General features: G+C 37.0%; 2 protein-coding genes across 7 annotated transcripts in view; one reads left to right on the top strand and one right to left on the bottom strand.

The window, feature by feature from the left end:
- Positions 1-19,698, top strand: part of bcar3 (BCAR3, NSP family adaptor protein) — a 76,926-nt gene extending 57,228 nt beyond the window's left edge. For 3 of the 4 annotated variants that reach the window (XM_023340201.1, XM_023340202.1, XM_023340203.1), the window contains 13 exons: positions 7,936-8,064; positions 10,340-10,465; positions 11,625-11,741; positions 12,419-12,648; positions 13,357-13,457; positions 13,763-13,897; positions 14,807-14,947; positions 15,038-15,588; positions 16,070-16,185; positions 16,273-16,444; positions 17,005-17,116; positions 17,714-17,917; positions 18,974-19,698. In XM_023340201.1, the coding sequence (XP_023195969.1) occupies positions 7,936-8,064; positions 10,340-10,465; positions 11,625-11,741; positions 12,419-12,648; positions 13,357-13,457; positions 13,763-13,897; positions 14,807-14,947; positions 15,038-15,588; positions 16,070-16,185; positions 16,273-16,444; positions 17,005-17,116; positions 17,714-17,917; positions 18,974-19,152 (2,313 nt within the window). In that variant the 3' untranslated portion in view covers positions 19,153-19,698. Of the gene's footprint in view, positions 1-607; positions 801-7,935; positions 8,065-10,339; positions 10,466-11,624; positions 11,742-12,418; positions 12,649-13,356; positions 13,458-13,762; positions 13,898-14,806; positions 14,948-15,037; positions 15,589-16,069; positions 16,186-16,272; positions 16,445-17,004; positions 17,117-17,713; positions 17,918-18,973 lie in introns of those variants that run through there. The other variant, XM_005805236.2, reaches the window with a different exon arrangement.
- Positions 19,699-24,590: 4,892 nt separating this feature from the next.
- Positions 24,591-71,793, bottom strand: fnbp1l (formin binding protein 1 like). 3 transcript variants are annotated; one of them, XM_023339310.1, is made up of 16 exons: positions 65,683-65,795; positions 46,868-46,983; positions 45,341-45,391; positions 43,426-43,573; positions 42,464-42,526; positions 41,405-41,509; positions 40,304-40,432; positions 38,624-38,770; positions 38,316-38,537; positions 31,675-31,784; positions 31,465-31,597; positions 31,195-31,289; positions 30,339-30,520; positions 29,259-29,296; positions 27,989-28,109; positions 24,591-25,234 (listed from the first exon to the last, which is right to left on the bottom strand). In XM_023339310.1, the coding sequence occupies exons 1-16, from the start codon at positions 65,713-65,715 to the stop codon at positions 25,227-25,229; spliced, it is 1,701 nt and encodes a 566-aa protein (XP_023195078.1). In that variant the 5' UTR covers positions 65,716-65,795; the 3' UTR covers positions 24,591-25,226. The 3 variants fall into 3 exon arrangements, with proteins under 3 accessions (XP_023195078.1, XP_023195077.1, XP_023195076.1); XM_023339309.1 differs by lacking the exons at positions 24,591-25,234; positions 65,683-65,795 and adding an exon at positions 71,658-71,793 and having other exon boundaries at positions 25,835-28,109; XM_023339308.1 differs by lacking the exon at positions 24,591-25,234 and having other exon boundaries at positions 25,835-28,109.
- Positions 71,794-72,089: the final 296 nt, after the last annotated feature.

Below are 72,089 nucleotides of genomic sequence, written 5' to 3'. Positions count from 1 at the left end.
ATAATCCTTTGAAGATGCACTGATCTCCTTAACTTTGGGTGATCGGCCGATATTTGCATGTGAAGCCGATCTTATCCACCGATCTTATTTATCTTAGAAACGATCTAAAAACATTTTCTGTCTTCTTCTTCTCTTCCATTAGAGAGATTTTATTGACAGACTGGTCCACCAGGCCAGTTCACAAATTTTGCCAACTCAGCGACTTTCTTACTACGACGTTTTAGGCAACAAAAAAAAATAGAACTGGCCAAAAACCTGCAGTCAGTGCATCCCTTTGCTTATGAATTTTACAACTTTACATTTTAAAAACAGTTGATACAACAAAGCTGTGATCTGGGATCATTTCAGCTGCTTAGTAAGTAAGAAAAGGACTTTTGTGCAGTGCAGCTTTTTTTGTCCTGCCATGTTTTTTCCAGAGGAGATGAGGGAGCTTTGCCACCGGGCCACTCCCAGGCGATCCACACTCGGCTGGATCAAACCTCACCACACGGTCGTTTCTCTGCTGCACACGAGGCCCGGAGGGGGCGGGGCTTAGAGGGGAAAAAGTGATGTAAAGGATGAGTGGAGCAGAGCGAGGGTTCACTCTGCAGGGGACTGTGGAGCAGAGAGATCCAGGGTCTCTGACATGGAGGTTTCTCTGCAATTTGCTCGTTCGAGTTGAGTTTTTAGTTTTCAGAAACCGGAAACGTTTCCGTCTGTTTGGTTGCATTTTGGAAACGGTTGTGATGACGGAGCGATGCAACTTGAAGGCTCTGACAGCGGCTCTGTGTTGCTTCTACCACAGGAACTCGGTCATCAAGGTGAGACGAGCTTTACCTTCTTCATCAGAAGAAAAAATCTTCTTTCTGAAGCTCCTTTGATCACTGGTTGCAGTTTATAGCAGACCACAGGAAACTGACCGGTCCACTTAAAGCAGGGGTCCAAAGTGCGGCTCGCGGGCCATTTGTGGCCGTTGGAGTGATTTTGTGTGGCCTCCAAATGCAAATCAAGAATTAAGCAAATTTTGTGCAGATGCAAACTTTATATTGGTAATCAGGGTACAATTATAATCAGTTAGATTTTCTTGCAGTAGAAAATGTTGAGTACAACAAAAAGTATTTTTATAACCAAACTTTTATAATAGAGAATTTTACTGAAAAATCAACTATGTTGTGCCTAAATCAGCCTAAATCAACTTTGATTTAGCATATTAGCTAAACATGTCAGCCATGTTTAATAGTTAAACACGGCTAATATCTTTCAATATTACATATTTAATTCATTAAACATGGCTAAGCATTAGCCATGTTTATTATTTAAAATGTCTAATGTTTAAATATTAAATATGGCTAAAGTTTAATGTTTAAACATTGGGCACATTTAATATGTAAACATTAAACATGGCTAATGTTTAGCCACATGGCTAATGTTTAAACATGGCTATTTACTAGCCATGTGTAATATTTAATTTATTAAACTTGGCTAAATATAGCAAATGTTTTTGAAAGAAAGTGACTCAAATATTTTCCTTGTAACTGAATAAATTTGTTCTTCAAGCCCAAAATGATTTGAAAACCAGATGAAATTTTCTTTAATGCAGAAAATGTTGAAGTTTTGAATCTATAAAGAATAAAATCCAATTTTTGCAAAAATTACTTGATTCTATTTTAATCTTTCTATTATTATCATTTATTTTATTTTATTCTTTTTTTTTTTGGTTAACTTTTGTCTCGATGGTGTTGGCCCACACTGCAAAAACACAAAATCTTACCAAGTATTTTTTTTGTCTGGTTTCTGCAACTTGTGGGTCATTAAGATGCATCTCCTTCACTGTTGTCAGTTTGGCAGAATAACTTATTTCATCGCGCTGCGATAACTGGTTCTGGTATGCTAACAACATGCTAGCTAAAGTTAAGATGACAAGATAAATGCCAGTAACCATGGTAACCAGTTTAAATGCGGCCCGGCTCTTTCTGCAGAGCGTGTCCATCCGCCGTGTTTACAAACAAATAGTCCGTCTGTCTGTCTTGTTGTAACTTAATGAAGATGAAACCAGAAGTCATTGGTCAGACTTTGTGTTTCTGCAGCGTCCGTCTCTCTGTCCTGCGGACAACAGGGAGGGGATCTGATCACGCTGAATGCTCCTTCTCTTTCTGAACACTGCGCTCTTATTTCCGGGACCAGACGACCCGCATGAAACCCGCCTGTGTGACTGTCTGGCTCAGAGTGTGAGATACATGTTGACCTCATCTGTAACCGCCGCTGGCGGACAGACGAGGCAGTGTGCTGGGATGAGCCAGAGCTGCTGGCCGGCGGCCGGCGCTGCGTGACGTCAGTGAGATGTATAAACGTCACTGAGTCAGTGGGTGAAGTCGGGCTGTGCAGCAGCTTCTGTTCGGTTCGGTTCTATCAGATACACCTGTGGTAAAAACAGAAATGAAGGAAACGGATTTTATTCTGCAACATGAGGTCAGATTACCAGAGGAAACTCACATTATGCTTTTAAATCTTTCTTTTCCACATTTAAAGGTGCTGTACGCAACTTTTATTTTAGGAAAAATGTTTTTTTTGCATATTTATTGTCATGTTGCGACAGTATGAGACAGAAAATCTGTGAAAAGATCTTTCTCCACTTCCTCCCTGAGCTCTGAAAAAGTGCACCAAAAACGACCGATCAGAGCCAGCAGGCGGGTCTTACTGCTGTCAATCATCCTCATGTACTCGCTGCTAAATGCGCTAATGGAGGGGAAATCTTACAGTGACATGAAAACTGTAACTGTCGTCGTTGGTGGCCATGCTAACTAGCATGGCCATGCTAGCTACACACATATTATTGACACAACTATTACAAGCTGTGCTAGCTGCAGCATGGCAGAGAGCAAGGGGAGGAGAGAGAGTGATTGACAGCGCTAAGACCCGCCCCCTGCCTCTGATTGGATGTTAGAACTGGGAGGAGACAGAGGAGCTTGATTCTTTTTTTTTTTTTTTTTACAAAAAAATAAGTCACAATATGATGAGAGCTTGAACAAAGTTGTGAAAAATATATTGTCTATAAAAGTTACATGCTGCAGCTTGAAGACCAAATATTTTGGGCCAAACTTGTCGAATCAAAAGTATTTAAAAAATATCTTTTTTTTGTTTGTTTTGTTTTTATGTAGCAAAGGAAAGTTATTTACCGTCGATCCAAAACATAATAATGTTTTTACATGTTTTTTTTTTAAAGCATCTAGTTTTCAAACTATTTTAGGTTCTTTTGAGCAAATTTATTCTCAGTTTTAAAAACAGGTTTTGGGTCATTTCCTTTCAAAAACGTTGCTATTTTTTCCAAGTTCAATACATTAAATAAAAACTGATTTAGGTGCTGAGAGACATAAAAATATCAGATTCGATGTATGTGATCCTGTCTAGCTGTTCTGCAGCAAATACTAGTTAAAAATGTAACAGGGAACAGAGAAAACTGAAAGGAAAAAATGACCCAAAGATGATCTACTCAGCCGTGGAGAGACTAAGTGAAGCTTTCCTAGCGACTGTAAATACACAACAAAAAGCATTTAAAGGCTAAAAAAAGTAATTTTTCATGACGTTTTTGAGAATCTGATGGTAAAAGTAGAAACTATTTGAATAAAACCAGAATTAGTGGTGAAACTCGGCACCAGAGCATCACCTCCTTTGGGTTGGTATTCTTGTAGCTCTTCCACCCCGTCCTTCATCTGTGCTGCCGTTTGTCCTCGCGACCCAAACAGCCAGAGGACTTGTTCCGCTCCCTTTATGCTCCTCCGTCTGTCTCCTTGGGAGGTCGTCAGTTTTCTGTGCCTCACAAATCAAAGCTTATTCCTTTCAAACCAAAGTAAAATATCACAACAGGGATTACATGAGATGGTGGTTTCACTTCATTTACTTAAATGTTTTTTGTTGTTTTTCTGTCTAAAACTTTACACCTTATCCATCCAAGTTGAGAGGAATGTTGCTATAAAATTGAAACTGTCACAAAATGAAAATAACCCTGAAGATTTCTAACCCTGAGGCACAAAAACCTTCCACCTGGCAGAAAGTTCATTTTCCCACATTTTGTATGTTTGAAACCACAAACTTCAGGGGTCACATGATGACATTTCTGAAAATCATCTTTTGACCCCCAACTTGACCTCTCATGACCCTTTGGGGTTCCCGCCCCCCACTTTGAGAACCTCTTCTCTAACAAACCTGTGAGGCTTTCAGAGTAAAGGACAACAATGTGGAAAAGCTCAAGAGGTTTGAAAAGTGAAACTGTTAGTTGGAGTTATTTTTATTTAAATCTTTTTTCTTTTTTTTAAAGAAACAGAATCATCGTCTTGATGTGAAGTTTATTTAATAAAAAGAATAAATAAATAAAGATGCATTTTCTGTGGAAATAAACTATGAAATATGTGTTTATAATACATAAGAGGTGAAAAACTTCACTCCAGTAAGAGCAGAGATGCATCAAAACAAAACTAGAGCTACTCCTAAAAATACATTTTTTTCAGAAAACTTTGCTCCAGTAAATGTAACTGAATAATTGTCACTAGTTTCTATCATCTTGGTGTTCAGAGATGATTCCTCTGCAGCTGAGGAGTAAAATACTTCCTGGTTTAATCACAGGAAGCTTCAGGTAAACAGGAAGTCCCTGATGGTCGATCCACAGTCATTTAGTCTCATCAGCTTTGATCAGGATTGTCCAATTACTTAAAGGGCCGGCGCCCCTCATGCTTTAGATGTTTCACTGCTTCAGCACAAACAAACTCCTTCAAGCTTCTCAGAAGTAAAAAAAAAAAGAAAAAAGTTTCACGTTCACAACAAGAAGATTCCGCTGAGTAATCAAAAATATCTTTTTCTTTGTATTTCTGTTTTTGCGTCACGTCTGGGAAATCATTAGAAACTTTTCAACAATTGACAGGAAGACGAATCCTTAACGTCTTCCTTAACGTCTTCCTTAAGACGTTAAGGAAGACGTTACAGCGTTTCAACTGTAAACGCTGAAAGATTTACAGTGAAAGAAGCAGAGATGAGACGTTTCAGATGACAGATTGAGGAGCCAAACGTTGGGCTGCAGTAAGAGAAGCACAACTTCAACTTATTTAATACTGAAAAATAATTACACCATCAGACGGACTAACATATAAAGTTATGTTAAAAGTCTTTTTTAATATCTTAAGGACCAAAATGAAAATAATTTTGCTCTGGTTTCTTAGTACACTTAAAATAAGAACAAAAAATGTGTTTACAAATAACTTTTCAGCAAAATACAGAGGCTTGTTTTAAGTAAATAATTCCTTAATTTTGATGAAAAAGTTCTAGTTCCACTGGTGCCGTTACCTAGCAACCCCAGCCAAACTCAGCACGTTGCCTGGCAACCCAGTTCTAGTTCCACTGGTAGATTATCTAATTTATAACAAGACATTCTTCCCATGTCATCGGTGAAATAATCTGCCAGTGGAACTGGAACTGTTGTTTTTGTTAAAACAAGCTCCTATATCTTTTATGAAAAGTTACTTATAAGTTATTTTTGTCTTATTTCAAGCGTAATAAAATATCGGCTCTAGAAACTAGACCAAAACTACTTGGTAAGATTTTGTGTTTTTGCAGTGTAAAGCTGATTCTGACATCATTTGTCCCTTTTAGTTGGACTTGGAGGGTAAATAAATCTGAGTTGTTGTTTATGCTTCAGTTCATCTGTTGCAGCCTGTCAAACACTTTCAGTGTTGCTAATGTTTGTTTTTCTATCTTTTTCCTTCAATTTCTCCTTCCTGAATCCCTTTGTCCTCCTCGTTCTTCCTGCACATGAACCATCAGTGATCTTCCATTCATGACTTCATAAGTAAGAGTAACGTCGACTCATGGCGTCTCTTCATTGAACAGCGATTAAACAGCGAGCGCAGCTGCAGGTGGAAAGACGTTTTTTATTATTGTTGTGGCTGCTGCAAAAACTGGAGGCTTCACATGTGGGGGAACAATCATTAAATCAGCCAGATTATTACAAAAATAATCCATGACACTTAAGGACTGAAGCACAGAGAGAAAATGGTGAGGAACCTCTTCCTGGTTGAGGATGTGAAGCTGCTGTTATCTTTCATCTGTTTCATCACATTTTTTTAGATTCTCCAGAAACTTCCTGACAGAGAAAGAGAAACTCCACCTATCTCAAGCTTTGGGAGTGTTTTGCGTCACTCCCACTCGCTTTTGTTTATGTGCGTCAGGTGGAGGTGTGTGTGGAGGCGGGCAGGCAGGCGGGGGACGTCATATGACGTCGCGCAAGGTGAGGCAGAGCGGCGGAGGGACAAAACCTCTGTGGAGGCAGACAGAGAGAGAGAGTGTGTGAAATGGCGTTTTATTTGTGAGCCAGCAGCGTGTGTGTCGACGTGTGTGTGATGAAGGAGGGAACGATGCAGAGACCCAGCAGCTCTTCTGTAAGTCTGTCTGTTGTTTGGTAGAAATACTCTCCTTCCGTTTCTACTTTTACTTAAAAGTAGAAAAACCGGAATGTGTTTTGGTAGATATGCGTCTCAAATCCACAGAGGAGATGGTAGAAGGGAGAGAGTCCAAGTGTCACGTCTTGGATAAACCCAGGGGTGTCCAAACTTTTTATCATGACTCATTTTATTTTATTGTTTTATTTTAATATGACAGAGGAGAGAAGGAGAGCTGAGGGGAAACGTACATGAAGGATCATTCCTTCACCAAAGTGCTTCACGTCATAAAATCATAAAACCGTAATCAGGTTTATTGGGAGCCGCAAACAAAACCCTAAAATAAAACTCCGTTATAAAAACCATAAAGCGTAATTATTAACAAACGTTGGAGTGGTTGATCAGACCAGCTCAGTTTGAGGTCTGGGTTTAAAGTGTGTCAGTGTTTCGGCTGGTTTGCAGTTTTCTGGATTTTTTTCTGGGGATGCAGAGCAGAACCAGAAGACCTGAGAGGTCTGGACGGTTGCTATGACGACAGCTGATCTTTAAAGTATTTTACTGCTAAGCCAGTAAAATACATAAGTGATTTATAACTAAGTTTTATTTTATTTTAAAGTTTATTCTCTGACGCAAAGCGACTGGATGCTGAAACATTCGTCATTTTTCCTGGAAATGTTCCTCAGCTGACAGAAGGCCGACTGAAGGCCGGTTCAGGTCAGAGGTCAGCCTGATCTCTAGTTTCTAACTGAAGCTATTCTAGATCTATGGCTTTTTAAAAGCCCATCTAGGAACAAGTGCTGCGAATCAGCTGTTGCTGCTGCACTATGATGCAAACGTGGGATTGTTTTGTTCAGTTTGTCTGTCGACGTGAGTCTGTCCCTACCAATAAACTTACAATAAAAATAATTAAATATTAGCTCTACTTTGTTCCTCTTAAGGTGAAAGATAAAAACTTTGGTTTTGTTTCTGTTCTGGCTCATCCACACATCGATCTGCTCTGAGCCAGTTTTTCATAAGCGTTTCTTCATCAATATTAAGGAATCATTGACTTAAAACAAGCTCCTATATCTCACTGAAAAGCTACTTGTAAGTTAATTTTGTCTTATTTCAAGAGCATTAAGATATTTGCTCTAGAAACGAGATCAAAATACTTGGCAAGGTTTTGTGTTTTTGCAGTTGCTAATGTTTTAGTAAGTGTGTTTTTGTAATGTTTTCTCTTTTTTGATGTTTATAATTGTAAAAGAAAAAAAAAGGATAATGCGGATCCAAATTAACAAAAAAAACAAACTTTAAATAAATTAAAAGTCTGTTTCTTTAATGGATTTCCAAATACAAATACAAAAATACAAATTTTGTATAAACCTGAACCAAAGAAATGAACATTATTCAGTTAAAAAGTTGTTTTTGCTTTGAAAGGATTAAATCAAAGGAGTGAAACTGAAGGACCAACATTTCTGAGTGAATAAAGCTGTGAATGGATCTCTGGCAGACACAGATTTCATCTGAACGGTTCCTCCTGTTCTCCTCCCAGTTCTCCAGGGACCAGTTCATCCTGGACTGTTCGTTGGAGAAGCTCCGCAGAGAGCTGGAGGAGGAGCTGAAGATGAGCAGCGAGGAGCCCAGGAGTCACGCCTGGTACCACGGCGCGATTCCCAGACAGGTACAACACAAAAACAGAGACACTCCCTTTAAAAGTCCAGTTGGAAACCAGTTGGACCAGGCCGGGTGTTATTAGCCTGCAGCGCTGCGACTGCTGGCAGATTACTGGGTGTGTTTGGACCCCAGCAGAGGGGTTGCTCCTCCAGGCTGCCTGCCGTACAGAAAGCTTTCTGTATGCGTTTGTTTGTTGTGCTGGATGGCTGTGTGAGGGAGGCTGTGTTCTCCAGGGCTGAGATGTAATCGCTTTTAATAAGCTGCTTCCTTTGGCTAAACTACCATTACACTCTAAACAAACAGCGGCCTAATTAAAGCCCTGAGTTCGGCATGAAGGTTTGTGTGTTTCTGTGGGAAAGAAAAAGAGTGAAAAGCTGCAACTGAAACAGAGAAACACAAGAAAACAGGACAAAACAAGCCTACACTGCAAAAACACAAAATCCTAACAAGTCAATTTGGTTCAGTTTCTAGTTCAAATATTTAGTAAACTTGAAATAAGAGAAGACAATTACTATGAGTTTATTTTAGCTAATTAATTCCTCAATAATGATATTTGTTTCAGATTATTTCACTGAAAACATGAGGAGAATGTCTTGTTAGAAGTCAAATAATCTGCTGGTGGAACTAGACCTGGGTTGCTAGGTAACGGACTGGACTTGGCTGGGGTTGCTAGGTAACGGGCTGGACTTGGCTGGGGTTGCTAGGTAACGGCACAAGGCCTGTCACTTGTGAAATAGGTTAAATAATCCGCCAGTAAAACTAGTACTTTTTAAACATCAATATTAAGGATTTGTTGACTAAAAAATCAGCCTCTATAACTTTCTGTAAAATCTCTTGTAAGTTAATTTTATCTAATTTCAACTGAACTAAGATATTTGCATGAGCAACTAAACAATAATACTTGGTAAAATGTTGTGTTTTTGCAGTGTAGGTGGCTGGATGGAAATAAAATTTCTACATGTATAAAATGTTCAAAAAAAAAAAAAAACTTTTCTCAATAACAACACTGAACAATTTATGTTAACTTTATTTAGAACAAAAGCTGAGAAAAGCCCGAGGACAGGGCCAGTCGGTACGCGCGAGATCAGAGCGGTGCTTCGCTAGAGGGGCGACGGTAGCCGCGCTCTCGCTCGTCTGAGCGCTCTCCTTTCGCTGCGGCGTGTCTCGCGGCTCTAGCAGAGAGGGAGCTAAGGAGAGCTCCTGCGGCTCTCCTCTCTCAGAGCCTCTCTCGCGTGCTCGCTCGGCTAGCTCTACGAGGCCTTCTGGCTCGCTCTCTCTCTCTTCTCTCTCTCTCTCTTCTCTCTCTTCTCTCCCTCTCTCTCTTCTCTCTCTCTCTCTCTCTCTCTCTCTCTCTCTATCTCTCTCTTCTCTCTCTTCTCTCTCTCTCTCTCTCTCTCTCCTCTCTCTCGTCTCTCTCTCTCTCTCTCTTCTCTCTCTCTCTCTCTCTCTCTCTCTCTTCTCCTCTCTCTTCTTCTCTCTCCCTATCTCTCTCTCTCTCTCTCTCTCTCTCTCTTCTCTCTCTCTCTCTTCTCTCTCTCTCTCTCTCTCTCTCTCTCTCTCTCTCTCTCTCTCTCTCTCTCTCTCTCTTTCTCTCTCTCTTTCTCTCTCTCTCTCTCTCTCTCCCTCTCTCTCTCTCTCTCTTTCTCTCTCTCTCTCTTTCTCTCTCTCTCTCTTTCTCTCTCTCTCTCTTTCGCTCTCTCTCTCTCTCTCTTTCTCTCCTAGTAGAAACATGTTATAGTTATTTAATTTAATGCTATCATAATGCTCAGGTCTACGCATTGACACTGTAAAAATTGCTTCTTTGGGAATCAGTAATACAAAATACGATGAGTGAAATCCAGATATAAGGAAAATATTTAATTTAAGAAACTTTGCAATTCAATGTTTACATCCTGTCACATTTGGGCAAAAAGGTCTGACCTGTGTCGCCTGCTTCCTGTGTGGATCAAGTGTCGGTTACAGTTTATGTAGCAGAAAAACATCGCAAAAGAAATTTGATTTAAAGTGAAACTGAAAAACGATAGTTAATCTGAGCCGAGGGAAACAACCAGAGCTAAATGTGTCTTTCCATCCAGACAAATTAAAGTTTAAAAACAGCGTTGAACTTGTTGACACGTCAGTGAAAAAGAAAACTAACATTTTAGAGCATGTTAGCCGTGCAGAGCAGCCGGCGCTGCGCTCATAAAACTGGTTCCAGCCACCCAGACCACCATCATCAGATTTAATGAAACGTTTGGCCTGCAAACAGACGCTGTGTTTGTGTAACCGCTCACGACCTGCAGGTCGCAGAGAGCCTGGTGCAGCGTGACGGAGACTTCCTGCTGCGGGATTCGCTCTCCAGCCCAGGGAGCTACGTTCTGACCTGCCAGTGGAGAAACGCCGCGCAGCACTTTAAGATCAGCAAGAAGGTACGGAGACTCAGTCCGACTTCAAGACTCGGATTTTATTATGAGATCTTTTCATGATCGCCAGCTTCCACAGCATGAACCATTTCATCATTTGGGTTTTATTTTCTGTTTGACTTTGCAGGATTAAACAAACATACAAAAAACACAAACTGTTTTAAGTCACTGGTGTCCAAACTTTTTGCACCATGGATCAGATTCCCACAGCAGGACAAACTCAGGAGCCATATTGTCTTTCCAAATAAAGACGCAACATTATTTCCTTTTTTATGTGCTCAGTGTGGGAAATGATTAGGCAACTTTCTTTCTCAACATTTTGAAAAACATTTTTGGACTTTTTAAAAAAAAAAATTCTTTTTTTACTTTTTTCCCAAAATTCTGACTTTTTTCCTTCAATCAATTCAGAGTTTATTGAGACCAAAAGTCAGAATTTTGAGTTTGATGTCAGAATTATTTATTTTTTCAGTAGCTCTAATCCTATTTTCTGTAACTCAGCAATAAATTAAATATGAAATATTTAATTAAATACAAAATATTTAATTTAAGCAAAGTGGCCGTTTGTTGTCTTAATAAATGATAGACTGTTTCCTAACTTTTCTGGTAATTTTTTTCAGTTTATTTGATCTAGAAAATCTTTTAATTTATTACCAGTGACAAAATCTGAACTTTCTTCAGATATTTATGACGCTAATTACCATGATATTAAAATCAAAATAAAACACTGATATCAAAAGAAAAATACTTTGTGTTCCAGATATATTAGTATTTAATTGCAGAACTAATTTAAATTCTCATGCTAAAAATTACAAAAGTGCCCACTGAAGGTCCAAGTTTGTACCATTGTTGAATTGAAGTTGGGGGCCACACAAAATTGTTCCAAGGGCCACAAATGTCCCCTGGGCCACAGTTTGGACACCCCTGTGTTTAAGTGATCTGATGAATTCATCAGAACGTTCAGCTTCAAGGTGTCAAACAGCATTCCACCATATTCCTAATAAAAGCAAACTCACGTTGTTTCTCCCCAGCTTTAAGTCATATATTATCATTAGTTTGACCATTTATACTCTGCAGAACCACGTTTCTTGTTTTTCACAGTCTCACGCCTTTAGATTTATCAGAAAAGCAGAAAAAAATGAAATTTTGTCTGTTTTGACTCATTCAGATGGTGATCCTGAATGAAGCGTACTCCAGAGTGGAGTATCTGTTAGATAAGGAAGGGTTTGACAGCGTTCCTGCACTCATCAGATACTATGTTGGCAACAGGAAACCCGTCTCACAGGTTGGTTTTACAAGCTACAAGTTGTTCTAGTGTTTCTTCATAATTCACATGTTCAGTCTTGACCAGTTGATATTTATGTAATAAATGTGGAAGTGTTTAATAATTACATAGATTTCAACAAAATTAATTCCAGTTTTCTTTTACATACAAAAGTCTGAAACCGGAACCTTTGTATTCATGTGTTTCTGATACGGCATTACAATCTGATGCACAAGTGACATCCGCTAATGACAAAAACTTTTTTCTTGGCTCACTGGGGATTCATTTTAGCTTCAAAATCAACAGGATTGGACCATTTTGAAGCAAAAGGCTGTTGTTGTGTTCAGAAGGAGTTAGCCTAGCAGCAGAGCTACTCAAGCCAGAAATAGCATCTCAATGCTAAACATGTAGCATCAATGCTAATGTTAGCAACCACATTTCTAAGGCTTGAGCAGTTGAATAATCTAAATAACAGGTTAAAAACAATAAATATCTTTCTTATTGAGCTCATAAATCTGTTTATTTAATAATTTTGCAGCAAAAGGGGTTTTTGAATTGAAGTTGTTGCTTATTTTGTCGAATAAAATGTGATTAATTGATAACAGGCCGTGTAATAAACTCAAGTTAAAATCGTAATTGATCCCCACCGCTGGTTTTGATGGAAAAAATAAAACCACAAATCTTTCTCCCCACTTAAGGTTGTTGGTGCCATCATCTTCCAGCCGATCAACCGAGCGTTCCCGCTGCGCTACTTGGAGGAAAAGTACGGACTGTCGAGCAACCACAAAGAGGCGGGGCTGATGGTGCAAGAGAGGCGGAGCCAGAACCGCCTTAGCCTCAACATCACCAACGGTCACGACGGCGCGCACAACGTCCACGACGGCCATCATGGCCAGGACAACGGCTTCGTCCGCGGCGCCCAGCTGAGGTCTGCGCACCACAAACTCACACAAACGTGCAAATCTAACACCAAACCTCCAGATTCCTCCGTGGATTTAATTAGGTGTTTTATTTTCACTAAGTTGCTTCGTTTTAAACCGTCAGCTGTGTTTAAATAGCAGAAATAATTCACTTTTTCTAGTGAGACTCACTTTTTCTCCAGTTTTGCTCAAACCCTGAATCTGACGGTGCAGTGAGACTGATTTCAGCGCTTATATCTGTGTAACGATGATTTGTGGTGTGTGCATCTAAATCTCACAAATGTTCAATCAATTCATATTCTGACATACTCTGAACTCAACTCCAGTTTTTCTGCTCCTTACATATGGAATGCCAGAAGGGCCAAAAATAGCACAACATTTGATGTGTCTTTCTCACGCAAAGTATATTTCTTCATACTTTGCGTGAGACAAATCGAGGAAAATACAAAACTAAATGTTAAGATTTAGGAAAAACAAAAGTTTAGTATAATTGAAGCCTAAGAATGTGTAGCTAAGCTTTCAAATATGCTTACTGTTTGCATTTCAGGCAGTATCTCTATATTTCTTGAGCTGCTATGTAAAATATTCAATAGTTTTATATTAGTTTTTACAGATAGACCCAGTCAACTCATTTTCCCCACTTTACCTCTCCAGAGGGTTTTCAACAGTCCTGAGACATGTTTACATGTAAAGTTTTCCTTTCCTCTTCCTGTCAGGTTGAAAGATCGATGCGGCAGTCAGCCAGCGAGTCTCAATCAAGTCCAGGAGAAGCGACGTCCCCTGAAGGCGCACCAATCGGAAAGCTTCCTGCCTCTGGGTAAGAAATGAAAAACGTTAGCTTGCTTCACATAAATGTGTATTTTGGTCCGATAATCACAAACTTATTAATAGTAAATACTAAAAACTAACAAGTTAATTGAGCTAAACATTAAAAATTTGTTCTGCTAGTGCTAAAGCGCTAAACTAATAGAAGATGCTCAACACAATGAGCCCTTCAGTGTGAAAGCAGGATTTTTTTCCACTAAGCTGATCTTCTGTATAAAACAAATTCATGTTAAATCCAATTAATGACGTGTTATTAAATTTATTTTTTATAACTTTGGCATCTTTTTTCCTCCGTAGGAACCAAACAGCTGCCCCAGCAGTCCGCGGACCCGCTGCTCACCAGCCCCGGACCAAAGTCTCCGGTGTTTCGGACCGGCAGTGAGCCGGTCCTCAGCCCGTCAGCCCAGCGTAGATCTGCAGAACCTTTAGCAGGTAATCAGATATTTTTATATGAGCTCTTAATATAAGAAAATATATTTTTACTGTTTTACTTTTATGTAGTAATAACAGTGTTTAAGCTTAGGCTTACACAGATCTAAAAATCAAAAGCAGAAAACCAAAAGAAAACTCACTATTTCTAAGAACAAGGGTTTGTTCACACCAGCCCTGTTTAATTCGCTTTAATCCAACTCTGGTCCGTTTGCCTAGAAAGTCCGGTTCAGTTTGAGTAGGTGTGAATGCTAATCAACCAAAAAATCTAACTCTGGTCCGCCGACAAACCACGCTTTCGGTTCAGTTGAAGTGAACTCTGGTGCGATTTGAATCCATATGCAAATGCCAAGCGGAACAGAGACAGCTCCAAAAGCAGGAAGTGGACTGCAGCACAGGGAATTCTGGGTAAAAACAACCAAAACAAACGCACGAGGCTAACGCTAGTGGGAGAAATGACTCGTGGTCTTTTACCAACGACATAAGAGAAATCCTACCACCGCCATTTTTGTTTACATTTGGTGAAGAAGGAAGTTGCACTCAGTGTCTCCTTCACAGGTTTTTGTGTCGTTTCCTTCAGTTGTTCTTGGTGCAGCGCCCCCACAGGCCAGGAGGGAAACAGGTTTTATAAAGGTTTTTTTGTTTGCACAGTGCTGTGTGAAAATGTGTCAAATTTTGCAATTTTGGTCCCAAATTGAACCGAATCTACCAAACTACCAGGTGTGAGAACTCCCTAAATCAATTCTGGACACATTTCTGGTTCAGATCTGACTGAAATAAATATTTTCATCTGACTTTAAGGCTGTAAAATCTCCTCTGAAGGTTAATATATTGCTGTCAATTTAAATTTACTCTGGAAATTAACTTGTGTGTTTTGTTGATAATAATATTAAAATCTGAATGTCGCTGCAGGTCAAGCAATCCGTGGTTCCGACAGCCAGCTGTGTCCCAAGCCGCCTCCCAAACCGAGCAAAGTGCCCCTGACCCGGCTGCCCCTCATGTCGCCCTCTAGCAGCTCTGGGGAAAACCCGGCTAATTCCAGGAGGAGTGGAGGTGACAGCTGGATGTTTTTCCACAGATGTAGCCCATTTATTCAGTATTCAAGTATAAAAATCACAGATGGATGTGTTTCTTCCTCTGCAGCTCCGCCTGTTCCTCCTGCGAAGCCCCAGAAATGTCGACATTTTCCTCTTACGGATTCCCGCGGTCCGTCCAGCTGTGTGGTTTCTCCTCCTGCAGTTGTCCAGTGTCCGGACTCGGAGCTGTCGTCAGGAAGGACGGAGCGGCTGAATCTGAACCCAGCCGACCTCCGGTCCTACAGCCCACCTGAACCGGACCGGGACCGCCAGACTTCGCAGAACCCGTCCACAGCGTGTGGCTACGTGGAGCTGCTGAAAACCGACGGCGAGGCTGCGGGCCGGAAAACGCTCGACAGAAGCTCCTACCACCACGCCATCGCCGCCTTGGAAAGCACGAGCGAGGAAGAGGAGGAGGAGGAGGAAAAGGCGAGGCGTGGGTTTCTGCGGCCGGTTCTGGAGACGGAGTCGGCCTTCAGGCCGGCGGAGTTCAAATCACGTCTGCTGCCGCCTGAAAACAAACCGCTGGAGATGGCGGTGCTGAAGAGAGCGAAGGAGCTGCTGCTCAGCCACGACCACCAGAGCATCGCCACACACCTGCTGATGGCCGACTGCCAGGTACACACACCTCACACACACCTGCTGATGGCCGACTGCCAGGTACACACACCTCACACACACCTGCTGATGGCCGACTGCCAGGTACACACACCTCACACACACCTGTCACCGTTTACCGTTTAAATTATTTTATCATTCAAATACCAAAATTTCCACTTAACTTTATATTTTGATTCATCTGATGATGTAATATTAATCCAAACTGTTCAGTTACTAATAACTTTTTACCAAATACTTTTACTCTTACGTAACGTTTGAACTGCTACTTTTTACTTTTGCTTTTACTTCAAATATGTTGAAGTAGTACTACCGTTACTTCTGGTTTTGGTTTCTCTCCTCTGTCAGAAAATGGAGACAAAGTTGTTGAGGTGTCAAATGAACCCAACAAACACGACGCAGATGTTTTTCCACTGAGAGATGAAATATAACTGAATTTCTTCTTAAGAGCTTCTTGTAAAAATGGCTGTTGTTGGTTCAGGTGGCGCGGATCCTGGGAGTGACTCCTCAGGTCAAAGGTCGGATGGGCGTTTGTTCAGGTCTGGAGCTGGTGACGCTGCCGCACGGCCGCCAGCTGAGGCTGGACCTGATGGAACGGTAACCATGGCTACCGCAGCGCCTTGTTTTTATTGGTGACGAGTTTTATGATGGCAGCATGATCAAAAACCCAAATCCGTCCCCCAGGCACCACACCATGGCGATAGGCGTCGCCGTGGATATTCTGGGATGCACCGGCACCGTGGAGGAGCGGGCGTCCACCTTGAATCGCATCATCCTGGTTGCCATGGAGCTGAAGAACGCGGTCGGCGATCTGTTCGCCTTCACGGCCCTTATGAAAGCTCTGGACATGCAGCAGGTAACAGAAACACGACGTTCACATGCAGACTGAACAAAATAACGTTACAAAAAGAAAAAATAAAATACTACTTTAAATGGTAAGGACTTTAAATTTTACGGCTCCTTTAAAGCTCACCAATATTTCATGATTTAAAATCATCATTCAATTCATTCCAGTTTCATGCCGATAACCAAAACTCGTCTTTATCTAGCTAATTTTTGACTTTTGAAACTCAGAAATTTCCATGTTTTTTCTCAGACTAAAGTCAAAATCAGAGTTTTTTTCTGGCAAATTTTTGACTTTTGAAACTCAGAAATTTCCAAATTTAATCTCAAAATTAAAATGTGATTAATTAGTTTTTTTATGGAATTGTTTTTACTTTTTGAAATGAGAAATTTCCTTGATTTTGTAGATTTCTGAGATTTATCTCAAAATGTTTTTTGGAGGAAACTTGCCAAACACCCTCAGCCAAAAAGATGTGCAAGATAATTGTGCTGTCTGTGTAAGACTCTAGGGGGCGCCAACATGTGAAACATTGTGCGTTTCCTCTGAGTTGCTGTTTGTGTTTTCTGGTCCAGATCAGCCGCCTGGAGGAAACCTGGACGACTCTACGAAGGAACTACACGCAGACCGCCATCAGCTACGAGAAAATCCTCAAACCTTTCTACAAGAGTCTGTATGAAGGAGAAGGTAACAGGAAAAACAGGAAAAGCTCTGCTGGCATTTCAGCGAGTCGAAGTGCTTTCTGCTCTGTGCAATGCAGACGATACAAGTTTTAAAGGAGCTACATACCACGAGTTTAACTTTTTGCTTGTTTTTATTCCTCTGTTTGGGTTTCTACTGCTTCTATAAACAGCTTTTCTGGAAACAAGTTAATGTATTTTGGTGCCTGAAAAAAGAAACGTTTCACAAGCCTCCTGATTGTTGAGTCAGTGTGCCATTACCTAGCAACACCAGCAGAGTTCTTCCCGTTACTTAGCAACTCAAGCTGATCTCCAGCACATTTGATCAGCTGGTTTTACTGCTGTACAATGGCTGCTGGAAAACACAAGAGTTTTGTTGTCTTAACATCTAGAAACTACTTGCTGCATTCTTGTTGGCTGTGCAGGAGGCCCCATTTCTGCTTTTCAAAGATGTACGATTGTATATTTGCAGCCATTTTCACCATGTTTTGTCAAGATGTAATGAACACATTTGTGTCACCATAGATCTATCCTAACCTGTTCAAAGTAGCATCATTTGAATATAAATATGGAACATTTTCAGGACCTAAACTTTCTCTTCCAGCCTCCTCTCTGTCTGTGGTCTGCATCCCTCTCCTCCTGCCTCTGCTCACCCTGATGGAGCGACCGTCAACCACGCCCGAAGGGGTGGAGCTCTGGGAAACCAGCGACCAGGGATGTGACATCATGCTGCGTCACCTGGAGGCGGCGCGCAACATCGCGAACAACGCTCAGAGCTACATGGCCAACGCAGAGAAGATCATAGAAGGTCAATAAAAATAGAATCAAGTTCCCACACACCTGTCAAACCTTTGTGCAGCACAAATTTATCATTTTAAACATATTAACAAAAAAGTTTCCACAGTTCATGAGATCTCTGGAAACATCTTTAAAATGACAGCACAAGCGAAACATTTTGCTGCACAAACGTTTGACACCAATTTGTGCCGCTGTCATTTCAAAGATATTCATTTAAAAAAAGCTTCCTGAGGTCATCAGAGGTCAACCAGCCTCCGAACCCACAATATTTACAAAATTCAACAAAATTGGTGTCAATCATCTGTCCTCTGTTTGTGCTGCAGAAAGTTAATTTGTGCTGTTTTTGTTTTGAAGATATTAAAGTTAAAAGGTCAAGAGGTCAACCAGGCTCCACACATTACCCAAATCTATCAGAATTGTTTTCAAATGTTTGTGCTGCTAAAGTGTTAATTTGTGCTGCTATCATTTTAAATATGTTAATAAAAAGGTTTCAAGAGGTCATCACTGCTCACATTTACAAAATATAGCTAATTTAATGTCAAACAACTCGCCTACGTTTGTGCAAAAGTTTTAGTTTTTGCTTCATTTGCTTTGAAGATATTGATGATGACCTTTGATGACCTTTAGAAAGTTGTTTTTTTATCAACCTCTTTAAAATGATAGCGGCACATATTAACATTTTTGCAGCACAAACAGCAAATATTTGACACCAATTTTGTTAGATTTGGGTAACGACTGGGGAGCTGGTCGACCTTATGACCTTTAAACTTTAATTATCTTCAGAGCAAAAGCAGCACAATAAAAGTGTTTGCAGCACAAACGTAGCCAAGTTGATTAACACCAAATTTGTTAGATTTGAAGAAGGTGGGAGGTTTTATGACATCTGGAAACATTTATTAATATCTTTAAAATTATAGCGTCACAAATGAAGAAAAAAAATTTGCGGCACAAACGTAACACAAACGTTTGATACCAATTTTGTTAGATTTGTAGTAATTTTGAGACGTTCTATTTTCCGTTTTCCTGCCCGATTTCCTTCGACTTGTTTTTGTTTTCGCCTCTTCAGGGTTTCAGTTTGACGAAGATCTGCTGGAAGTTTTTAAAACGGACTTCCAGCTGCGGCTGCTTTGGGGGAGCCGCGGAGCAGCCGTCAACCAATCAGATCGCTACAACAAGTTCAACCTCATCCTCACCGCGTTGTCCAGGAAACTGGAGCCTGCGACCAAAACACAGCTCACTAACTAAAGGACTAACTGACTTGGACCCAAAACGGAGCAAAGCTTCAAATGTTTTGAGCCACAAGCAGCACAAAACAAAACAAAAAGCACGTTGGTTTGTGTTTCATGTTTTTCTTTCTGTTTAAAGTGAGTTCAGTAATCAGGTCAGTTTTTAATCCAGTATTAAATATTTACCACAACATCTTAGAGACAGAGGAAATACTGCATTAATACCAAAACTATGAAGATTTGTTGTAGAGCGACACGTTGAAACAGAAACTGTGGAGCTGATCACAAATGTATGGAGGAGTGATCCTGCCAAAATTGGCAATGACTATAGAAGTAAATAAATGGCTCAGTAAAGTAATTTTGCCAAAAGTTGCATCCAAAAAATAAAATATGAAAATTTTCCCGGCTTATTTTATTATTGTGTGCTATTATTTTCATCAGTATTAATTTAACTTTATGACCAGTAATTATAATTTTCGGTCTTACTTGCAATCTTATTGTTTTATTAGTTTAATTTATTTCATTATTTATTTGTTCTTTCTTTAGATATTTTTTAATTTACTGTCACTTTTTCATTTTCTCCATATTTTTTATTTAGTCATTTTAAAATTTTCTGTAATTGTTTTTCATACATTTGATTTATTTTCTCCTGTAACATTTCGTCTTTGCATTTTTCTTTCTTTCCATTTATTCACAATTTATATTATTTTATTTGCTATTCATTGCCTAGTTAAATTACTAATGTTGAAAATTACAAATATTAATTTACGTCACACTGCCCAATCAAATAAATGGGAAAGTTCTTTTTTATGCAATACTTAATTACTTTATCAAGCCATTTATTTTTATATTTATTATTAATTTTGGCAGGATCAGTCCCCCATAGGAGAACTAAAGCTACAGGCAATACACTGAGAAACAGAATGTTTATTTTCTGCAGAAAAGTTTGGATCACAAGACCAGAATAACGTCCAACTCACCAACAAAATCAGCAGACATAAACCAAGAGGTGAAATTTCACAAAAGATGAACAGAAAACCAAATTATTGTTAAATACTTCAGTCTTATATGTCTTGTCTAATTCCATTATAAATTAAGTTGATATAATGCAAACTGTCTGAGGGTGGATGACATGCTGGCACGTCAAAATCAATTTTATTTACTTTTCTCAAAACTTTGCTTTAAAAAAATGTTAAAATGCAGACTACACTGGACATGACCGGTCCAATAATACATGACGGGTCTTTATCTGCATTTATATTGCCCATATAAAACACAACTTTTACAGAGCCAAGACGCGAGTAAAACCATTTCCTTTTGCAAAATTCCCCAAAAAGTATTATAAATTTTTCATCTCTTGGTTAAAATATGAGCCCTGATTTTGCAAATAACGTCTGAAATCCACTTGATGATCAACAGAATCAAAAAATGAATAAAAAATGAATTTCTCAGTTTTTCTTCTTTAAACTTAATGCACAACTATATTTTTAGTGGATAAAAATGAAGTAGCGACGCAGAGAAAATGGCTGTCAGCTGTGTTTTTATAAAATATGGAGCCAAAAAAGGTTAAATTATTTCTTTTTTAAAAGTCAAAACTGAACAAAAATCACATGTATCTATGAAGATTTTATTTAATTCACTAAAAATAAAATCACTAAAATGCATTGTGATATTAAAGTTGTACATATTTAAAACATATTAGACTGTAAATATTTTAAGACTGTAAAAAAAATTATTTTAATGTTTATATTATGAATGTTGTAAAATGTAATAAATACGGTTTATGATCTAACTCATCTGGTTTCCATGAAGTGTTGCATGACAAAATGTTTGCTCTTACACAAAATACTCTCGTGGTTTTATGTTTGTTTTATTAGAGCGACATTTTCAACAAGGAAAAGGAGAATTATGTTCAAAGTATTCAACAACATTTAAGGAAAATAAAAAATGTGCACAATATGGAGCATGAAGTACTGCCATGGTTACAACATCGGAGAACAGATTTACATTTTTCTGCCTGCTTCTGGGTTTAATTACTGGAAAAAAGGCTTAAATGTTCTGAACGGCATGTTGGAGCCAATGTAGATACAAAAATTTCACCCCAAAAATGTCTGAATTGTTATTTAAAAAAAAAAAAGGTTTGAAAGGTTGAACAGAAAAACGGAGGAATTTTTAGATTAGTGTCAGATTTTTTCTAGAAAAAATGTGGAGATTTTTTTATTTGAAGTCACAAATTTGCTCAAATGAACCAAATATTTTCTTTACAAAAAAAAAGTAAAATGCAGATTCAAAAGTTAGAAATCTTTGACTTTTGAAACTCAGAAATTTCCACATTATTTTCTCAAAATTGTCAACTTTTCACACTCAGAAATTCGGCTTCTTCCTAGAAAATTTCTGAGATAAATCTCAAACTTAGATTTTTTTTTCTCTCATATTTTCAATTTCTGATATTTCCATTTTTTTCTCGCAAATTTTTTACTTTTGAAACTCTAATTTTCCCCCAAAATTTCTGAGATTAATCTAAAAAATTCTTAATTTTTTGGTGTTAATTTTCTCCCGTTTTTCTTTTTTTCTATCTAAAATGGCTCTTCTGTGAGAAGACTCTCAAAGTTTTCACAGGATTTTGGAGAAAAAACCAGAACCAGACAGAGAATTTGTCGGGTTTATTGAAGGATCACGATCACAGTGGCTTCCAGTACAAGAACTTACTGCAGGTTTAAATGTTTGAAACAAAAGTTTCTCCAAAAACATTGAAAGAAAAAACATTTTCTTCTTTCAGGTTTTTATGCAGAACATTCCCTGCTTCTATTTTTTTCTTTGACAACAAAAACTTGGAAATCTTTGGACTTTGTTTTGCAAACAGTTGGAAGACATTTAGGTTAGGAATGATTTATAAGATATTAAAACACAGAAAAGCTTTAAAAAATAGGGTAGAAGGTTTCACTGCATTTTAATACACAAAATTATGCAAATGCTTTTTCAATGTTTAAAGAAATGAGTTTACAATTAACGATTCAACCCCAACTCAGATTTAGAGTTTTGGACGTTTAATCTGGTAAACGTGTTTCTTCTAGCAGGCAGTAGTAAAGTTTTAGTGTCCTAACTAAAGAATCTGTGGAGGGAGCAAAGATTAGGGTGATGGTACGGAGGACATCCGACTTTAAAGACGAGGCGATAATCAAAGTGGAAACTAGAAATGCACCGATTGCAGTTTTCTGGCCAGATGATTCAGATTTTGGCCAGTACCAATTTGCCTGAAAAGTTGGCAAGTATCCCAACAAAGTTTCAAAGTCGGCAACAGCGCCATCTTTGCTTGGGGCGATCGCTGATCTCCCAAAATTAATGAAATCATTACCGAAAAACCCCTGCAACGTTACATTTTTTTCCACTAGTTTTTGACAAGGGTGTAAATATTTAGCATAATGTACTTTTTTAATGCATAAAACATAAACTGAAAAGTTTTTTGTCTATATGATTTAAGACAAATGTCTTGATGAATCGAGATCCAAACCTGACATGAAAAACTTTGGGCTTAAAGCTGAAATGTCTTAAATTTTATTTTAAAAATATTCTATTGCATATTTATTAAAACTCTCACCATGTTGTGACAGTTTTATGAGACAGAAAAACTGGGGAAAAAAATTAGTTCCTGTTTTCTCCCAGTGCTAACTAGAAACAACCAATCAGAACCAGGAGGCGGGGCTTAGCGCTGTCAATCACAGCCCTTACACTGTGCTACCGTGCAGCTTCTTTCTGATAGGTTTCCTCCATGTTGTTTTTCTCCCATTAGCACATTGATCAGCAAGTTGATTGACAGCGCTAAGCCCCGCCTCCTGGCTCTGATTGGCTACTTTTGGTGCATTTCTTCAGACGGCAGTAGCAGCTCAAGGAGGTCGATGTTTTTACAGATTATCTGTCTCAAACTGTCAGAACATGAGTTTTAACAAATATGTAAAAAAAAAAAAAAATTATGAAAGTTACGTACTTTAAGTGTACAAAGTAAATAAGGAAGCACAAAGTCATTGCTTAAGTTGCAACAAGATGCATTAAATTAATCCGTCCGGCTGCAGAAACTGACATTTTTAATTTGCTTCATTCTGCAAGAAGTCAGAAGAATATTGTAAAATCATTTCCAGGCTGATTTACTTAAATTTTCTGCATGTTTAAGAAAAAGTTTCAAGGTTAAAGTTTACATAAAGGCAACAGAGAAGCTAATTTAAGCCCTGATTAGGTATATGGAGGCTGTGAAGTGACAAAAATAAGGAAGTTGGAGTTAGAACATCTACAGCGTCATAATGCACATTTCACAGCTTCGTCATAGAAACAGAAACAGAATCACGGCCGGCTGCTGGTTAGAGACTATTCCTCAAAAGTCTGAAGCGTTCATTAGTGTCTCAGACATACCGTCATGAATCAAAGATCTAAACAAATCATGCAAAAATAAAGTGTTTTGAATAAAAAGAGTACAAAACAAATATTTTTTTTGTTTGCCTAGTGGTCATTCAGAAAAACAAAAATCACATCATTCATTCATTCATCAGGTTCAAACACTGTTTCAGGGCAAAGTGCATCTCTTCAAACCGTGTCGCCTCTGAGGAACAAAACAATCACCATGGAAACACATTCAGCATGACACAGATGTTTATATGTACAAATAATTCAACAGATTAAAGGAACAAAAAAGAGCATGACGCATGTAACACGGACGGATTTTTGGCCTACTTGGCTTTCCGTACGTGATGCGTGTGTCGAAACATTCACAAACAAACTGATGTTGAGAGTCCAGGAGGGCGAAGGGTGAAGCCAGGTGGCTGATGGGAAATGTAGTGTGTAAAAAAACATCAACGATGAAAACAACATGAAGGTTTTCTAAGGCTGACGTCCAGCTGGAGCTGCTCTGGCGAAGGAAAGGCCGCCCCCTGCTGGTCGACTGGAGCAACGACATCCGAGGAGGGAAAGGCAAAGACAGAGAGGAAGAGGAGGAGGAAGGGTTGTATTTTCACCTGATTCCTGCTGTCTGTCTAATGATCTCTGAGAACATTTAAAAAATCATGCTTCATTAGGACACGACAACGTGGCGATCAACGGAAACATCAGAAACGGCGTCAAAAACATGCGACTTGGTGAGGATGAAGGCAGGCATGAGGAGCAGAGTGGCTCAGGCAGGCAGGCAGACATCACCAACAGAGCACAGATCATGACAGGAGACAGATGGAGCACAGCTGCACTGATGGTGTTAGCAAGCAGACCGAGACGGCTTAAACAAAGTCCGGGCACTGCTGGGATTCAACATGGCTCTCTGCTAAACAATCGGAGGTACGGAAGAAGATTAGGGCCACTAAAAAATAATAATTCTGAATTTAATGTCAGAATTCTGACATTAAATTTAAAATTCTGAGATTAATTTAAAATTTATCAGAAAGAAGTTAGAATTATGAGAATAAAATCGTAATTCTGAGCATAAATTCAGAATTCTGATTTTTTTTTTTTAAATTATGAATTCTAAAACAATTCTGTGTTAAATGGTATTAGTTAAATTCAGAATTCTAAGATTAAATTAAAAATTCTGGATAAAAGTCAAAATTCAGAAACTAAATTCAGAATCCTGAGGTTAAATTCAGAATTCTTTTTTTCAGTGATCCTAATCTTCTCCTGTACAGAGGAGACTTTTGTTAAAGTTATTTTTTTCCCTGTTAGAGGAAAGGTCGATCAGAAATGTGCAAACGTTGCTCTATGTTTTAAAGATGGTGCAGCTTGTTTTTTTTTATGTTTTTGCACTTTCTGCTCAATTCCAGTGGTAAAATTATAAAATAAAAGCTATTTTAATGATAGTTAGGAGACTCGGTCCGTTTGAACACCCGTCTCATAATTTCATGCTGATGCGTTAAAAGACAAACTGTGAGAGCGAATCAGGATGCAACTGAATGAAAACAAACATGGCGTCATTAATGAAATCTCCGACTTTCTGCTGATTATGGAAAGCACAGAAACATGCAGGGCCTCCTTCTCCCCGCCCCCCCAGCCTCCACCACCAATCATTATCAGCGTGAGCCCTCCACCAGCCAATCAAATCGCCCGGCCACTCTGCAGCCCTCAGGAACCTGCAGCCACGAAGAGGAGAGAAACTGTTATAAAAACAGAAACGCACTTAAAAACTTCAACACAGAGAGAATCTTGTGTTTAACATGAAAAATTAAAACTTTCAGAGAAACGTAAGTTTTCTGCGACACTAGCTGCGTTTCCATTGACCAGATAAATGCACAATTTGACATTTTGAAAATAAATTTGCTTAATGGAAAGACGCCAAATTCTAAAAAAACAGAAATCATTATTTGAACAAAAGGTTTTGCACTAAAATTAGCTGGTTTTACGGAAATTAATGTATTTCATAAAACTGTAGAGGAAAAACTTTTTTCACATATGAATCACATGATCAACAAAAGGATGTTACTACTGCCAGAAACCACAAAAACGACGACAACAGGAAGTGGCAGGAGGATGATTTTTAATGAATTATTGAGTGAACAAACGTGTTCATGTGGGATTTAATTGCGTTTCTTAGTTAATTTAAGCACTTCAATCGCGAAATTGTTTTTTGTTTTTTTTTTCAATATTTGCTGAATCTCGACAAAGTTTTGCACACATTTGTAATGGAAACGCAGCTACAGTTAGGTTGTCACACACTAAAGCAACACATCTTCTTTCAAATATTTTAATTTGTTTATGTCAAACAGACAATAAAAGCTTGGATTTGGAACGAACCAAAAAGAAACACAGCAGAATTAACTGAATTACTGAAATAATCCTGCAAACTTCATACAAACATCCTTCTTACTGAACATGAAACCAGATCCTAAAAGATGGCCATGGCTGCTTTCCTTCCTGCCACCGAATCCCCACCAAACCACCAGGTTAAATCCTCTTGTTTGTTCATTTTTTATGCACAAATTGAACTGTGCAGAAAACAAGGAAATATTCATTTCTGCTTCAACTTCTATCAAGAAACTTTAAGAATCTATAAAAAAAAACCTACATTAATAGTTTTAAAATAAAAATGGCATACATTTATTAAATTTGAGGGAAATTGTAATTTTTTAACACATAAGTTGCATATCTTACCCATTATGGTCCCCATTAAAAGTTCTGTCTCAGGTTTGTAAATAAAAACTTAACTAAAATTTTCTCACAAATTTTCTAGTTTTTGGAATTTGAAAAAAAAAATTCCACCCCCAGAAAATGATTTCAGAATCTGATATTTTTCAGTTGGTGGTCAGAAAATTCAACACTTTTCCTGTCAGCGAACACACCATCTATAAACAAATGGTGCTGATGACACCACTCTTCAGTGTGGAAGTTGCTACTGAAGGTAGAAAACTGAAAGTTGGCTTTAGAAACAGAGACCAAAGTGTAATTTTGTTGAAAATTAAATCAGAGGAAACAGTAAGGTACCATTTATAAGAAAATAAATGTTTGCCATTGTTTGCTAGAAAGTGAGAGAGAGCAGGACTTTGAGCAGACAACAGGAAGGCTGAACAACGTGAACTGTTTTCACTTTTTAAAAACATTTCTGCAGTGAAATATTCTGGAATCTCAAAGTTTGAGTAAAGATCTATATTTTCTAGAATATTGTTATGTTATGTCAGTCTGAGTAATTCTGCTTATTGCTAATAAGAAATCAACTAATTTGTATTGGATTCAAATTAACAGAACTTTGCAGTGAATAATTTGTGACATAACCTTCTAATATTAATAATTACTAACTTTTTACAGCAGGAAAGAGAAAAACTATTTTAATATCTTCTTATCTTATAATTGTTAATAAGAAACACGACTCAGTTAAATTAGCTTAAACCTTTACAAAAAAACATGTTTTAGAAATTGGCAACAAAATTCTGATTAGTGAATTTCTACAAATATACAACGGAGTATTTGTCAGAATAAAAGATGTTTTTTGTTTTGGGGAATAAAGACACAAAATTTACTGAAAAATGTCATAAAATTAAAAAACAAAAAGTTGTTTAATGAGATTTAAAAAGTATATAAGCTGCTCAATTGTTTCAAAATTCTGAAATTGAGAATAATATGATGCTGAAATGTTTCCTCATTTCTAAACCAGACAAAGTTTAACTTCACAAAATGCTCAACATCCTCATCTTAATTTTTTATAATTTTTCACAGAAGAAAATAATTTGGTTTTTTTCTCCTTGTATTATTACGACTTTATTCTCATAATATTATGAATTTATTCTTTTTTTCTGAACCTGGTCCTAAAACTCCTTTAGTTCAATTATTAATAAACAAAAGATAAAGTATCTAAACATGTTAAATGTTGTTAACTATAATTGTTGTTGAACTTAGCTGCACAAAACTCTGAAAATCTAATAAAATAAAATAAATTTTCCTGAAACTTTGCAGGTGTAAGCAGCTCAGTTTGTGGTGGGAATTGTTTGCAGGAAGAAAAGCATAAAATGTCATCTTAATATTTTTTTCTTCTTAAAAAACTGCATGAAATGAACTCTTGTGCATAAAAATGGCATTAATGAAGACAAACCTGCAGGATGGCACAGACAACAAAAAAGTGCAAAAATGCACAAAAAAACACAAAAAGAGCTTAAAATCAGGAAGTTTGATTGTTTCATCAAAAAAAAAAAAAGTTTCTAATATATTACATAAAGTTATCTAAGATAATCTGATTGATACTGAGCTCAGCAGGTTTGTCCTGGTTGTCCCCTCCCAGCACCGGTCCTGGGGACGGACGGCGTTTGGATGCTGCGGCGTCACGCTGACGCTAAAAGGCAAACATGGAGGCAACGACAGACAGGAAGTGGCGGCGCCTCAGATGTACGTCACGGCACCTTTGCTGTTTTTCTCGATGGTGATTTCTACGTAGGAAGTGGGAACGTAGCCTTCCTCGCCGCTCTGCTTCCTCGCCCGCGTCCAGCCGTCGCCTTTGTCCTCTTCGATGATGTACAGCACCTGCAACAAGTCCAACAACATACCCAACATGGCCGCTATGAGCAGAAAAGTGGCAGAAATAAACATGAAATCTTTCAACATTTCATTGCAGTAAAACGTAAACAAGGCGCCCAGTTTGAACCCAACTGGTTTTCAAACCTGCAACTGGAATAAAGAAATTATCCCAGAGTTTGGTAGTAACTAGTTACTTTTACTTGAGTAACTGTTTTTGACTAAATGTACATTTAGCAGTATTTTTACTACGCTGTACTTTCTACTTTTACTTGAGTAATTTTATCAAAAGTATTTCTGCTCTTACTTGAACAAAATTTCTGGATTTTCAACCCACTGAATGAAAAACAAACACGTTTTAACCAAAACTTCACCAAACTCAGACACACAACTGAGTTTCTGTTGAAGTTTCATAAGTTTTTTATTGAAAGAAACTGATTTAGAAACATTTTATTTTGCCTGATTGTTACTTTTATAAATTATTGTCATTTAATTTCCACTTAACTTTATATTTTGTAATTTTTAAATATAAAAAATTATTAGATTCATAATCTGATAAGTTACTCCGTACTTGAGTAACTGTACTTTCCTTTTTTACTCTTACTTGACGGATACTTTTTACTTTTACTAAAGTAAAAATATGTTAAAGTAGTGCTACTCTTCAGTTTAATTTTTGGGAACTTTATGAACCTGCGGATGTCATTCCCACATTTATCCGTTAAACAGGCAGATTAAGCCACATGCAAAAGCAGTTTCATTCAAACTTAAATAAATGCTGTTGTCAATGAATTGTTGCTATCAAATTAATTATAACAAATAGCAAATTGAAATATTTCAGGGACTTTTTTTCTCCATTTTTATTTCAGACTTTTTTATTTTATGTTCCTACGTTCAAATGAGCAAGAGGGGTTTTCTGTGTAAGTAACTAAAATAAATACATACTGTCATTATTAAATGCTTAATAAATAAATACACAAGGGGATGTGGCTTTCTCTGTAAATAATTTAAAAAAATCTTGAAATAAATTTTGTGTTTTTGCAGGGATAAAAGTCACTTTAATTCTCTGAAGGCAGGCTAAAACGCGGCATGCGTGTTGTTTTACAGAAGACCACATGATGGCGCCGTTGCTTCAAAAAGCAAAGACCTGATGAACATTACCTCATCCTCTGCCATGGTCAGTGTCCCCTCATTCTGACCTACAAAACAAAGAAACACATCATCAGAAATAATACAGCTTATATTTCTAAACATTCAAATATTCATCTTTAAAAACTCCGAAGTCTGAAAAGAAAATTATTTTTGACTGATTCTGTCCAAAACCAGGGGCGTCTAAATGCAAACTTTGTAATCAGGGTAAATTTGACCAATTTGTCTTTTTATAACCAAACTTTTATAAAATGCAACGTTGAAAAACCAACTTTGTGGTGCCTAAATCTGCTTTTATTTAATTTCTCAAACTTGGTGAGTAAGTGTTTCGAAAGAAAATTACTCAAATAAATTTGTTTATTGACGCTCAAAAAAAATTTGAAAACCAGGTGAAATTTCTTTCTGCACAGAAAATGTGTAAATCTATTTGAAAGTTTTGGATTTACAATGAACAACACTTTTCTACAAAAAACTTTTAAAAAAGAAAACAAAATCTTTAATTGCTTGTTTTTATTTCAATCTTTCTATTATTATTTTTATTTACATTTTTTGGCAATTACTTTTAAGTTGATTTGCGACTGACTTGATTTTAACGTAACAAAAATAGTAATTATTTTGTAAGCTTCAAATATTATAATCCTATTACTTGTCTTTTAAGCCTTATTTACCACTAGGCCCAGTGGTAAGGCAAGCTATATTTGGTAAATGAAAATAAAACATTCTTCTTACTCTTTACTCCCTCTTCCTCCAGTTTTATCTTTCACTCATTAATAAAGTTAAATTAAGTAAAACAGAGAAATTAAACATGATACAATTCACCATTTTAAAGTGGAACTTAGCTTAGCTTAGCCATAGCTTATTCTGGGCAAATTGAGCAAACAGAAAATGTCCAAAGTAATAAAATACACATATTATCCTTCTTAACCATAAACAGACTGTAACTTACCAGCCTTATAGACGAACACTCTCATAAAAACCACAAAACTACCTACAAACCACAACTTCCGCCGATCCGCTTCCTCATCTGAATAAAATATTACTCAGAAAACGGGAGCGCCCCCTGGTGGCGAAGCTAAGCACTGCATCAGTTACCGTGGAAGGAGTAGAGCGCCTTGCAGTGTCCGATGACGGGCAGCGGGTCGTCGTCGTCGAACTCGTCGTCGAACTCGTGCGGGTCGTGGTTGGGTTGGGCCGGCTGCGCGGGGCGGTGCTGCGGCGTGTGATGCGGCGTCTGATGCTCCTGGCTGGTGTCGTCATTGTAGCTGCCCTCAGGGCTGATGGGAAAAAATAAAATAAAATTAAAGCAGCAGGAGAGCTGATCTAGATCATGAATGTTCTTAAAGGGCCAGTAGCTCCAGAACGTAGTGAACAGTATTAATAAGTAGCTGTATGTGCATTTATAAATACTGAACATCTTTTATTTAATGATTTTTTTGTGATTTACTTTTGCAATTAAACTCAGATTTTGTGGAGATAAATTAGAAACATTTAAGTTTATATCATTTTTTAAACATGTGGTCTGTTCTAAGTTAATATTATGATTTTTGGTATGTATGATAATTTATTTTATGTTGTTTTATTGCCTTTACGTTGTTAATCTTAACACTTGTCCCAATTCAAATACACAATAAAAAAATATTTAGAAACATCTACTTTTAATTTAAATGGATTTATTCAAATATTTCTACTAAATATCTAAACCTGCCACTTAAGGAGTTTCAATGTAGAACATCAAAGTTTTTTGTGATCTTAAAATGCAAAATGTTTATAATTTTGTAGTTTTGATTAATTACTGGTCTAATTTATTTTTCAGCAAATTGCCAGTTTTTTGAGTTTGTAAATTCCAGTTAATGATTAATCAATTACTAAATTAGTTGACGATTATTTAACTAATTGATTAATCAGCTCTCGATAATAGAAGCAGGTGTGGAGCCGGCTGGCTGGTCACCTCTCCCTGCCGTGCGGCGTGTGATGGTGGTTGTCTGCGCTGTGTCGTCGGTCTCCTCTGGAGCTCTGCTTTCCCTCCACCTCCGAAAGCCACGTCTGCAAAGAGAACCACGAAAAGACCAAGAATGATTTAGGATGATCTGTTTGTACGCCGATGACAGCGTCATATTCCACCATCACAAACAAGCAACTGGTCACAATAAGCAATGAATCAGTTAATAACACAATAAATTAATACGAGCTCAGTAATGTCCAGAAAAAAACATCAAACCTCATTTTTGTGGATTTCTGATCGCAGCTTCTGGATGTTGCAGTTGGTCTCAGAGATTTTGGGCTGCAGGCTGTTGGGGTCGCCCATCTGTGGGTTTTTCTCATACACGTCCTTCATCTTGTTCAAGGCGTCCCTGACAGAAACGAACACTTTCAGCAGCCGGACCCGCAGCTCTTCCTGATGCCTCGGCCTCAGCCGGCGACCTCTCACCTCTGATCCGTTTCCTTTTGCAGCTCCCGGTTCAGTTCGTCGATCTTCTGCTGCAGCCGCTTCCTCCTCTGCTCAGGAGGCAAGTGGCTGAAATCCTCCAGAGATGGAATCTGCCGATCAGAAAACACAATTAGGACAAAATCACAGAAAACGCTACAGGCAGTGGTGTTAGTGTACACACACAGGAACACACCGATCCACTTTTTCACTTCTGATACCAATATCTGAGGTTTAGTATGAGCCAAACAGATACAGAAACAACTGAATTGACTTCAAATGTCAATTTTTTTAAAAACATAAACATAAATGTGTTGTATTTGGTAAATCTGTGCCAGAACAGCACACTAAAATACTAAAATACACCAATAGTTTCAGAAGTTTGGTTGAAACACATAAAAATGTCTTTAATTTGTGCAGTCAGGACAGTTAGGAGCAGAACAGCCAATGTAAAGAAGGGGTGTCCAAACTTTCTGCAACATGGGCCAAAATCGACTGCTGTTTAACTTTTCATGTACGGAGTGCTGATACTGTCGAGAAGCTCAAATGTTTCTGATCCATTTTTATTCTTTGGCGTTTGATTCAAACAGTTATGAAGTACATTTGAACTCTGTTTTAAATACAAATATGATTTCATTTAAATACATTTATGTTTTGTTCTTATTGTTATCTTGATTTATGTAGTTGAATTGTACAGCACTTTGAGGTCAAGAGAAAAATTATAAATAATGCAAATGGAAATTATTGCACTTGTTGTAATTTATTATGTGATTATTATGTGCAGGATGCACTTTGGACACCCTTGCTGTAAAGTTTCATAATACAGAACTCTTTTATAGGTGAATAAAGTATTATTTCTGCAAATTATTGTTTTAGTTTAACACATAAAACACTTTGTGCGTCTGTTTTACAGGGGAACTATTCTAGCTGAAAAGATGCAGCAGCTACTGAATCTCTAGCTCTACTGGCATTGTGTCGACACTAATGGAGTTCCTACTGCTGGGTCTCTATTGGCATTGTGTCGACACTAATGGAGTTCCTACTGCTGGGTCTCTACTGGCGTTGTGTCGACACTAATGGAGTTCCTACTACTTTACACACCAACACACTGACTTACCATCTTGACCGACCACTGAGCATTAACCGTTAAAGTCAGAAAAGAAACATTCTGATTAGTTTTCAGTAAAAATCACGAATAAAAAAATGTAACCAGTTTGTGTTCAGATTACAGCCAGGATGCTAAATATTCAGAAACTTAAAAAACAACAATATTTGCATTTAAAAACATTAAAAAAACAACCAAATGAATTAATAATTTAAAAAGCATTTATTATTAGAGATGTAATAATAATAATTGGGCTTAAACAATTAATAATGATTAATTGATTAATTTAAATAATTATCAACAAATGTAGTGATCGGTTAATCATTTACTAGAGAATACAGACTCAAACATGCCGTTTTCTACCCAGAACTTCTCAAGTGGCAGTTTTAGCTTCACCTGATTCAAATTATGTAAAAAAAATATATATATATACAATTAATAAAAACATCCATTATAAGCACTTTTTGATAATTATTAATCGATTAATCCAAAAAATAATGAATAAACCTGCTGTAATAAGCCGAGCAGAGACGGCTGAGCTTTTCTAGCTGCAGATTCATCCTTTCCTTTAGCGTTCACTACACGAATGTTGTTTGGGTATAGAAATGTTTATTTTCTTATTTTAATAAAGGGATTGAATTATTTGTTTATTTGCATATTTTAATGTACTTCTAAGATTGTGTACAAAAGGTTAACGAGGTTAATTAAAAACAATAAATATCTTTGTTGTTGACATCATGTTTAATGTTTGTTCAATAATTCAGCAGCAAAAAAAGATTTTGAACTGAAACCGTTTCTTATTTTCTTACTCTTAAAATGTGATTAATAATTACAGGTCCTGCAATTAATTTGATTATAAATCATAATCAAGTTCCACTTGTAGCAAACACATTATTATAATTATTTGTTGATCTGTAATAACATTTTATTTCAGAAGCAGAATGCATCATTATTTTTGCTTTCACTTTAAATAAAACCAGATAAACCATACTAACTATTTTATTTTCTATATTTTTCTGTAAATCCAGCAGGGGGTTTATACTCAAGGTTATATTACCTGAAGTATTGATATACTTTCTAAAATACTTACCTGCTAATTAGCTCAGATAAATATAATAAAAGCTTTTCAGATTGGAATAAAATTATTTTTTGCAGCCATGAAAATCAGCCAGTCCCAGATTTCTCTTGGCGCCGAGTCCGAGTGTCATTCACCAGTTTATGCTGAACCATCTGAGGCTCAAAGCTGTTTTCTCAGCTCTCAGACATGTTAGCGCACACAAACAGAACCGCAGGCTGAAGCCAAACCAACATCTTTAAAATAATGTTGGTCCGTTTGTTTATTTATCGCCTCTCCACATGCACCAGCAAACCAAAAACACAGCAAACATCAACCCAAAAACCAGCAACACACCGTCAACCACCAGGGATCCGCGGCTCTGATTGGAGCAAACCTCCGTCTTTCAGACAAGAATCACACAAAAACAGCAAAATGAATCAAAAAGAGGGTAAAGAGGAAAAAACAAGGTGTCTGCAAGCTGTTGGGTAATATTAACGTTTTTGTAATTTGGACCAAAATCGTTGAGGCAAAAGTTATCAAAGGTCAAAAAAAAATAAAAAATAAAATCAGGCAAATAAAGAAGCCAGATTTTTTTAAATTGATATTTATTGTAGTTTCAAAATTGTATTGCCATTGTAGATAAATAATAACAATAATCAAGTAAATTTCCACCAAAGAACTCAGAAACTGGGATTCATATCAGAAATTCTCTAGAAAAAATTTCAAAAATGTTCAATTTTTGGAATTTTCTGAGTTTCAAAAGTTAAAAATTCTCAAAAATTTCCAATTTTATTTCAGAAAAATTCTGAGATTACTCACAAAATTTTTTATTTTGGAAATTTGCTACTCTATTTTTTTTTCTTTATATCTACAATGGCCAAAATACTCCTTTGTAAATGTTGCACTTTTACTGTATTAAGATAAAAGCTTCTAGTTTTCAGTTTCTTTTCGGCTCCGTTGAACAAATTTATTTTCAGTAATAGGAACAGGATTTGTTTCATTTTCTTTCTAAATGTTTATCGTAGTTAGTAAAGTTTAATAAATTAAATAAAAGTTGATTTGAGTGCATCGTTTCAGTATATAATCATGATTTTACATTTTGTTAAAGCTCAGTTATAAAAAGACAAACACTTTCTGTTGTACTTTACATTTTCCACTGTCAGAAAATTACAAATTAAAAGTCTCCAAATTTGAATCATTTTTTAATTACATTTGAGGGCCGCACAAAATCAGTCCTAGGGCCACAACTGGCCCCCTGACCTCATTTTGGACACCTCCGTATTATACCATCATAATTCAGTTTAGGATGTCAAAACATTTGAGACGTTTTATAGAAAATCAGAACATTTTCTTGCAGACATCCTGAAAAGAAACGATAGAAAAAAATGAAAACAGAAATAAAAACAAACCGGTTTCAAACTCATGGACACGTCTTGTCTCACCCCTCTCCTCAAACCTCTTATGTTCTGAGGCATTCTGGGTACTGTAGTCTTAATCTCAGACAGATAGTGGCTTACAAGGTCGGAGCCAAAGCGCGACGTGGGGAAGAATTGGGAGACGGACCACTGATGATGATGATGATGATGATGATGGGAGGAAGAAGGTGGCGGAGGAGGGAGAAAAGATGGGGACTGGACAGGAAGTCAGAATAAAACAGCTGTTAGCTTTAGCGTCCATTGTTTAGATATACGGGAGTGAGTCGGCCATTTTCACAAAAACACTTCAGAAAGTTTCACTAGACTCTATTTTTGGTAAATCTGCTCCCCTACATCTGAATTACAACATACATTTGATCAATGTTTTGGTGATCAAATGTTAAAATGTCTGAAATGCCTCAACTTGAACTGTGTTTCTTCAGTAGCTGCGTTATAATTAACCATAAAATTGCGTAAATTTGAATTCTGAAAATAAATTTGATTAATAAAAACACGCCAATTTTGAAGAAATCTATCCTTTTTCAATGAAAAGTTTTTGCGGCAGAGTATTTTACAAATCTGCGATGAAAACATTCACAAGTCGTGATGAACAACAGGATGTTACTACTGGCGAAAACGCCAAAGAAGATGACAGGACATGATAGGAGGATGATGCAACTGCATGTCAAACTTACTCGCATGTGATTTTAATTGCATTTCTTATTTAATGGAAACACCACAATTACAAAATTGTTTTTTTTTATTAGTAGAATATCTACAAAGTTTTGTCCATATTTGTAATGGAAACCCGGCTACTGATGTTAAAGGTGTGACATTTTGATTTAGGAAAATAAATAATTCTCACTCGGGGTGAAAAGATCAGAATTTTGCCATTCAGTCCACCATGGATGTGGGTTGCATATGGCCAAAAAAATTTAATTCAAATTTGGGTCAAATTTTCTAGTAAGGAGAGATTATAAACCAGTAGACGAAAAAGGCTCCCAAAGAACAACATTGCAGTCCCTCCAGTTTTTCTGTACTTCTGAGATCACAGAAATTCACGCAAAGGCAACAGATCCCTGCATTTTTCACACCAAAATAATTGTAAATTTATAGCACATTTTTTCCAAAAATGGTCAAAAACATTGGGTTTAAGTGATGCCAACTCCCACCTACAGGTGGCAGTGTTTCCTCTTCTGCCTTTGTCTTAGCTGATGTCAAGTGATCAATGCAGCGATTAACCAAGAAGTTCTTTAAAGACAAATAGAAAAGTTTGTGTCTCCAATATGCCTGCTTGTTATTTTCTTTTTTCCTCTTTTCTTCTATACGTTTATTTTGGAAATAGTTCAACATTTAACATATTTCGAAAGCCGCTCCAATGTTTTGATTGCACAAAAAATAAAATAATTAACAAAAAAAATTAGCAAAATCCTGAAGGAATAATGAAAGCTCTTGATACCTAATTAGAAATTTAAAAAAACTCCAAGCAACTTAAAAAAAAGTTGGAAAATAACAATAATTAAAAAAAAAAAATTCCCGTTGATTTCAAAGTAATTATTTGCTGTGCAAACAGTGTTTCTGATAACGTACAAAACAACAGGGATTAAACGTATCTAATTGTATTTCAGTGTGAGATTATGCTACTGTACTAAAAACAATGTATTTATTTTAAAACTTTTAACCATTTTCTTTTTAGCAGAGTTGCTGATAAGAAACTACATATTTCAAATTAAAAATATTTTCAAGCCAGATAAAGTTTAGGTCCGGACTGGTTTCCTGTTTCCGCCTTTCTTCTTCTGTGTTTTCCGAGGCTGACTCATTCAGACGGAGCTAAAAACCAGCGTCAATCTCAATCCCAGAGAATCTTAATCTGGCTGATCCGAGTGTTGAGCAAACGGCTCCATGTACACAAACACACGCCCCATCTATCAAACAGACTGCTGATACCATGAAGCAGCTGATTGGTTAAACATGAACCAACTGCAGGAGGTTAATCAGTGACCAACGGCGGCGTGCCTTAGCAGAGGGTCAGGGTCCAAAAACGGCAGCAGGTTGGAAAGTATGACACTGGAAAAATAATTTTAAAATAACTCCAAAACTGAACAGGAAGTTGGTTAAAGTGGAAGTAAAACAACTTTAATGCAACATTTTCTCAAGGAAAACCACTGAAACAAAACTTAAATAAACAGACCACAGAAATATTGGACAGTGTGACAAACATAGAAACATAAAAGAAGGGAAACAAGTTTTGTTATTTAATAGATCAGACTTAGTTTTCTGACATATTTAACCTCTTAATGCCTGAATTTACATAGAACTGAACAAACAGAACACATGTTTTAGCTGTCAATTATATGTGAAATTACTTGGTGATTATTAATTTGAACTTTGTACCTACATTACTATGAATTTAGGTCTGATGCTAATTAGAGCTACTAGGAACTTAAGGAATGAAAGAGACTTTTTAATCACAGTATGTATATTTTAAGTCAAGGAAGACTTTGAAACATTTAAAATATATGCTATGCTCGTCTTTGCAGTTTTAAATAACGCAAAAACACAACACAATTTATTTTTAGCACGGTCCCATGAGATCCTAGCGCCTTTTCTGTTACAAATTGAATTTCAACATTTTTGAGGAATCTTTGTTTTCATCCGGCATCGTTTCAAATACAGCTAAATACTTAAAGATTTCTGTTACTGTACTGTCCTGTTCCAGAATAAAAAACATATTAGGGTTTCTACTTATGCAAATAATTAAATGTATTAATCTTTTTTGATACGCAGCCATACTGAATAAATTAGAATATAGCTTGTCAGAGTAAAAGTAACTTTTGAAAATAACCTTTAAGCAGGTGTTAAACATACTTTTTTTTAATCCAACATTTCTTCTGTTTTCAAACCAGTTTTTTATTGGTTTGATGTAAAATTCTACTTTTAAATATCGTACTTTCATTAACTGCTACGAGAAAATCATCATGATTAATAGAAGTAAAGTGTTTGTTTTGAGTCAAAGACACTTTGAAACAGATGTGAGTATGGAATAATAAAAGTATGTCAGGCATACCTTCGGTTTCTTCCCAAACAGCCAGAGTTTATTCTTGCCTCTGCTTATCGTGTGTTTTGCTTCGGAGCGCGGCACCGGAGCCAGCTCTCTCTCGCCTTTCGGTGCGTTGCTGATGGTCCCGTCCGAACCCGTCCTGCTCAGGTTCTGACTGAAGTCCTCAAACGGAAAGTCTCCTGGTGGTTCGAAGCCGGATTTAAACGACTCCACCACGATAGTCGAGTCCTGGGAGGATTGAAAATGGAAACTGAGGGAATAGTTTCAACAGGATTGGGTTTGTTTCTTGAAGGTTGATGTTTTCAGTTTCGTACCCGCTGCTCGTCGACGGCCTTGGCAGCAGAAACCATCCCATCCAGACATTTGGTGATGATGGGAATGACTCTCCGCTCGGCCTCCGCAAAGCTTCGATACGTTTCACCGAGTTTTACCGTTCGCCGTTCGTCCATGCCTTGGAGATTCTGCATACAGAGGAAAAGATGAATAAAAGACACTGAGACAAACACACAACATCTGAAAGAAAGCAGATTTCTCATCACAAGCATTCAGCATTTCATTTAAGGGGCAGTATAACATTTTCCAGGCACATAGTGCCATTTCATAGCACAATGTCAGGTGTTATAAAAATGCTGTTTATATAAAATATGACTTAAAAAATTTTTACGTTCTGATTTAACTCCTTGAAATTGTGTCTCTGTCTCTTTAAAAACTCCTGCTTTTTCTGAAGCTCCGCCTTCAGGAAGTCATCCCAACATCGCTCCTCTATTAACCCTCTAGCAACGTTTTTACCAGCGTTTCACTGAGAAGTAGCTCATATAATGAGCTCAGCAGGTGTTTACTAATTGCTGCTGGCTAGTCTGAAGGAGCTGATTGGGGGAGGAGCTGCACCTCGAAGGAGGAGCTGCGCCTCGAAGGAGGAGCAGCGCCTCAAAGGAGGGGCTAGGCTCAAAGGAGGGGCTAGGCTCAAAGGAGGGGCTGCGCCTCAAAGGAGGGGCTAGGCTCAAAGGAGGGGCTGCGCCTCAAAGGAGGGGCTAGGCTCAAAGGAGGGGCTGCGCCTCGAAGGAGGAGCTAGGCTCAACCAGTCCTTTTGCACAGCTACTTTAAATGATTAAAGTATTTATCAAACATGCAAGAAAAACTCAAAGCAAGTAAGTTTTGCTGCTTGTTGCTTTTTTGAAAAGAAGTTGGTAAAGGGGTCTGAAAACTCGCTAAGCAAACCTCGCTAAATCCCACACTTGGCCCCGCCCCTCAGACTCTTGGCCCCGCCCAATTTTGTGGATATAAAAGCAGAGTTCTGCTGTTATATCCAGTTTTGCTCCATCTTGAATGTTCATGGTGAGATTTTATGTTCATGTTGAAAAATTTGATTTGCTTCCAATGAAGCCAAACTTTGTAAATCAAGTTTAAACTTTTAATAAATCCACAAACTCATTTCAAAACATAAGTGAAGTACAGTAAGTGATATAAATAAATAAAACAAACCCAATTCTATTCACCCACATAAATCTAATACACCTTTGGAATCTAATGTATCTGTAATTTAAAAAACAAACACTCTTCATGTATGCTGAGGCTGAATATAAGCAACAAAGTGTAAGGTTTTGTTTTTTTCTCTGTGTTAAGTTAAGTTTGTGTTGTCCTGTCTACCCCTTGATTGTTCCCAGCTGTGTCTCGTTCCCTGATTATCCTCTGTGTATTTAATGCCGCCTGTGTTCCTTGTCATATCTGACTAGTCATGTCAAGCTGCCTAGTCAGACGTCTTGTCTGCTGTCAGTTATTTCCAGTTGCTACCGGTTATGAGCATTAGCCTTCCGCTCATCTGTGCTGCCTGGATTATTGTGTGTTTTAGATCATTAAATCATCACTTCTTCATCCCAACCTGGGTCCTCAGAGTCTTCCTCACCACCTCTTAACCGCAAACCATGACACAAGGAGGCTTTTAAAAGTAATAAACACTAGAAAGTTAGTAAGAACAACTGAATTGTTTTATTTACCTTAAAGATTTGTGGTATGGAGTTATTAAAGTGTTTCCACTGCTCTCCGTTGAAGTTCTGGAGCTGAGCAGCATATTCGTTTTTACTCTCGTCCGCCATGTGAGTCCGCGTGTAGAGCTGGGCTTTAGCCTGAACAGTTAGTCATATAATTGTGGAAAATCACACAAGTAATCCACTAAAGGCAACCTAAAGCCTAAACATTCAGAAAGTGACATTCTAAATAATGTAAAATAAATAATAAAGCACTGAATTAGACTGAATAGACCTGGTTTTACAGATTGGGAACATAGTAATCTGATCTAGACTTTTTTCAATTCAGAGATTAAAATCGGACCGGTCCATCTCTAGGTTTGACATCTAACAGGCAATTTAAACTGAAAAACTTTCCAATCCAGTTGAATTGAAACAATGTTGCAAGGAAAAGTGAGCTAAAATTTCCAAACTGTGATGTTAAACAATGTTTCCGAAGATGGAACGACGCATAAGACTTTAAGATAATGATTTAAGAATAAATAATTTCCTTTTTCATCTTCATTCTTCTGCCAAACCACAGAACAAAGTCTGCATGCACACTGCAAAAACACAAAATATTAACAAGTATTTTTGGTCTAGTTTCTAGTGCAAATATCCTACTAGACTTTAAAAAAACAAAACAAACTCATAAGTAACTTTTCAGCAAGATATGGAAGCTTGTTCTAGTCAATAATTCTTTAATACTGACGAAAAAGTACTAGTCCCACTGGCATTTTACTTCACTTATTTCTTAAGTGACAGGCACTGGCTGTTACCTAGCAACCCCAGCCCGTTACCTAGCAACCAAGTTCTAGCAGATTATTTCACTTATAACATGGGAAATTGTCTTGTTGTAAGTGAAATCATCTGCCAAATGAACAAATAATTTTTCTGCTATTTTAAGGAGTTCTTTACTTAAAAAGCTACTATATCTTGCTGAAAACTTATTTGTGGGTTAGTTTTATCTTATTTCAAGAGTATCAAGAAACTAAAGCAAAATTTTCACTACAAGTCAGTGAAAATTTAGGAAAGATTTGCCCGATAATCTAGATAAATGGTGCGAAGGCTCCGCAGGTGGAAGCAGCTTACCTTCTCCACCTCTGACTTGGTGGCGTTGATGTCGTTATCTAGCCGGTCGTAGGTCATCTGAGCTTTCTCTGCTTCTCTGCACTCCCTCTCAAACTTCTTTTTACTCTAAAAGGAAAAAAAAGAGCATCCAGTTTATTTCAAACACCAAAAATATTAATTGCAACAGATTTGCATCTGTCTCACTAAATGAGAGGAGAAAAATACGTGAATGAATCACACAGAGACAGTTTACTTCCTGATGCGCCATCTGCATCGCATTAGCAGTAAAGCAAACAGCAAATAGCTGAGACATTAGTCTGGTCACTAGGAAGTCACAGTTAAAGTCACACAGTCTACACACTGAAATGCTCCAAAACATCAAATAAAGTTTACACTGCAAAACACTAAATCTTACTTTTAGCCTATTTTTAAGACTAAACTAGTAGGGGCTTGTTTTAAGTGAATAGTTCCTCAATATTGCTAAAAAATACTAGTTCCGTTGGCAGATCATTTGACTTAAAGCAAGATGTTATTAGTGAAATAATCAGGCGATGGGACTGATACTTTTAATTTGAAATTAAGGACTTATCAACTTAAAACAATCTCCTGCATCATATGTGTAAGTTAGTAATTTTGTGTCTAAAGTCTACTGAAAAACTAGGCTAAAAATACTTGGTAAGATTTTGTGTTTTTTCAGTGCAGTAACACAGTTTTGCTTTAATAGCTTCAGATCTGCACTGATGTCTCTGTCTCTTTCCTAGAAACTGTCGATGCAAAGAACGGAACAAAAATGACGCTACAATTTATGAATATGATAAAAAAAATAATTAAAGCTACAGTTTGTATTGTTTAGCACGAAGCTAGCTTCTTAAAAACAGATTTAAATGGAAGAAATGTGTTTGTTTCCTGTCCAAAATGGGTAAAAAAGATCAGAGGGGACTCAGTTTATCCTTCGGCTAACTCTGTTAGCATTTCTTTCATTCCTTCCTGGTGTCAGTTAGTGTGTGAGTAGCAGTTGCTCGTCCCCGACAGAAAGTGTTTACCATAAACACGTTCTCTCTCCTCAACCCCCAAACTTACGTTGTCCATCTGTTTCCAGCAATGATCCAAAAACTGCTGAGCCTTCCTTCCTTCCTGTAGGTGCTGCTCATTTCCACACAGAAACAAGAAACACGTAAATAAGCAGACCACAAAAATATAGGACAACGTGACAAAGCCACACAAAAGGGCTTTTGACATTTGATCAGGTTTTGAATTTTCTAACATATTTAACATCTTCATGCCACAAAAATTTATGTTTTTCTGTCAATCAAATGTGAAACTACTTCGAGATTAGAAATGTGAATTTTGCATCTACATTAGTGTAAATTTAGGTATGATGCTAATTAGAGCTACTAGGAACTTAAGGAATAAAACAGACTTTTGACTTAAAATATGCCTATTTTAAGTCAAAGACTTTTGAAACAATTAAAATATTAATATAAAAAACATTAGAAAGCCAAAATATATGTTTTATTGCAAAATGTGGTAGTGTGGTAATATAATTATTATTATATCACTTGAAAATGGTCTCAAAACAACAATATTAGAATTTTTAGCGATAACTTCTGCGGCAATTTGTCATCCAGGAAAATTTGTTGTTGTGACGGACCTACTAATAAAATTGATTATATGGTTTAATAAATCAATACTGATGTTCTTTTAATTCAGTTCAGTTTCATTTAGAAATATTTAAAAGTTTTATACTTTGCTTTATCATGAAACCTCAAGTCTAATACATATAAAGCATCTAACCAATGAAAACTAGACTTTAATATGAAATAAAATTAGACAAATTATGGTTGAAAAACATCTAGAAGCCACTATTCTCCCAAAACACATCAACATTTTAAGTTTTCCAGCAGCTGATGGTAGAAACAAGACGACAGATGGATAACATGACATGCAACAGATTATTCCTCAGAAAACACAAGCGACACAGAGGAGAGGAGCGAAACATCTGCTTTCAGGACGGAGACGGACGGAGGCGTGACGGCACTCACGTGTTTCCGCTCGGCTTTCAGCTCCTGGCTGTATCTCATCAGCTCGTTGTAAACCTTGTGGGACATTTCCTCCGCCACCACCTCCCTCTGGCCGGCGTAGTCGTTCAGCTCGCCCATAATGGAGTAGAACGACAGACACGATGTGAACCTGTCGTTAAATAAAACATTAATTTACGGAGTTTAAAAATCACTCTGAATTTAGCTGTATGCTGTATACTGCAACAAAACAGATCCCAGCTGAGACAGAACCGCAAAAATACAGAATTTTGTCCAATTTCTAATGAAAATATCTTAGCATGCTTTGAGACAAAATAATTTAAAAGTAACTTCTCAGCAAGATAAATAAGCTAGTTTTAGGTAAATAATTATTTAATATATATTTTTAAAGATAGCAAATACTAGCTACTACTGTTTGTATCTTTATTCAAGAATTATTGATTTAAAATAAACTTATTTATCTTGCTGAGAAGCTACCTTAAGGTTATTTTGTCTTAATTCAAGTGTACTAAGATATTTGTTTTGGAAACTACACAAAAATAACTGAAAAGCAACTTTTCAGCAAGATAAATAAGCTTATTTTACTACAACAATTCGTGAATAAAAATTTTAAAAATGCTAGTTCCTCTGGCAGATTGTTGTTATCTTGCTGAAAAGCAACATAATTTTTGTCTTCATGGAAGTGTACTAAAATATTTGCACTAGAAACTAGACAAAAATACATAAAAGTTTTCTGAGTTTATTTCAGTAACAACTTTTTCTCTGGAAAAATTATAAAGCAACAAAACTGGTGGATTCCAGAAAGTTCATCTTAGAAAGCGCTGCAAAAACACAAACTATTACTAAATAATTTTGTCTAGTTTTAGTGTAAACAGCTTGGTACACTCAAAATAACTTAATGTCACTTCACAGCAAGATCAACACGCTTGTTTTCACAACAACAATTCTTGAATATATATTATTAAAAGTACTAATTCCACAGGCAGATTATTTCCACTTATGAGACATTTTTACTGTTTTAAGTGAGACAAGTCTGCCAGTGGAACCAGTACTGTGTATCTTTATTCAGGAATTGTTGACTGAAAACAATCCAATTTATCCTGCTGAGAAGTTACTTTTAAGTTACTTTTTATCTTAATTCTTGTATAATAAGATATTTACACTAGAAATTAAACAAAAACACTTAAAAGTAACTTCTGAGAAAGATAAATAAGCTTGTTTTCAGTCAATAAATCTCAAAGATGGATAATAAAAAAAACGTACCAGTTCCAATGGCAGATTTTTCACTTATATGTAGATAATCAGCCATAAAAATCTCAATTGATGAATCTCTGGTTTATCTTATTTTGAAAATATTTTCAAAATATTAAAAATGAATTTTTCTTTTCAATAATCCTCATTTCCTGCTCATTCAAACCTTCATGAACAATTAACTTTCATTCATAATGTATTAAAATAAGTATAAATAAGAGTAAAACCTTTCTCTACATTGAACCATAGATCATTTCCATGATCTAATTTCAAAAAAAGTGGCTAAGCAGCTGTTTGTTGGAAAAAAACAAAAACTTCCAAACAAATGAAACAAGAATTTAAGTTTTTTCCTCATAAAAATGTAATTTCTGAGTCTTTCCCAACTTTAAGGAAGCTGTAATAATATAAATGTAGAAGCTTCATGTGGTTAAAGGGGACAGAAAGATCTCCTCTGACCTCCACAAACCCTTCTACATTCCTGCTGTTTATGTGACGAATTGCATTGTTTGGTAATTTTGCAGACGGGATGTGAGCAGCCACATCAAACACGCTTTTTTAAATGACCAGTCAAATTATTCATCAAGATTCCAGCAGGGTTTTCCGTTGCTCCAGTCCACAGGCATCCGAAAGCATCGAGTAAAGGATTAAAACTAAACGACGTCCTCACCTTGGCTCTTCATCTTTTGAACGTTTTGGACAGTATTTCTTCACCAGATTCCTACAAGGCAAAGAGGGAAACATAAAAGCTTAAGGCACTGTCTGAAATTTTAATCCTGCAGGTACAGAAATGCTGAAAGTCAGACTGACACACACATAAACGAGAGGAGAGACAGCCACACTCAGCAAGAAAGGATCCAAGCATTAGAGAGGAATCAAAGATTTAAACATCAAAGTCTTCGCCGGTCGTTTCCCTGAGGCTCCTGCAGTTTGAATTAATTAACTGGAGCACGGCTAAAGGTGGGCTGTGCTACATGTTTACGCAGAGCTGCAGATGCATGAGTGTGAGAGCTGTTATCAGTAAAAAGAAAAAAGCAACAGAAACAGACTGAGATACACATTCTGTAGTTCCCTACTTGATTCTTAAAGAGGTTTCTACCAGTTTGGTAACAAAGAAACATAAACAGGCATTTTCATTCTTTATTTCAATATCCTCAACATCAATATGTCGACACATTGAAGTGTGACGTCTCACATGCAAGATCCCACCGCCAGCTTCCTGCTGTGGGGCAAAAAAAGCTGCCCGCTAACAATGACTAGCATTGGTTTTAGCCGTTAAGTTGTTACCCTAATGTTTAAATATTAAAATGAAAAGGGATCCAGTGCTTTGCTACTAATTGTCAACATAATGACAGCTAGATAACAAGGTCAGGAAACAACTTTAATCAAAAAGTAGCACGAGAGAGGGAAATAGGTCAGCTATGCTAGCTTGACTATGACAACCTTAACATGTAGATGTGCTGTGGAATTCTGTGTGTTTCGGTTCAGTTAAAAAAAAAAATAGATCGATACAAAAAAGGCAACCTGAACACCAACTCTGATAGATAATCAATAGAGCAGGTGTTTAAATTAGCTAAGCAACCAGCGCTGTGTTAGATTAGCTAATAGCAGCGGTAGCTAATCTACTACAGCGATCACTTATCGCAAAATAAACATCAAGTCTGAAAACCTAAACCTGTAACGGACTGAATGTTTTGTTCTTTGTGTGGGAAATGTCTGAGTGTTTTCTGGTGTTGAATTCTGATACGTTAGCGGTTGCTATGGCAACGAGTCTGTGTGTAGCACAGCTAACGCAGAGAGCGAGAAAAAAAGAATACGAGTGGTTTTGAGTTATGCTTCAACGGTTTTTCTGCGTTATTTTTCACTTTTGCACACTGCACTAAATTAATAATACCTACATCTCCAGAACGCAGCTACTGTCTCAGTATTTTTTTAATTAAATCAGTGAAATGTGATACCCTTGGACTTTTTAAGCATTGGTAGAGAGAAAAATGGCTAAAATTTCAGGCATGATTGCAAGACATACAGGTAAAAATATATTTTTGAATCTGACAACAGTAATACAAGGATTTATATAACGTTCTATGTCAATATGGTTATATTTGTGTCTGTCAGTGTTTGTGTGTGGGGTGTGTGTGTGTGTGTGTGTGTGTGTGTGTGTGCGTGCGTGCGTGCATGCGTGCGTGCGTGCACGTACCGTAGCTGCTTGGCATAGTTCTGCTCTATGTCCAGCCTCTCCTTAACGAACTTTGCATAGCGCTCAAGGAAGTCAATCCCCCACTGAGTGTGTTTGTCCAGATTCTCAAACTGGTCCTGAAATAAAGAACAAACAAGACAGAAAATTAAAAGAAAGAACAAAAGAAAAGAAAAACACACACACACACACACTTTACATGTGTTTTAGAAAACAGCCACATGTGTTGGTTTAAGAAATCACATTTTAGAAACCATTTGTTATGCATATATTTTTGTGCCTAATTAACACAATTAAACATTAATTTTTGCTAGTGTGCAGACAAATGGTTTCTTATGGAGGTTCAAGATACATTTATTCTGTTAAAAACATTTATACAAAATACAAGAATCTCATATTCTAGTCTGTTGTTTGAACCTGTACTTACAGCTCCATGCGTACAATAACACCAGGCTGAAAAACTACAAAAATCTTACAATATTATACAATATTTACTGTGTAAAATGGGTATCTAAAAAATAAAATCAGGAGAAGAACAAACTGTTCATTCAGGCAGACAGAGAGTGAGACTCCAAGCTGATAACAGGAAGGTTTAATAGATGAAACCAAAGTTGTTTTTTTCCTGAGCTATTTTGCTAACCTAGTGATTTTAATTGATATTTTTACAACAACTGATGGTCTCATAGCTACCTGATTGTGTTATAATCAAGTAATCAAGAATAATGAGCTCAGCAGCTCCACCAGGTGTTTGCTAATTGCTGCTGGCTAGTCTGAAGGAGCTCAGTGTGGGAGGAGCTTTGCCTTAAAGGCGGAGCTAGAGCCAAACAGGCCTTTAGTGCAGCTGAATGGTTGCCATGGAGATTAAAGGATTTCTCAAAGATGAAAAAAAAAATCAAAGCAACACTACAGGTTTGCTTTTGATGAGGGAAAACATTATAAGATGATGTAAAGCTATAAAAAAGTAAATTTTATATAATTCTGCCCCTTTAAATTAATGGAACACATAGAATATAACAGAAAACAAGATGGCTGAACATGACAGAGACCTGCCTTTCCTCCATCAACATACACTAAACCACAATTTAGTTAAGTCATTCATCAGTTCTCTCACAAGAAATTTGTTTGACGATAAATTGTCCCAGAAGGTATCACAATAAACGATAATATTGCTGTTTTGAGGCCATTTTCAAGTTCTTGGATTATAATAATAATCCAAGATCAATAAACTTTATATTCAAATGAACATTTAACACTGGAACTGGAAGATATTTTAAATGAAACAACAAATAAAATGAATTATGAAGTCTGTAAACAAAAGTATCCTTCAAAAACGTCAGTTGAGATCAAAACACCAGACTGAAAACTTTTATCATCCAGGTTTTGGTAGAAAGAGAGAAATAATAAACCATGCAAATGGAAATTATTGAGCTGGTTTTAATTGATCACATTATTAATTGATTCATTGCTTATTGTGAATCTCAACGTTAATTCAACCAGTGACTAACAGGAGGGTCATATTTCAGTTGAACTACAGCACAAAATGAAACTGAATCAAAAGCAGAGGATATAATCATGTCTGCTGCCTGCAGCAGCCACCGGCTGAACAAAACGCTGACTAATTATTGAACCCGGACAAACAAAGCGACCCCAGCAAGTCTGAACTGTGAAATAAAAACCCTCCACCGGCCTCCTTAAAATCCTGCACATTTTTTGTTCAAAAAGGGAAAAAAAGCAGAAAAAGGAGGTTTGACTAAGACGTTAAGCAGCAGTTAGCTCATACTGAGAGTCTCGCTCTGAATCACAGCTGTGAGCTTTGAGGTTTACTCTGGGTTTGTTTTAGCCGTCTTGCTCATGTCTGGAGCATCTCTCCGGCTCGTCGGCCTCCTGTTAGCTGCAAGGCGGCGATTGCATCAGCCTGTGTGACGGGGCTATGAATAAGTGATAGACTATGAGCTCATGCTGTAGTTTTTGGCTGCGTCTCCAGGCTCCTGTTCTCTCCGTCCGCAGGGACAAAAATGGAGATGAAAACTGGAATCTGTTAGCAACAAGCGGATGAAGATGGTGCTGAAGATTTTATTTAGTTCTGTTTCAATCACACTGACTACTTTCACTTTTAGTTAGTTAGTTAATTCATTTGCTCACAACAGAAGTTCATCATGATGATTTAATTTCCCTTTAGGACTTTTAAATTGAATTGACTCGATTAAACTGAATAATAGATGATAGAAGTGACTTTATTTCAGACGGTCAGAGAGAATATGTTGGCCACTTTTAGCCCCACTACAGAATGTAAAACATGTATAATAAATCCAAACTAGCCCAATCATTTCCATTTGCATGATTAATCATTTTTCTCTTCTTCTGCCAAAAGCTGGATGATAACCTCTTCAGTTTGGTGTTTTGTTTAGACTTTTAATTCATTTTATTTGTTGTTTTGTTTGTTTATTTTGGATATTTAAAATGTCGTCCAGTTCCATTGTTAAATGTTCATTAGAGTAAATTTTTTAATATATATTTGACAGTGCATTTTTGCATTATTACCATTATAATGCTTGAAAACAATCTGACAACAATATTATCGTTTATCGCGATAACTTCTGGGACAATTTATCATCAGCAACATTTGTAATTGCGACAAGCTTAGCAATAGTTTAAGTTTTTATTGTTGGCACAGACTGAAGCAGCACTTTGATAACTTGTCAATCAATTTTGTAGGAATTTTGATTTATTCTCTAATAGATCAACATCAAATTAGCACAGTTTATCCTGTGTCCTGCCAGTCAGCTGGCTGAAACACGGTCTACAAGACTGTTCTGTAAAAATAAAGAAGAAAAAATGTAAAGAAATATCTATATTGCATGTATTGTTAATATCACTAGAAGAGAAACTGCACTAACATGTGGCTCTGTTTTCATCAGGGTCTTTCTTAGGAAAATCCTGATTCTGAAAAATCATAACGTCCATAAAAAATAAACCCATCAATGAGATTTTTTATTTTTTGTGATGCTGAGGTGCTGTTTTATTTACAGGTGCATTAATTGCACTTTTCTTTAAAAAAAACTCAACTTGTAGACTCTGAATTTGGCTGATAAATTTTTTTTTTTTTGTTTTAAAAGTTGCTAAATATAGAAACAAAGTCTCTAATTTGGGGTGACTACAGTTCACGCTATTTATTGACGCCAACACTTACATGTGAAGCAGATCTTATCTAAATCAGCAAAGGTCTAAAAATCAACCACTGTTCATTTCTGCTCTGCTGTCAGAGACGTTTGACTGTTTGCCCCGCTCGCCGCACGTTTCTTTCTCATGACTTTCTTACTATATTTAGCAACAAAATTTCAGATTTCAGACAAAATAAATCAGAATTGGCCAAAATCGGAATTAGAAGATCAGTTTTTAAAGGTCAGCGATCGGTCAGAAAGCTGCAATCGAAGCATACCAACCAAAAAGTACCTGTAATGCTTTCAAATCCACTTTCCTTCTCAAAATCAGACTGGAAATTTTGTGCTTTTTAAAAAAAATATTTTGTGATATATCCATGTTTTTCTCTCTTTGAAAACCTAAAAATGGATTAAGAAAGATGGTTCTGAATAAATACATTTCCAACTGTGGATATTTATCAAAAATGACTATGTGGAAATGCACTCCATGTTGTCACTGCAGTAAAGCTGATTAATGAGCAAAATATAAATGACTAAAGGGGAGACTATGCTGTAGAAACGTCACTAAAATATAATAAGTTCAGCTATTTGTTAAGTTATAAATCACTTAAAAAGACTAAAATGAAAGTAAAATTGGTAAAAAAGAAAACGAGTGGAACTTCTAATGCGTAATTTAACACTTGGAGTATTTTAAAAGACATAAAAGGAAGAAGTGGAGTTTAAGGACCTTGAGCAACATTTTATCAGCCTTGACACAAACTTGAACTGTCAGACATTTTTCACCCCTGAGATTTGACACCTGAAAGGCTGAAAGCTCCACTTTTTCACCCCATCTCTGCTGTGATTCACTCACATCGCAATCTGGGAACAAATGAGTCACTTAGAGTCCAGAAGAAGAAACTGAAAAAATCCTCATAAGCAAATTCCATCAGTTTTCCATACAGCGTTAATCTGTGAGCGTTGCACAGGAAAAACACAATTAATTAGCAGAGCTAATTCTGCTAATACTAGCAGCTGATTACTCAGAGAGGCAGAGGAGAGCAGAATCTGATTCACACTGCAGGAAATGTCAGCCTGGCATCGGGCTGCAGACCCCCGGGCTCCGTCTGCACCCTGTGTGTGTTTACCGTGTGTCTGATCCGACTCAACAACAAACACACACACAGGCCTCCCTAAAGACGCTGCTCTCTATTTGAAGAATGTGAAGGTGGGGAGCCGAGACGGCCTTTGTTTTGCTGTTGTGTGCTGGATGCTAAACATTTAAGCATTTATCATCACCGTTTTCTCCAGAGGTCTAAGATATTCAGGGATTATTTGTTTGTAAACTCGCAACTCGGCTGCAGAAAGAGCCGGCCGCCCTTTAAGCTGTCACCGGTTGCCACGGTTACCCACATTTATTGTGACTTTTTGACATTAGACTATGACCAAATTAGCATTAGTGGACGAGAGACGTTTTAATTATCCAAATGGGTTTCATGCAGGTGAGTGGAAAAAGGATTTTAATCTCAAAATTCAGATTTTCTTTTTTTTACTCAAATTTCTGACCAATTTCAAAATTCTGGGTTTTTTTCTAAAAAGTTTTGACTTTTTCTCTGAAAATCTGACTGTGTCCTTGGAATTCCGATTTTTGTCTCAAAGTTCAAATTTTTCCTCTAAATTCTCATTTTTTTCTCAAAATTCAGATTTTTTTTCTCAGATTTCTGACTTTAATCTCAAAATTTTAACTTTTGTCTCGAAATTCTGATTTTAACCTTCTCATAAAGTAAAAAAACATTTTTTCCAGAGGCCCTAACCCTCTTCTGAACCTGAACTCTGCCAAATGTTGTCTTTTATTTAACGAGCTGTTTGCACTGTTTTATCTCCAACCTGTGAGCACACGCACATTCCAGTGGATATTTGATTTGCCTGTTTCCTTTTTTTTAACCCTGCGGCAGCAAACGTCCAAAAATCTGGCCGACAAGCCAACCTCAGGGATTAACATTAGTCCTAATTCCAAAGTTTTGGTGTGATGGAGCTCTCTTCGTCTCTTCTGGAGACATTTGTTTTGGTTATCTGTGCTGCACTGGAGCCCCGTGAGTTCCTGTGAAATGTTCCTCCCATTGTGAAACGAAGGCAGACATTTGCTTTCAATCAGTTCAAACTGTTCCTCTGAGCGAAAGAAACGGGAGTTTCTTCCTCTTATGTAACTGCCGAGGTTTTGTTATGCAGTCTGTTATTGTTTACTTTTCCACTCAGTTCTAAACAGTTTAATGGTTTTCCAAAAGCTGCGCAGTTCTTCAGAAAAACTGCCACCATTTGTTGATTAAAGTTTGCGTCCACAGACAGTTTTAGCTGAAACTACTGGATCCTCAATTAAAAATCTGCTGCATATTTGTTCATAGATTTATTTCTACTCCTTTTATGGCTCTGAGAGTCAAACATTTTCAATCCCCGACAGCAGGGGAAACATAAACCCAGAAACATACAGCTCTGGGTAAAACCTGACAAAAGCCTGAAGAGACAAAAGGAGAGAAAAAAACATTGCTAAAATATAAATGTCAAAGCCTATCACAATAAGAAATAAATCAGTTGTATCATAAATTAAAACAAGCTCAATAATTTTCATTTTCCTGATTGTTTTTTTATTTATACCAAACACAGGACGATAAAAGTTTTCAGTCAGGTGCTTTTGGTCTCAACTACACCTTTTGAAGACTGTAGTATCCATGGTATCCATTTTATTTGTTGTTTTGTTCACTTATTTTGGATATTTGAAATGTCTTCCAGTTGCAGTGTTAAATGTTTGTTAGTTTATTAATCTTAAGAATGTGTTCTTGCATTATATTACTTGAAAATGGTCTCAAAACACCGATATTATCGCTTACCGCCATAACTTCTGGGACAATTTATCATCCAGCAAAATTTGTTACCATGACAGGGCTTTGGATGTCAAAGGCAAACTCAAACCTCAGTGGAGTTGGACAATAAATCAATAACTATGTAGTAAATATTCAATATTTAATAGAATATTGACTGAACTCCGATCCAGAACCGCACAGCATTATGGGAAATGAAGGCAGAGGAAAGGCTTCAGCTTTCTCACAGCTACCTAGGCCAGGTTGGTGGAATCAACTGACTCACTCCTTCTTTGGTTACCTAGCAACTCATTATTTGGTTCCCTAGCAACAACCTGTTAGGTAACTTGCGCAGCAGCAGTTTAAGTTTTTGCATCATAACTGCTTAAAAACAATTAAACAACGGCGTGGAGTGAAAGTTGTGGATAAGACAGGAAAGGTCTGTGTTAAAACAAAAATTAATAATTATCCACATCGACTGATATGAAACGCTACTATCGTGATACGTGTTTCAGACATTATCATCCAGGCCTAAAACACGGTGAGACATTTTTAAACTTCCAATATCAAACAAATTTCTTGGTTTCATCTTTTCTCTTTAAATCTAGAGTCATATTTAATAAATTTGATTATGGGCAAGTTGATTTGGGCGAGGGCTGCACTGCTACCTTCCAGTCAGAAAGTCAAGGGTTCAAATCCCCAAAAACAAGAGGCTGTGTGATGTACCACTGTAGCCAATAGGAAAATTCACCCGCAGTAGCCACCATTCAACCCAAAGGGGGCAGCACTGAGGCAGTTTTAGGGAAAATATGGGAGAATTAAATGTATACAAAAATGTCACAATTGACACAGAAACATGAAAAACCAATTTAGAAAGCTTATTAGTGAAAAAAATTGTTTTAGGGTTTTGTTACAGTTTAGTAAAGAAAATAATATTTACTGAAATGAGCCAATTTTTCATATAATTGTGTACTTATCATTTATTATTCCTTTTTGCAATAAAGCTGGAATGTGATACTGGCCGACTCCTGTGTTTATCTTGTAAAACACTTTGTGCTGTATAAACAGGAAAAACTTTTACTCATTGATACCCATCAGAGCTGGATGTTTTAAATAACTATCTTGGATTTCAGAAATATTTTTAGCAGCAGAATAATCTTTAATAAGTGTAGATAAGAGCAATCAGAAGTCACCAGCCAGAGATGGGTCAGTTAAATATTAAACCACAGACACTGAACAACACCTACAGTTTATTCTGTAATAATAAAGAACATTATTTCCTCTCTAATAATAAATTATTGTCATTTCTTTGACTCAGCAGCTCTGTTCTGCAGCTCCGGCTTCCTAATATCACATAAACTTCACCAGGAAGTAAATAAAAATGTCACTTCCTCTCTTCTTTATCACTACAGTAAAGGCATAAATTAGCAACAGCCGCCCTTTGACCTCGTCTGAAGTAACACAGAGCTTTTGCTGACACATGCGTCTTTTACGATGCGTTTCACACATAATTTACAGAATAACACAACATTTAACCAGACTCTTTTAAATCCTCTTAACCAGCATGTTGAGGCCTGAAAAGTTACAAAAAACAAAATCAACCAAAACAAAAGTACGGTGATGTAACTGAAATTTACTGGAATCCATTCCAAGATGTCAGGGTTGGACTGGAGGCCATCCAGGATTTATTTATATCCCACTAGTGGAAAAAACACACCTGAGCTGAGCTGCTAATCAAGTTTCATAGCAACCAGATCTTTTCTATTGTATTGCTCTGCTGATGCCTCCCATGCAGCCTGACAGACAAGTTAGACGAGATGGGGAGAGAGAAAAAAAATGGCCGCCTGAACCTTCAGAGAGTCAGAGAACGTGATGCAGAGGAGATTAGTTATCTTTTTAGGTGATAAATGAAATGTTTTAACAGGAGGAATCAGAACAGCTGCAGGTTTTCTGAGTGGAGAACAAATTAACTGGAATCATCTCATTTTATGGTGTTTACATTACAAAAACACAAGTGTTTTTGGTCTAGCTTTTAAAGCAAATATGTTAGTTCACTTTAAATAAGACAAAACTAACTTACAAGTAACTTTTAAGCAAGAAATGAGAGCTTCATTTAAGTAAATAATTCCTTAATATTCATGAAAACATAGTAGTTAAAGACATTTTCCCATGAGTGAAATAATCTGCCAGTGGAATTGGAACGTTTTCATCAATATTAAGGAATTATTTACGTAAAACAAGCTCCTATTTCTTCATTAAAAATTATTTATTAGTTTTGTCTCAATTCAGGTGTACTAAAATATTTTCACTAGAAACTAAACAAAAATCCTCGGTATGATTTAGTATTTTTGCAGTGCGAGGACAAAGATCCTAAACAGGAAAAGTATTTTCTATAATGTTGCACATAAAAGAAAAAAGATGCAGCTTTTGTTTTGACTGATTAATGACGGCATAATGGCTGCTGCAGGGTGTGGCGTTGCTCAGGCTTTAGCTAAATGCAGCTTTAATTACTGTGTCTGCTCTCATTGTTTTGTCTGTTGCTCACGCTTCTTCTTTTGCAGGTTAAGCATTTCACATAAATACTTAAAATTTCTACCCCATCTTAATGTTTTCCTAATGTTTTATGCGCTCAGCACCAAATAGATCTACTAAATAAAACGATTAAATAAAACAGTTAAAATGTTGCAGGTGGCAGAAAGAACAGTGCAGGGAAAAACCCCCAGATGTTCCAGATACTCCTGAGACTCCAGGCAATTATCGGCTTAGAGTTTTAAAGTTACTGACTTTTCAGCTAAAAGCAAGAAAATAATATTAATTTATTTATATAGCTATTCATAACTGTGGGGTTTTTTATAAATATTTGTAGATGTATGTTTATAAATAACTGGAGCTATATATTTTTATAAGTAATTGGAGATGTATATATATTTTTAGATCTAAATATTTTTATAAATAACTTCAGATATTTCATATTTGTAGATATATATATTTTTTTAAATAATTTGAGACAGAAATTATTATTATTATAGATAATTCTGCATGAATTACACATCTCTAATATTCTGAAACTCACTGATAACCAGAAAGTGTTTGAACATCTCAGGATCAGATTTATCATCAACTCTTTCACCTGTTCTGTCATGCAGGGATGAGCATTTCTTAATTAAATGTAAAACATTTAAAAATCAGTCATAGAGCAGTAAATACAGATTAAACCGGTTCAGCGGCTGCAGTGTTAACCTCAGGGTTTCCTGTGTGTGTCCAAAATGAAAGAGCAGGAAGTGGTAATTACTGCATCTGACCATCCAGCCTCTGAGCCGCGTCGTCACAACACAGATCATTCATTCATTCATTCATTCATTCAGAAAAACAAACAAAAGGAAAACCACAGGATCCTTCATTTATCCCGCCTCCATTCTTCAGAACAAGGTCTGATGACTGCGACACCTTTTCAGGCCGCGCTCACCGCGGCTAGAGTGGTGGATTATGGGTAATCAGACAAGAAATGTATTAAATTGAGAAAAAGAAAACATAAATACGTCTACTCTAAATGCAGAACATCTCATACATACGCGTATTACACAAATAATACCATAATAAACTGATTGACAGCCATGATGTAAGCTGAGCAAGCCTGTTGCAATAATCAATTATTCAATTAATTACATGATAAATTAAAATGAGCTCAATAAATTTCCATTTTGATTATTAGATTTTAATTTTGCTTAGAGTAATAATCCAATTTTATCCATTTTATTCATGGTTTAGGTTGTTTTTTCTCCGTTTTATTGTTATGGTTGTCATGTTTTATTGCGGATATTAAAATGTCTTCCAGTGTTAAACGTTCTTTACTAAATGAAAGTTTGTGGTTTTTGTGAGGGCATTATTATACCATTTTAATATATAACTCAAAAATGGTCTCAGAACAACAATATTATTGTACATTTTAATAACAATAATATATTGTCCAGTAAAATTTGTTATTGTGATCCAACATCTGCTCCCTAAAATTAAACCAGATTAATGAAAAACTTTCAGTTTTTCCACCAGGAATTACAGCTGCGGCTAATCAGCTTTAAATGTCTTTACACAGAAAGTTGAATAGTTTGCACAGTGGTTTTAAATTTGTTTCTTCATGTCGTTTCACTGGAGCTTGGTGACCTTAGACCTTCTGCCATAATGTTTGGAGAACACGACATTCAGTGCACTTCTCATTTGAACGAACCATGACCTGAATCTCATCACACATTTAAATAAAAACGTGTTGCAGCTTCAGGATGCTGACCCAAAAACTCAATAAAATCAGCCTCTACGGGGAACTAAAGGTGTAATGTTTCCATGTTTCACATGTAGATCAGATGTTATGGAAACGCATCTAAAACATGAGCATAACCTCAGGAAATGTTACACTAAGAGCCGGATGATATGGCTTCAAAATAAAATCTCACATTTTTTCGTTTCGAATTCGATTTCCAAATTTAATTGATTCTTTCTTTCTTGTTCTTTTCTTTTTACTAAAAAAAAGAAACTACAGAATATTTTTTGGAAAAGTGGCTTTTATTTTAATCACCGTTTCCATGAGCTTAAAGATGTAGGATTAGGACCATTTCTTTTTACAAGAACATAGATATGATTATTATTTTACCTTGCTGATGAGAAACCTTATTAAAATGAGAACATTTCAGTGTAACGAGAAATTTCTTGCTAAAAGAAAGTTACAAAAGTTTCTCGTTATAATAAAACTTGACTTTTTGGAACGAGAAACTTCATTCTTAAAATGGGAGACTTTCTCGCTATATCAAGAAGTTTTTCGTTATGAGAAACTTTCTCGTTTTAACATTCTGACGAGAATGTTTCTCGTTTTAACGTCGTATTAAGGTATAAAACTCATCTTGTTAGAGAAATGTTCTCATTAAAACAAGAAACTTTACTGCTATATGGCACCACGTGATTGGAATATAATAATGAAAATATCCAGCCTTTAATAAGTCAAGTGAACCATGGGGGGTCTAAAATGAGTTCAGTCCAAGCCGTGTTTGCTAATCGCTGATGAGTTGAACAAAAGAAGTTCACAAAGTGGGTTAGATCATAAATGACCATAAGTGGGTTCCTGTGTGGATCTGCTGTCCTGCCTGAAACCGTTTACCCAGATTAATCCAGACAAATATCGTCATATCTCACCCACAAGAAAACAGAAAACACCCAGCATGTCTCACCATCCTGTGTCTACCTGATGTTTTCTGTCTGTACTGTAACAACAGCTATAATCTGTCGGCCATGACGGCGTTGCCTTGGTTACGCCCAATCCTCCATGAACTGTGAGTTCAGGAGTTTTATGAGGCCCTGAAACTTCACCGGTCCAAATAAAAAGCCTGGGAAAAACTGTTGTTGCATGAATTTACAATGAATTCACATTGTTTTCTCCAACGCTGTTGTCCTAGTTACACTTGACCCATCTGCAAATCTCTATCTATGGTAATGAAACGTAGAAAATTCCTGACAAAATCCAGAGTTTCCCACAGATACACGTACAAACCCAGGGCAGAAAAACGCACCTCACCCTTTGTTTATGAACACAATGCTGCTTCCTAAATCAACTCGTATGGTAAACTTGTGGTGTCCACACATTTTGCCCTGGAGACAAATTTAAGCTACCACAAAATTAATTAAATTAAAAGTGAAAAAATTTGTTTTCTCAGTTTTTTTTCCCCTTTTTTCCAGTTTTACTTGTTTGATAATAAACAACATTTTTATGAATTTTATAAATTCTTAGAGTCAAAACATAAAAATGGCTTTTGGACTGTTGCTTTATCAAAAAGAAAAACTATTTCCAAATTTTCATCAAAATTTGGCTGAATTTTTACAGTTTTTTGGTTTGTGGTCAGGGGGCCCAACATAAATCATTTCAAGGGCCATAAATGGCCCCCGAGCTGCACCTTGAGCACCCCTACAGTAAACAGCTTAAAAAAAGCTTAAAAACAAATTCTTGTTTAATTTAGTCATAAAGGGCAAAGTGGGCAGCTGCCCAGGGCGGCTTCTCCTCCGGGGCGCCAGGAGCTGCCACACTAATAAAGCTGAACAAAGTTTTATTAAAAAATGTTTTTTTGTTTGTTTTTGTTCAAATTATCACCATGTTGTGACAGTTTGTTATCAGACAGATAATCTGTGAAAAAAATCGATCTCCTCCACTTCCTCCTGGAGTTATTATGGTGGTCTGAAGAAATGCACCGAAACAACCAATCAGAAACAGGAGGCGGGTCTTATCGCCGTCAATCAACTTCATGTACTCACTGCTAAATGTGCTAATGGAAGAGAAACATCTTACTGTTACAAGAAAACCGGATGCATATGGCTGCATCGGCAGAGTTTTTAATACTATCAATAGCAAACTACGTCTCTAAACGTGTTTCATGTAACTCATAATGAATCAAATTTGAGCTTTGAAAAAGAGTCACATTTTCAATTTGTTCAAAAAATAAACTATTTTGAAAGTTGTCATTTATGGAGCTTTAGGGGAAATTCAGATAGGCTAAAATTGGTCCTCTATAAAATCAGAGATCAATAATCCCAGATCGGCGCATCTCTACTTATTTGTTTATGAACATAATACTCATTGGATGCAAAAACAAATGGTAAATTATGGTTTATTTAAGTAAAACTAGTCGTTAAAAAAAACCTGAAAATTTTATTTGGTACATTTTATTAACATTCTAACATAAAGTTTCTATTCTAGCTACAACAAAAACAACCATATGAAACGTGGCCTCTGCAAGGCCAAAAGGAGCACAGGTCAATCTATTTAAGGGTCTGGGACAGTAAAAGCCTTTCTAATTCATTATTTCATCCTGTGTGCTGGGAAACCCTTAAATAAAAAGATCATAATAAAACATGGTGCAGAGGGGAACCACATAAGAGGGCTGGAGCACAAACAGAGAACAGAGCTGCAATTATGAACAAAGAGAAGCGAAGAGCTAATGGTTGGTAATCATGCGGCAGACACATGCCTGCTGCAGTAGTGGAGGCCAGAGTGGCTCATTTCCCTCTTAATATGATTTTAAACACCTCAACAATGTTGGAAATAATCAACTTTTAGCCACTTGCTGCTTTCTCTACCTCACTCTAACTTTTTTTAGCCTTTAAATATATTATGTTGCGTACTTTCCGTCTCTGGCGTATCTTTAATTAATATATAATATAATTTAATTAATATCTTTGTATTCTGTTATATTTTTCAATCGGTTCAGTTTTTCTCTACTTTTGAACTATTACACAGGCCTGTGGCAATAAGTAATCAATCAATTAATCAGATAATAAAATAAAACGAGCTCAATAATTTACATTTGAATGCTTTTTCATTTTTCTCTTTTCCATAAATGTTGTTTATTTTCTAGCTTTAATGAATGGATGCACCCAAGTCTTTATGTCAGTAAATGTCGCTGTGTATTTATGGTCCTGCTTCCCATTAATTTCAAATAAAAGCAAAATAGGAAAAAAATTGTTTAAAAAAAGGACAAAGACTGTGTAGTTCTGTTGCAATAACCAACAAATCAATTAATCGCATTGGAAATTAAAACAAAGTCAATGATTTCCATTTGCATGATTTATTGTTTTTCTCTCTTTTTACCAAAAACTGGATGATAAAAGTTTTCAGTCTGGTGTTTTGATCTCAACTAGCCCTTTTATTGAAGGATTATTTTGTTTACAGAGACTTCATAATTCATTTCAGTTGTTTTGTTAATTTATTTTGGATATTAAAAATGTCTTCCAGTTCTAGTGCTAAATATTTACTAGAATTGTAGTTTATTGATCTCTGAGAATGTGTTCTTGCATTATTATTATCATCATATTACTTGAAAAAGGTCTCAAAACAACAATATTATTGTTTATTATAGTAACTTATAGTCCATGATGGTTCTCCTATCATGTCACAGTTTTTGCTGCAGAACTGCTAAACAAGGTCATGAATTTCTGGCTTATGAATCCGCCATTTTTATTTCTCAAGGCGATTTTGTAGTCCAAACTGAAGGATGCTAACGTTAATAGAGGGCTGATTGTTGCTATGGGTCTTTGTGTGAATAATACAGACAATTCATTACACCGTCCACCGGCATCAGAAACTCTTCAAAGAGTCTAGTTAAATAGTATTACAGTATTTTTGGGGGGGGAAATGTACCCACAACCGGGGAAAGTTTGAGTGCTTCACTAATCGCTTCTTTATAAAGAAGAATTTCCTGAAAGATTTTGCCTAAATGAAGCGTCAGTTCCTTCTGCCGATGGAAACGACGGACGCAGCAAAGCGGTAAACTGCTACTAACGCTAAAATGACAAACAGTATTTTAGACATTAATTCACTGGCCATTGTCTTGCTAGCGTTAGCATGCTACTAGCTTATGTTAGCATGGTGTGCTACCTTTTAGTGCCTTGAAGAGATAGCAGTATGGTGTGTTTTGAATAATACTATTAAATTAAACAGTTTGCAGTTATTTATGCCATTTTGTTGGGGAACAAATGATCCATATGCATACAGTGATGTTCTTGTTGCTAGCGCTAGCTGCTAGCAAACCACAAAAATGTCCAAGTTGCCGAGTTGCTCTCAGACACACCTCAGAATGAGGGTAAAAAAGGGGCCTGTGGAGCAAAACGAATGACTTAAATGGGAAAAGGGAGGATTTAACAGAATATATCCACCTTAAAGATTATCTGCAGTTTTATCATCAAACTGAAACGTACAACAAGATAGCCACATTAAATTAGACAGGATAACACATTGTTTTGATTGAAAGAAGCTTCTTCTTCTGGTTTACCAACTCCAGGGAGTCCCGCATTACTCTGTGTAAAAGGACAGTCACATGACCGAGAGAGAAATCATTACTGAAGCCTACATAGAAGTTATGACACTGTAATTGTGTAACTCTCTCAGTCAGGTACTAGTGGTAGTTCAGAGGCTCCTGTAAGGTTCTTCCAGTAAAACCGATCCATGAAGGCGATAACATCAGCAGCAGGTTTAGCCGGCAGCTGATGTGTTTAGCACAAAACAACCAAAGGACATCGGCCCGAGGACATCAAGTATCTGTGCCATAAACTGAAACTGCTACTGCAAGTAACAGACGCTACAGTCGATGCACATGATTGCAGAATCAGATGTCCGTGAAACAAGTCTGGTGCTTCAAGACGAGGTTAAAGGCTTTTAATCCCATCTGGCTATAAAACAACAATGCTCGTCTGTATGCATCACTCGTGACAAAGGATGAAGAGATTTCTAGTTCCAGATGCAATTTCCCAAGCATTTCCAATAAGGAAGCTCAATATCCCTGTGCAGTAGCCAATTTAAAATGGCAATGCATGCCAACTGAAGGTATATTGTTTTATGGTGTTACTTTCAGGTGCACTAGCAATTATAAATCATTTTCAGTCCAGACGTCAGTTATTCCTTCACCAACTTAGATGACCCTTGCATAACATTTAAAACTGTAGTAAAACCTGAGGATGCCTTCCTTTACGGCGTCTTCATAAACCATCCAGAGATGATGCAAGAGGAATTCAAAATTTATGCTGTGGTTATAATCAGTTCTTCCCCAATCCGAGAGACTTGGCAATGGAGAAGAGACTTTAGTCCCTCCACCGTGTCCTGGGTCCTTCTCTGGATTGGGATGCAGCCAGAATGCTTCAAGCAAACTAATTTCATCCACTTGTATCTGTAATATCGATCTTCAGGTCACTACCAAGAGTTCACGATCACAGGTGAAGGTAGAAACATCGAATGAAGCACCCCAAGAACCAGAACCAAACATGGAGAAGCAGCTTCTATGCACCACAAAACTGCAACAAACTTCCAGAAAACTGCAAAACAGCTGAAACACTGAGTTCCACCTTTTTAGAGTTGCTTTTGAACCATAATAACTGAAACATTGACCAACGTTTTGATGTGTAATGGCAACACTTGGCAAAATGTACATTTTCACATTTTGACTGTGTTCTATGAATTTGCATTTTTGCCTTGTTTCTGAAATGTGCGACACAGATAAACATGATTGATTGATTGAACGACCAATAGAGTGCGTTACAAAAGACGATGCAGCTGAGGACAATCTTTAGCAACTCCTTAAATGTGTGTTTTTCCTTTAAAATAATAAATGAGCTTAGGTATGCTTATTACAAACTTGTGTACTTGGATGTATTGAATACAGGATTGAATAAATTGAAACACACTGATATTTAGGTGTAATTTGCTCCTTTCCATTAACCACAAACCAGCATTGACTAAAACATGCAGTCTTGGGTTAATATAAATTCCCAGTGTTTATGTTTGGCTGGGAATAATGACTGAAATCACTATGTCTGATGGAACAGCAAAGTATTCCCTTTCTCCAGACACACCAAGCTGGCAACTGTTTCCTGTTGGCGGTAACCTGATGGAAATCCCTGCTACTGTCTGTGTTACACAAGACGTGTCTGATCACATACAACCATCCAGCAGAGGTTTGGTTTAATGACGGGATCGGCACTCTAAAACTCTGAAAACTCTAAAAAATTCCACCAGTTCTCCACATGGTCCAACGCTTATTTTTTATCCACTGCCTGACAAAGTTACTGACTAACAAACAGTTGACAGACTGACTCACGAAGGCAGGACAGCACTAAACGCAGCTGCTGCTTTGAACAAATCCTTACGACTAGCGGAGTCATAACTCAGAGGCCTGGAACAGTTTCTGTCTATTGTGACTCATTTTTTTATTTCCTGGAAAGAAAATACTACTAACACTTGTTGTGCAACAAGAGATTAGATTTATTTATAACCAAACATGAGCTCTGAGTCTGGCATGAAGAAAAAGTATCACAAATATAGTCTCTAAAAAGCTTTGGAAAATCAAATCCTCCAAGTTCTCTACGAACAGTGACCCAAAGCAAACCACTGATCCTTCAACAACAAAGAAAAGTGCTAATGTCAGGAGTTACAGTCTCCAAAAAGTCAGGTCGGATAACGTGCAGCGACCTATTTAGACGGGTTGACTCCAGGTCACTGGTTTTAGAGGCCCTACAGGTGGGTCTGCGTCTGGATCCAAGAGGAACTAGACTGTTGAACAGCTGGCTGGCTGGATGCAGCTGTGAAAGAGTCCAGAGGGACGCAGCAGGAAGATGAGAGGAAGGAAGAGGGGGAGGAACGGCAGAAACACTGGGGAAACATTTGGAAGAAATGCAGAGATGAAGAAGGCTCTTTGTTCACATAATGGATGCAAGCACCAGTCCTTTAGCAGGAAATTTCATTTTAAAAATAAGCTAATCTCTATTATTCATTTTAGCCTTGAACTTATCAATCCATTTACCTTCATCTCAAGGTGAGAAAAAATAAGGGTTCAGTTAGGCTGGCTGGATGCAGCCTAAATGCCTAGCTGATTTCAGGTGTGAAATCAGCTGTTTTCACACCTGATTGTCCAGTAGACTCGGTTTGATGGGGAACCAAAGCTGCAACATTCATTACATTTTCATCTGGTTTGATTTTCTTTTTCACTGCACTGTATGAAATGTGCAAAACCCTCTGAAAAAACTGTTCCCCTCCTCACTTGTGGGGGCACTGCACTGAGTGCAACTTCCTCACAAAATATAAACAAAGATGGAGTAGCGTCAGATCTTAACGGTTGTAGGATTTCTCTTTGTCTTTAGCTAAAGACCACAAGCCATTTCTCCCGCTAGTGCAAGACACGTGTTTGTTTTGATTGTATTTACCCAGAATGCACTGTGCTGTAATCAACTTCCTGTTTTTAGAGCGGTCTCAGATCCACTTAGAGTTCACTTCAACCGAACTGAGGCCAAGGTTTGTAGATCGACCTTTTTGGGTTTGAATCAGAGTTCGATTATTTCTTGAGATTTGTTTATATTAATTCAAATTAAAGGCACATCCACACATTATTTTGTTCTCTGCATCAGTTCGTTGTGACACACTGACATTGTAATGTAGAGCTGTTGCACATTACAGCTATATAATTTGCGCTATCAGGGATAAGTAGATATTAAATAAAAGGGACCCCAAGGTGGACCCCTGAGGTACCCCACGGGTGACTTCAGTCAGCTTAGATGAAACATTAAGTCCATGTTCTTCATGTAAGACTCAAACCAGTCAAGCATGACACCGAAGGATTCAGGTTAACTCTGAACCAGTAGAGCTTCATGTAATGTCAATAACAAAAACTATTTGAACTCAAGGCCTCCATAAAGTCCTTTAAATAACTTGATTTATGCATTTTGCATTGATTTTATTTTATAAAATAGTCAGGATGCACCAATACAAAAACTTGGGCTGATATCGATATTCAATATTAATATTGTTATATTACCAATATTATACATACTGTATTTCACCACCATTTTAACACCTATGGGGGAAAAAAACATCAAAAACAGGTAAAAAATAAATATTGATTGTTCATATCGACACAGTTTTATTTATTAAACCGATACCAATATATTAAAAAAATTACTAATATCGGCTGATGCTAATATTGGTGCCGATATATCGCACAATAGTATAAATTAATAGTGCATACAGTCCTTTTTGCTAACTGATTCACTTTTAGGGATTTTTATTTTGTTTCAGAAGATTATTAAATAAAATATAAATAATTTTTGACACAGGAAAGCTTTCAGACTGAGGATGTAGAAGATCACAAAAAGATCCCTTTAGCCAAATTAATTTTCATCTGCTCTGACTGACATCCCATTCAATCACAACGTATCACGTTACCACAAATGTCCAGTGGGATCATTAAAGTTTCATATAATCCATTTTGTCTAAACGCGGCTCATCTCTCAGGCTTCATCAACTCACCTCCCCCGACCAAACGAAGATATCCCTGCGCATCTCCCATTACTAAACGTCCTCCCATCCGTCCCTCCCCTCCATCTTCGAGTCTGACTCTCCTGCTAGGACATTTTCTAATTAGGAAAGACATCCACCCTCTCATAAGGGCCGGCGTGGGCTTCACCCATTGCCGTCACACATCTTGATCTGAAAACATCATGCTTCCTTCCTCACACCTACGAAAACACTCCCCACCCCCTGCACACAGACAACGTGTTGACAAGCTTGGCTGGACTGAGTCTAACAGCTTGTCATGTCCAGGCCAGCGCCCTCAGCTTCAGCATGACTTGTTTTCTCACCCGCTGGGGCCTGCGAGGGACAAGCCTGCTGCTTCATCCAACAGAAGCCAACCTCCAAAGAACCACGACTTCCATGGATTCATAAATCAGAAGAAACAACAAGCCGAGGTTTGGGGTTTGCCCCGTTTCATATTTTCAGGACTGTGCTGAGTTGGGCTGAAACACCAGAAGACTCCTGGTCAATAATTGGCAATGGGAGGGAGGGCAGTGAAGGGATGGAGGGTCTGGAGCTGGTCTAGCTCTCCATGCCTGATATGGCACATATTTATTAACCTCTTATTGATTTTGTATTATTATCTATCAAGTCCAAAAAAAGCTGATGAATTCAGTGTAGAGATTATGTATCGATGTTTGCCTGCATTTAATAACTTAAATATAAGGTTATGATGACAATTATTAGTTTAATACCAATAGTTTTGGTTGAGTAATTGACTTTTTTGAGATAGTAGTCATATTTTCAACAAACAGCCTTTGAAGGTCCAGGTTTGGTAGGTTTGGTCTTGATGGATCTGATCTTGGTCTTTGTATTGGAAGGTCTGGTATTGGTCTAAGAAGAAATCTGATCTTAATTACACAAAGAATCTGTACTTTTCTTGAACTGCAGTCAGGGCCCACACAAAATTATCCCAAGAGCGACAAATGGCCCCCGGGCCGCACTTTGGACCCCCCTCTCATATAAACCACTGAAATTTGTGGCTATAACTTGACATGTGAAAAATCATTTTTAACTAAACTCATGTTCTCCGACAGTTAAATTTCAGAATAATTTTGTTATTTGGTATTTTATGTTGTAAATTTGTGGATGGTAGTCAAAGCAACCCAAGAGCCCCAGAGATCCTAGACTGCTGTCTGCGTCCAGACATGGAGTCTGCAAGCTATAAATATCACAAACAGGAGCACGAATAACAAGCACCTTTGTGCAAGTCTGAATGTGAGGCAGAGAATGCAAACAATGCTCCCGACTGAAGCAGGAGAAACAGCAACACTGGACACTTTCAGGAACTCCAAATCCACACCATCAGCGTCCAAACCGCTGATCTGAGTCGGTCAATCCTTTTCATTTCACAGCTTTCACTCTGAAATCTTAAAACCATGTAGAGATTGACCTTTCCACACCACCGTCTAAGTCTCCATCCCCTTATCCTTGTCTTTCAGTTTGGCCGGCCAACATGGACGACCGCCTGTCAGCCCGTTGTCCTTCAGCCGGTTCTGACCGCTCCGTCCTGCTGGGCTCAAGCTCGAGTCGCTCAGACAGACCTGAGCACAGCAGGCCGGCATCCTGGCTCTAACGCACACACAAAACACAGACACAGCTCCAATTCAGAAACACTTCCTACTCTACACACACACACGTGTGTGTGTGTGTGTGTGTGTGTGTGTGTGTGTGTGTGTGTGTGTGTGTGTGTGTGTGTGTGTGTGTGTGTGTGTGTGTGTGTGTGTGTGTGTGTTGGGGCAGGAAGCCAGCGCAGTAATAGGATGTTCCTCACTTGCTTTGTAAGGATGAGCAGGAGCCAAAGCACAAAGCAAAAGCTAAACCAAACAGCACCGAGACACTTGACAGAGATGCTACCGCTAGGCTGGTCACAAAAACTAATTCTACTGGATGATAAATTGCTGCGATAAACAATAATACTGTTACTTTGACAAACATTCTCAAATATCAACAAGATTTAAAATGAACATTTAACACTGGAAGTGGAAGAAATTTTAAATATCCAAAAATAAACAAAACAACGATAAAAATGAATTATAAAGTCTCTATCTTTGAAAAAAGAAGCTGGTTGAGACCAAAACACCAGACTGAAGACTAAAATCATTCAGTTTTAGTAGAAAGAGAGAAAAGAGAAAAACAAAAAATAATGAAAATGGAAATTATTGAGCTGATTTTAATTTATTTATCATGTGATTAATTGATTTATTGCTTATTGCAACAGGCCTAATCACAACATCTGTGTTTTCAGTATCGCAATAAGGACCAAAAAGCAGAGAAAGGAGGAGGAAATTCAAACTACAATCAACCACAATGGGAAAATATCTTATCCCCTACTCCAACATCTCTCTAACGATACGGCCAGGTAGAGACTTAAAGAGGAGCAGCAAAAGCAAATAAAACGGATCAGCAGTGCTTACCAACAACTGATGGTGTTGCTGCCAACAGCATTGCCATCCACAACAACTCTGAAGATACTTACATGATATCAGTTACGAGAACATTTACTTTCCCTTTAGGATAAATAAAGTATTTGTTAATTGAATTGAATTCACGTAAAGCGTTCTCTGAAGGTGTATTATATATTTTAAATAGTTGGACGGTCTTTAACCGCCTTTGGTCTCTAAACCAGACGTAAATATCAGCGACTGAGAAGCTTAAACTCAAAAAATGCAATGAAACAAAAGTTAGAGAAATGTAGGTTAACTATAATCAATATGATAATTACAAATCTCAGCAGTAGCATTTCAAATCTCTAGGTATTTTTTTTTTTACCATATTATGATGTTGGAACAGTCAAAGTGGCTCTATTATGGGTTGGCTAAGGTTGATCAGCAGGACTAAATATCCAGTCACATTATATTAACTTTTAGTAAGAATTAACACCAGAATCTGAAATCAGTTGGTTTCATAAATGAGATTCAGTCTGCAGTAATCTGAGCATCTCACTGACCAATCAGCAGATTTACATAATTTACATTTAATCCTTAATCTAACCACGGACAGCTCGCACATTAATCCAATCATTCAGGGATTACATTTCCACTATAGCTGGTGAGAGGCAGGTTGCTTTGCTGCAAGGCTGGAGGAAAAGACATGATGCAGCGATAAATTACTAATACTTGATTATTATATATTGTTATTTGGACGGATGTTTCATTGACATCACACACAGCGAACAAGCAACGGTTAAAGTCTTGTTCTATTAAAGCAACATCCTTCTGAGGATGAGGGATTTCTGAAAAATCAGTGACTTGACACAAACTGAGCTTAAACTTAATGGGTTTTTACCAACTGGTATTATATGACTGACATTAATTATAAAAACAATAATTAATATTGTGTTGAATTGGATCTGAATCAGGCTACATATTGTATTGTGTTGGAATTAACTGGAGTGACTTTAATTGAATTCTGTTTATCCTTTATCCTCTTAAGCAAAGAAGAAGTAATGTAATTATGGTGCATGAATTAAAGAGAGTTAAGTTTAAAGTAATACCTCTCAATGCAGAAGATGATGTTTCCCAGTTTAAAGTAGAATATTTGCTTTTCTGAGCTAAATTAAATTACAACCATAAAAATAATAAATTAATAAAAAAGCAAAAAAGAAGAAAAAGGAAAAACATAAAAAGGAAAAATGGAAAAAAATGAATTAATCCTTCATCCATTCAGCACCTCTACCTTTTCAAGAACAAACATATTCAACAGTGTCTTTTGATTTCAGATCTAAAAATATGTTTTTATTATGTTTTCTATGCTAACCATACGCATTTACATTGAATATGAAGATTAAAGTAAATTGTTGAAACAGGTTGAAGCACCAATCCACCGTCTAGATTTTCCTAGACAGGATCCATCATCTGCTGGTTGAATTTTGAAAATCTGAAATTATTTTTTCCATTTAATGCTATACATCAAAACAAAAACCTGTCTCTATTAAATTTAACACACCAAGCGCATTTCCTTTGATGCGCAGTGATTATGATGCGTAAACGTGGATTAGCCTGCCACCCATTTAAAAAATGACTTCCTTCATCAAGGAAACTGCCAGATGTTTTCTTTTATTTAGCTATTTATCATTTATATGGCTAAATTACAATATATGGTATAGTATGGTATACTATATATAGATGGAGAAAACTCCAACTATAGCCAATCTCTATCCATGTTTTTACCTAAGCAAACGATCCGGTACGACTTTTGGTCATTTGGGCCAAATTGACCAAATTCAAAGCACCTTTTTGTCCAATTACAAATACAAACATTTGGGTATTTCTATATACTTTTACTTTTAAATTTGCAGCAATTTTTAAACATGAAATATTTTTAATAGAAAAGCAAGCATTTTTCCTTTTTTTTTCCAAAAATGTTGTTTCTTTTCACACATTCTCTACATTTTATTAGAAAATGACTCCAGCTTTCAAAACAAATGTTGTATTTTGCAGTCTTTAATGAATGGATGAGTCCAAGTCTTTATTTTAGTGAATATTGCTGGGTATTTGTGGTCCTACTCCCTATTAATTTAAAATAAGACCAAGGTAAGAGACAAAATGTGGTTAAAAAAGGACAAAAACCTGTGTACTTAATTTCTGTTTGCATGATTTATTGCTTTTTCTCTCTTTCTACAAAAAACTGGATGATAAAAGTATTCAGATTGGTTCATTGGTCTCACAATTGTCCTTTTTTGAGGGACAATTTTGTTTATAGAGACTTCATAATTAATTTTATTTACTGTTTTGTTTATTTATTTTGGATATTTTAGATGTCTTTCTGTTACCATTACCATTGTATTACTTGAAAATGATCAATATTGTTTATGGCAATCACTTCTGTGACAATTTATCGTTCAGCAAAACTTGTTATCATGACAAATTTCCCGTTTTAGCAAGACTTTAATAAGAATACAGAAAATTATTCCATGACACTGGGCTAGATTGGTTGAAACTGGACAGAAAACATGAATGGGGAGAAAAATGAACCCCACAACAAACCAAACTCCTTTCACACCGCTTTTGAATTTCACACAAGCAAACTTTTATCTCTTTGTCCGCCGCAGCATGGTCATGTTACATGTGGGGGCTGAGCAAGCAAAAAATGAGCCTATTTCAGATACCAGATAATAAACACAGCGATCAGATGGAGGAGAATCATCTCTGGGACAACAAGTATCCCCTCCTCCTCCTCCTGCTCCTCCTCATCTAAGAGAGGGGGGATGCTGCTGGTTGCCTCTCTGGTTTCACACATCGAGATGGGCCAACACCCCAAAAATATACACCACAAATAATAATACACTCTGAACAAATACTAACATTACGCAACAGCACTTCCAATTGAGACTGAGAGTCCATCATGACTTCCTCACTGGAAGTCATGATTTAACTGTACAGAACATAAAATTGTGTGTTAAAATAACCCATTGCTGTTTTTGACATACGTTCAGTCATGTGACGCTGAAGTGAAGACAAAGAGACGAAGAAGAAGAAGGAGCTTAATTGGGGTTAATTTTAAAAGGAGCCTGAGGAGGATGGGTGTGACTCAAAAACACCGTAAAAAATACAACTTAACTTCTCTCACACACATATGAACAATAGCACTCAGCAACGCGGGTGTAATTTAAGTCAACTAGCCACCGAACAGTGGAGGCAGAGCCTCCCCGCTTCCGGCCCGGTGCCCCGGACCCCGTGCGCGAGGACCGGGCTGCCTATTGTTCCGCGCCGCTGTCACAGCCGTTAAGGTGGATTAGCTTTAGCGTTAGCATCGCCGGCTAACAGCGCTGCCTTCCACACAAAGCTGGTCCTGAACCGCGGCACCTTTCTTCCACTCGACGTCCCGAAAGAAAAAATTAAAATAAAATAAATTAAAAACTCCCGTCCGGAGTCTCACACGAGAACAGCCGAGCCGGGAAACAGCTGCCTAAAGAGTTGAAAACTCACCCAGAGCTCCGTTCCCCAACTCATGGCGGACACCTCCGTGTGACTTCTCCCGGTTTGGACGCACTTTTCCCCCCGCCTTGGTTCTCCCAAACTGCCGCTGGGACTCCCGTCCTCCTCCTGACTGACTGACTCTCCTCCTCCCACTGAACCAGCAGGGCCGCCCTACAACAGCGGCCCAGGACCATAAGCCAAATAAAACTTAATAATTCTAGTACATTTTAAAATATATGTATTGTCTGTGATGCTAAAAAGTGCAAATCAGTTCAGTTTTATAAACGGAAAAATACAAAAACAAATGTATAAAAAACAATTATATAAACTTGCTTAGTTAGAATTATTTGATCTTATTTTTTTTTATGATTTATTTCAAATTTTACAATTACATAAACATGCTTATTGAGAGTCAATTAATGTTAGTTTTTTAAGTATTTG

Source organism: Xiphophorus maculatus, chromosome 9 (genome assembly GCF_002775205.1).
Source record: "Xiphophorus maculatus strain JP 163 A chromosome 9, X_maculatus-5.0-male, whole genome shotgun sequence".
NCBI classification, from domain to species: domain Eukaryota; kingdom Metazoa; phylum Chordata; class Actinopteri; order Cyprinodontiformes; family Poeciliidae; genus Xiphophorus; species Xiphophorus maculatus.
Note: the sequence above shows the minus strand (reverse complement) of the source record. Positions and strands in the feature narration are given on the sequence as shown.

Excerpts from the sequence above, each read along its gene's own strand:
- fnbp1l (XM_023339308.1), bottom strand. The coding sequence starts at position 65,715 with ATGCGCAGGGATATCTTCGTTTGGTCGGGGGAG. Across the intron at positions 38,771-40,303 it reads CCATACCACAAATCTTTAAG|AATCTCCAAGGCATGGACGA; the intron begins GTAAATAAAACA and ends CTCTGTATGCAG. Across the intron at positions 31,598-31,674 it reads CAAAAGGAAACGGATCAGAG|GGACGCCTTGAACAAGATGA; the intron begins GTGAGAGGTCGC and ends CGTTTCTGTCAG.